The sequence below is a fragment of the Lemur catta genome, chromosome X (assembly GCF_020740605.2).
Source record: "Lemur catta isolate mLemCat1 chromosome X, mLemCat1.pri, whole genome shotgun sequence".
NCBI lineage: Eukaryota > Metazoa > Chordata > Mammalia > Primates > Lemuridae > Lemur > Lemur catta.
The window spans coordinates 7,929,810-7,990,757 of NC_059155.1; the positions used below are offsets into that span (position 1 = coordinate 7,929,810).

General features: G+C 37.1%; 1 protein-coding gene across 1 annotated transcript; it reads right to left on the reverse strand.

The window, feature by feature from the left end:
* Nucleotides 1-32,013: 32,013 nt before the first annotated feature.
* On the reverse strand, nucleotides 32,014-60,072 carry CLIC2 (chloride intracellular channel 2). Its single transcript, XM_045538093.1, has 6 exons — nucleotides 59,622-60,072; nucleotides 51,444-51,553; nucleotides 51,228-51,353; nucleotides 35,098-35,204; nucleotides 34,215-34,396; nucleotides 32,014-33,407 (listed from the first exon to the last, which is right to left on the reverse strand). The coding sequence occupies exons 1-6, from the start codon at nucleotides 59,676-59,678 to the stop codon at nucleotides 33,246-33,248; spliced, it is 744 nt and encodes a 247-aa protein (XP_045394049.1). The 5' UTR covers nucleotides 59,679-60,072; the 3' UTR covers nucleotides 32,014-33,245.
* Nucleotides 60,073-60,948: the final 876 nt, after the last annotated feature.

The following is a 60,948-nucleotide window of genomic DNA, read 5'->3' on the forward strand; positions in this document are numbered from 1 at the left end:
TTTATCATATCTCTCTCTCTCATCTGTCATCTATCTTATTGTGATCAAAACACTTCACGTGAGATTTATCTTCTTGATAAAATTTTAAGTGCACAATACAGTGTTGTTAACTACAGGCACAATGTCATAGAGAAGATTTCTAGAACTTCTTCATCTTGTATAAATGAAATTTAATTCATCCTTAAATGTTTGCTAGGACTCAGTGGTAAACCTTCCTGGGATTTTCTTTGTGGGGAGTTTTCTGATTACTAATTCAATCTCTTCTTTTATTATAGGTCAATTCAGATTGTCTGTTTTTTCTTGAGTCAATTTCAATAGCTTGTATCTTGGTAGGAATGGGTTCATTTCATCTAAGTTATCTAACTTACTGGCATACATAGTTTTCATTTATAATCCTTTTTAATTCTGTAAGTTCAGTTGTAATGTCCCCACTTTCATTCTTTATTCTAGTAATTTGAATCTTTTTCCCCCCTTGGTCAATCTAGCTAAAGACTTCTCAATTTTGTTGATCTTTTCAAAGAACTAACTTTTAGTTTCGTTGATGCTTTTGTTTATCTATGATCTATTTTATTTATCTCTGCTCTAATATTTATTATTTTCTTCGTTTTGCTTGATTTACTTTTGCTCATCTTTTCCAAGTTCCTTAAGGTATAAGATTAGGTTATTGATTGGAAATCTTCCTTTTTGTTTTTTTCTGAGACAGAGTCTCACTCTGTCACCCTGAGTAGAGTGCAGTGGTGTCAGCCTAGCTCACAGAAACCTCAAACTCCTGGGCTTAAGTGATCCTCCTGCCTCAGCCTCCCAGAATGCTAGGATTACAGGTGTGAGCCACCATGCCCAGCCTTCCTTTTTTCTTAATATATGAATTTTTGTTATAAATTCCCCTCTGAACACCACTTTTTTTGTACCTCCTAAATTTTGGTATCTTATGTCTTCATTTTCATTTATCTCAAAGTATTTTCTGATTTTCCTTTTGATCTCTTCTTTGACACATTTGTTGTTCGTGAGTCTTGTTTAATTTTCACATATTTGTGAGTTTCCCATATTTTTTTTTCCTGCTATTGATTTCTAATTTTATTCCACGTGGTCAAAGAGCATACTTTGTATTGTTTCCATCCTTTTAAATTTCTTGAGGTTTATCTTATGGCATAGTATATGATCTATTCTTGAGAATGCTCCATGTTCACTTGAGAAGAATACATATTCTTGGCAGGGCATGGTGGCTCACAACTGTAATCCTAGCACTCTGAGAGGATTGCTTGAACTCAGGAGTTTGAAACCAGCTTGAGCAAGAACAAGACCCCCTCTCTACTAAAAATAGAAAAAAAATAGCCAGGGGTCATGGCATGCACTTGTGGTGCCAGCTACTTGGGAGGCTGAGGCAGGAGGATCGCTTGAGCCCAGGAGTTTGAGGCTGCAGTGAGCTATGGTGATGCCACTGTACTCTACCCAGGGTGACAGAGTGAGATTCTGTCTCAAAAAAAAAAAAAGAAAGAAAGAAAGAAAGAAAGAGAAAGAAAGAAAGAAAGAAAGAAAGAAAGAAAGAAAGAAAGAAAGAAAGAAAGAAAGAAAGAAAGAAAGAAAGAAAGAAAGAAAGAAAGAAAAGAAAAGAATATATACTCTGTTGTTGAGTGTACTGTATATGTCTGTTTTGTCTAGTTGGTTTATGATGTCTAAATTTTCTATTTCCCTGTCAATTTTCTGTTTAGTTGTTCTATATATTATTGGAAATGGATTGTGAAGTCTCTATTATTGTAGAGTGATTTTTCACTTTAACTGTCAGTGTTTGCCTCATATATTTTGGAGCTCTATCATTAGATAATCATTGCAATTGTTGTATCTTCCTGATTGATTGACCCTTTTATCATTATGAAATGTCTCTCTTTATTTCTAGTAACTCTTTTTTTGTTTTGAAGTCTATTTTGTCTGATATTAGTATAACCACTCCAGCATTCTTGTTATTGCTGTTTGTAGGACATGTCTTTTTCCATCTTTTTACTTTCAATTGATTTGGATCTTTATTTTTTTATTTTAATTCAGGATATTATGGGGGTAAAAACATTTTGGTGACATGAAATGGATTTGCCTCGCTCAAGCCAGGGCTACAAACGTGTCCTTCCCCCATACAGCATGCCCCGTCTCCATTAGTTGTGGGTTTACTCACCCCACCTGCTCTAGCCCCCTACCCCCCACCCCCCTACCTGGCCAGCACCCAGTGAGTATTACTACCATGTGAGCACCTTAGTGTTGATCAATTAGTACCAGTTTGATAGCGAGTACATGAGGTGCTTGTTTTTCCATCCTTGTGATACCTCACCTCGAAGGATGGGTGCAATCTCTATCCAGGATAATATAAGAGGTGCTAGTTCACCATTGTTTTTTTTAGTTGAGTAGTATTCCATGGTATACATATACCACATTTTATTAATCCACTCATGTATTGATGGATGCTTGGGCTGTTTTCACATCTTTGCAATTGTAAATTGTGCTGCTATAAACATTTGACTGTAGTTGTCTTTATTGTAGAATGTCTTTTTTCCCTTTGGATACATGCCTAGTATTGGGATTGCTGGATCAAATGATATTTCTATTTTTAGCTCTTTGAGGTATCTCCAAATTACTTTCCAAAGGGGTTGTACTAATTTGCAGTCCCACCAGCAGTGTAAGAGTGTTCCAATCTCTCCACATCCATGCCAGCATTTGTTATTTTGGGACTTTTTAATAGAGGCCATTCTCGCCTGGAGTTAGGTGATATCTCATTGTAGTTTTGATTTGCATTTCCCTAATGATTAGAGATGTTGAGCACTTTTTTTATACCTTTACTGGCCATTTGTCTTCTTTTGAAAAGTTTCTGTTCGTGTCCTTTGCCCATTTATTGATGGGGCTGTTTGATTTTTTTCTTGTTGATTTCCTTAAGTTCTATACAGATTCTTGTTATTAGTCCTTTATCAGATGTGTAGCATGCAAATATTTTCTCCTATTCTGTAGGTTGTCTATTCACTCTAAGGACAGTTTCCTTGGCTGTGCAGAAGCTTTTTAATTTGGTCAGGTCCCATTTATTTATTTTTGTTGCTTCTGTGATTGCTTTGGGGGTTTTCTTTATAAATTCTTTACCTAGGCTGATGTCTAAAAGAGTCTTCCTAACGTTTTCTTCCAGAATTCTTAAGGTTTCACACCTTAGGTTTAAGACTGTTATCCAACGTGAGTTGAGTTGATTTTTGTGAGAGGTGAGAGGTGGGGCTCCAGTTTCAATCTTCTGCATGTGGATATCCAGTTTTCCCAGCACCACTTATTGAATAGAGATTCTTTTCTCGAATGTATACTTTTGTCCGCTTTGTGGAAGATTAGAGTGACAATATGATGATGGTTTTATATCTGGGATCTCTGTCCTATTCCAAAGTTCTATATCTCTGTGCTTGTGCCAGTACCATGCTGTTTTGGTTACTATAGTCTTGTAGTAAAGATTGAAGTATGGCAGACTGATGCCTCCCAATTTGTTCTTTTTGCTTAAGAGTGCTTTGGCTATACAAGATCTTCTCTGGTTCTAGATGAAGCGTAGAATTATTTTTTCTAAATCTTTCAAGAATGATGATGGAATTTTGATAGGGATTGCATTAATTCTGTAGATCACTGTAGATAGAATGGACATTTTAACAATATTGATTCTACCAATCCATGTGATTTGGATCTTTAAATCTAAAGTGTGTCTCCCATAGAAAGCATATAGTTGTATCATTTTCAAATCTAGTGACACAATCTTTGCTTTTTTTATTGAATTGTTTAATTTTTTCACCTTTATTGCTATTATTGGTATAGTTGGATTTATGTCTACCATTTTATTTTTTCTTTTCTATATGTTTTAATTTTTTGTTCCTCTATTCTTTCTTTATTGCTTTCTTTTTCATTAAGTGAATATTTTCTAATGTAGCATTTAAATTTCTTCAATGATTTTTTCACTATATGTTGAGTTATGTTTTAGTGGTTGCTTTAGAGTTTACGGTATACATCCTAACATCAAAATCACCTTCAGATTTATACTAGCTTTATTCCAGTGATACATAGAAACACTACTCCTATATAGCTCTATTTTCTTTTCTTCCTTTTAATGATGTTGTTATGCATATTATGTCTATTAATAACATGAGTACATTGTTATAATTATTGCTTTATTATCTATATTTTCTTCCCAATATAGCTTTGCTCCCTCCCACCTCCTTTGTGTTGCTTTTAGCAAATGTATTGCATTTCTATGTTATAGGCACAATAATACATTATATACATATTTTATACAATTACTTTTTTAATCAGTTAAGAGACAATATACATTTATACAGTCTTTTATAATTACATAATTGCTGGAGCTCTCTGTTTTTTTTCTTGTGTGTGTGTGTGTGTGTGTGTGTGTGTGTATGTGTGTACTTGAATTACCATATAGGGTCATTTGCTTTCAGTCTGAAGAACTTCCTTTAGTATTTCTTGTAAGTTGGATATGCTAGTAACAAATTCTTTAAATTTTGTTTGCTTATCTGGGAATATCTTTATTTCCTTTACTTTTTTGAAAGATAGCTTTGCTGGACGTACAATCCTTGACTGACAGGTTTTTTTTTTGATCATTTTAAATATATTATCCCACTGTCTTTTGGCCCCCACTGTTTCTGCTGACAAGTCATCTGTTAATTTTATTGTAGTTCTCTTGTAAGTGATGAATCATTTTTTTCTTGCTGCTTTTAAATTTTTCTCTTTGTTTTTTATTTTCAACATTTTTACTATGATGTGTCCCTTTGTGGATCTCTTTATGTTTATCCTGCCTGGAGTTCATTGAATTTCCTATATACATTATGGGTTTTTTTTTTTTTTTTCACTTTTCTGAGACAGAGTCTCACTGTGTTGCCCGGGCTAGAGTGAGTGCCGTGGCGTCAGCCTAGCTCACAGCAACCTCAAACTCCTGGGCTTAAGCGATCCTACTGCCTCAGCCTCCCCAGTAGCTGGGACTACAGGCATGCGCCACCATGCCCGGCTAGTTTTTTCTATATATATATTTTAGTTGGCCAGATAATTTCTTTCCATTTTTAGTAGAGATGGGGTCTCGCTCTTGCTGAGGCTGGTCTCGAACTCCTGACCTCGAGCAATCCACCCGCCTCGGCCTCCCAGAGTGCTAGGATTACAGGTGTGAGCCACTGCACCCGGCCTATACATTATGTTTTTAAATAAATTTGGGAAGTTTTCTGCTATTATATCCTCAAATGTTTTTTTTTTTTTTTTGCTCCTTTCTCTTCTTTCTCTTTGGGATCCCTATTACACATATGTTGGTGCATTTGATAGTGTCCCACATTTTTCTGAGGTGTTGTTCACTTTTCTTCATTCTTTTTCTCTCTGTTTTTCAGCTTGCATAATCTCTATTGATCTATCTTTCAGTTTTCTAATTCTTTCTCCTGCCAGTTGAATCTACTCTACTCTTGACCCTTTCTAGAACTCCTGACCTCGAGCGATCCACCCGCCTCGGCCTCCCAGAGTGCTAGGATTACAGGCATGAGCCACCGCGCCCGGCTTACTGTTGACCCTTTCTAATGAATATTTTATTTCAGTTATTTTGTTTTGCACCTCTAGAATTTTCCTTTGTTTTTTTCTTATAATTGATATGTTTTTATTTATATTCTCTATTTGATATAGCAATGTCATCCTATCTACTTTTACTTATGTAATCATGCTTTCCTTTAGTTCTGTGAACATACTTATAACATCTATTTGAAGTATTTTTCTGTTAAATCTAACATCTGCTCACACTCACAGGCAGTTTGTGTTGTCTGTTTTTTTCCCCCAGTGTATGGATAATATTTTCCTGTTTATTTGCATATCTCATTTTTTGTTGTTGTTGCAACTGGGCATTTTAGATACTATAGCAACTGTAGGTCCTGGTTCTGTCCCCAACCTAGGACTTGTTATGGGTTTTTAAGACCAGATGAATTGTATGCATGAAGTCTTTTCCCCAAACATTCAGTGTTAAGCCTCTCTCTTTTCATGACCACATCCATTCGTTAAACTCCACTGATTGCCAGCTGATTACTCTAGCATTTTCAACAAATCGCTGGTGGCATAAATTGTTCTACAAACTAATATGATCAAATTGTCGTTCCTTTGAAAAATAGTTTCTGGGGTTCATGCTTGATATTTGATCTGACCCCAAGAGGCCTCCTCCCAGCTGTCATTCCTAGTTTTCTCTTGCCAATTACCTGGCCTACAGTCTAGGCTCTATCTTCATTAAATCCATTAATTTCCTCTCCAGTGCCTTTGACCACAACTTCCATAGTTCTTGAGAGTGCCCTTAGGTTTGAATTTCTGTATGCTATGTTGTAAATGAAATCAGTTGTTTGGAAAGAGGTTAGGAGATATCTACTTTATGACCTGCTTCTCCTTGCAGGCAAAATATCTGAGCCAGGGCTCTGGAGCTAGGCAAAGGGATAATTACAAGCTTCTCTCTCAGTGACACTCTTAAGAGCTTTAGCACTTGGAATGGGGCACCAGTGTGAGGTGGAACAATCACCTCATGATCCAGGGAAAGGGTGATCATGGCTGCAGTCTTCTCAGCACACTGTGCCCATGTCGGGGTTGAGTGGAAAAATGGAACACTCATTTCTCAACTGCAGTCACCTGAGTGAGACTCAGGCTCAGCAACATGTAGCTGGATGCAGGATGAGTAATGTCGATATACTTCTCCTTCCAGTGAGAAAGTACTCTGACAGGGAGCTACAGCAGTCTGGAATGGCATCGCTCTACCTTGCTGAGTGAGAAGGGGAAAATGTGAGTGTAGTCTTGCTTCAAATACCACAGACTTTTGCCTTGTGAATCAAATTTTTGTAGATTTTCTTGAATAGGTGTTTTCCTTATTTGCTGTTTGTTCTTAGTACCATTTCCAGAGGCTTTGAAGGATTGTTTTTAAAACTAATTTTCCCTGGTTTCAATGGGGATTGGGTCAGCAAAGCTGTTCTGCTATCATGCCAGAACTCTGTCCTGCCTTACTCATTGATAGTACCTCATTGTATAGAGGAATATTAGCCAATTGTCTGTCACATGGGTTGCAAATGTTTTCTTCAAGTCTAATTATTTTTAATTTTAAATAATAATCTTTGTTTAAATATTAAGAAATACTTCAAAATTTTGTTTAGTTAAATGTGAACTTCCTTTATGCTTCTGCTTCTTTTTTGTCTTGCTGAGGAAGGACTTCCTAGCCCCATTTTATTTTAATAAATTTTGAAATGATTTTGTGCTTTCTTCCCCACCCCTTTCACTTAACTCCTTATAGGTAACTAATTTTTTTTCTTTTTTCTTATTCTTTTTTTTTTTGTGGTTTGAAACACAATTATTCTTTTTTTATTTTAGAATATTATGGGGGTACAAATATTTAGGTTACGCATATTGCCTTTGTCCCACCTGAGTCAGAGCTACAAGCATGCCCATCTCCAGAGAGTGCACACCCCACTCACTGGGTGTGAATATACCCGTCCCCTCCTCCCGGCTCCTACCTTCCCAATACCCAATGAATGTTAGTACCATATGTGCATGTGGGTGCTGATCAGTTAGTACCGATTTGATGGTTAGTACACGTGGTGCTTGTTTTTCCATTCTTGTGATACTTCACTTAGTAGAATGGGCTCCAGCTCTATCCAGGATAATACAAGAGTTGCTAGATCACCATTGTTTTTTGTGACTGAGTAGTACTCCATAGTATACCACATTTTATTAATCCACTCATATATTGATGGGCACTTGAGTTGTTTCCACGTCTTTGCAGTTGTGAATTGTGCTGCTATAAACATTCAGGTGCAGATGTCTTTTTTTATAGAATGTTTTCTGTTCTTTTGGATAGATGCCCAGGAATACGATTGCTGGATCAAATGGTAGGTCTACTTGTATCTGTTTAAGGTATCTCCATATTACTTTCCACAGAGGTTGCACTAGTTTGCAGTCCCACCAGCAGTGTATGAGTGTTCCTATCTCTCCACATCCACGCCAACATTTATTGTTTTGGGACTTTTTGATAAAGGCCATTCTCACTGGAGATAAGTGATATCTCATTGTGGTTTTGATTTGCATTTCCCTGATGATTAGAGATATTGACTATTTTTTCATGTTTTTTGGCCATTAGTCTGTCTTCTTTTGAAAAGTTTCTGTTCATGTCTTTTGCCCACTTTTTAATGGGGTCATTTAATTTTTCTTGTTGATTTTCCTGAGTTCTAAATAGATTCTAGTTATCAGTCCTTTACCGGATGTGTAGCATGCGAATATTCTCTCCCATTCTATAGGTTTTCTATTTGCTCTCCTGATAGTTTCCTTGGCTGTGCAGAAGCTTTTTAATTTGATCAGGTCCCATTTATTTATTTTTGGTGTTCTTATGATTGCTTTTGGGGTCTTCTTCATAAATTCTTTGCCTTGGCTGATGTCTATAAGAGTTTTTCCATCATGACTCAGACCATGGAATCAGAGATGACCATGTTACTATAATTGAGACCCAACCATGTCAGAAGCCCAAAATTAAGAGTCACATTTTGCTTATTTACCAATGGCAAGTGTTTATGCATTGACAGCAAAGGTCATTTGCTGCTGCTCCCAGCGTTTTGGATTTGAGTTCCTTAAATTCCCCTTGTTCAGATTAAGGATTATGTCTTCAAACTGGAAGTGGAGATCTGAGCATGCATTTGATAATCAGTGTCTTTTGCTATGGAAAAAGAATACCTACTTAGGCAGAATTAAGAAGAATGTTTGCAAAAATATAGGTTGAGTTTATGAAAACTTATTTGCTATTTTGCAACTATTTCTAACTTCCCAACTATGGTTCACTATATTGCCCCCTGGAAAGCATCATCTTCTCTTGTAAGGAACCAGGATTAACTGTACCTCAAATATGCCCTGTATTTTCCCACCTTAATGCTTCTAAGAAAGTAGATTTCTATCTCTAGAATATTCTCCCTATCTTCAGAAATTCAAATTCTAATTCTCTTTTGGGATTCAGCTCTTATCCTCCCATCTAGAAATTTTTTTTCTTTTACCAGTTCCCACAGTCCTTTTCTATCAGCTTTCTCCCACTTTCATACACAATGCATACCTTTTTTTTTTAATTTCAGCACATCATGGGGGTACATAAGTTCAGGTTATATACAATGTCCATGTCCTGCCCATCCCCCTGAGTCAGAGCCTCAAGCGTGTCCATTCACCAGACAGTGCGCCTGGCACTCACCATGTAGTCATACCTCCATCCCCTCCCCCCACCCCCACCTCCTCGAGTCAGCACCTTCAAGCATGGCCATTCCCCAGACGGTGCGCAACGCACTCATCATGTAGTCATACACCCATCCCCTCCCCCCAGCCCCCATCTCAGTCTGATATCTAATTGGTACCCTTCCCCAATGTGCATTTAGGTGATGATCAGGGAAACCAATTTTCTGGTGAGTACATGTGATGCTTGTTTTTCCATTCTTTGGATACATCACTTAATATAATGGGTTCCAACTCTCTCCAGGAGAACCAAAGAGATGTCGTATCACCGTTATTTCTTATAGCTGAGTAATACTCCATGGTACACATATACCACAGTTTACTAATCCATTCGTGGATTGATGGGCACTTGGGTTGTTTCCACATCTTTGCAATTGTGAATTGTGCTGCTATAAACATTTGGGTACAGGTGTCTTTGTTGTAGAATGACTTTTGTTCTTCTGGGTAGATGCCCAATAATGGGATTGCTGGATCGAATGGTAGGTCTACTTGAATCTGTTTAAGGTATCTCCATATTGCTTTCCACAGGGGTTGCACTAGTTTGCAGTCCCACCAGCAGTGTATGAGTGTTCCTGTCTCTCCGCATCCATGCCAACATGTGTTGTTTTCGGACTTTTTGATAAAGGCCATTCTCACTGGAGTTAAGTGATATCTCATTGTGATTTTGATTTGCATTTCCCTGATGATTAGGGATGTTGAGCATTTTTTCATGTGTTTGTTGGCCATTCTTATATCTTCTTTCGAAAAATTTCTATTCATGTCCTTTGCCCATTTTTTGATAGGGCTGTTTGATTTTTTCTTGCTGATTTTTCTGAGTTCTAAATAGATTTTTGTTATCAGACCTTTATTGGATGTGTAGTATGTGAAAATTTTTTCCCATTCTGTAGGCTGTCTGTTTATTTTCGTGACTGTTTCTTTGGCTGTGCAGAAGCTTTTTGATTTAATCAGGTCCCATTCGTGTATTTTTGTTGTTGCTGTGATTGTCTTAGGGGTCTTCTTCATAAATTCTTTGCCTAGACCAATGTCTGTAAGAGTCTTTCCTACATTTTCTTCTAGAATTCTAATAGTTTCCCCCCTAAGATTTAGGTCTGTTAGCCACCGTGATTGATTTTTGTGAAAGGTGAAATCTGTGGGTCCTGTTTTAGTCTTCTACATGTGGCTATCCAGTTTTCCCAGCAACATTTATGAAATAAGGTATCTTTTCCCCAGAGTATGTTTTTGTCTGCTTTGTCAAAGATTAGATGGCTATATGAGGATGGTTTTATATTTGGATTTTCTGTTCTGTTCCATTGGTCTGTGTCCCTGCACTTGTGCCAATACCAAGCAGTTTTAATAATCACAGCTTTGTAGTATAGTTTGAAGTCTGGTAAATTAATACCTCCCATTTTATTTTTGTTGCTTAAAATTACTTTTGCTAAACGGGGTCTTCTCTGGTTCCACACAAAGCATAGAATTATTCTTTCTATATCTGTGAAAAATGATTTTGGTAATTTAATAGGGATTGCATTTAATTTGTAGATAACTTTGGGCAGAATAGTCATTTTAAGAATGTTGATTCTTCCGATCCACGAGCATGGTATGGTTTTCCACCTATTTACATGTTCTGCAATTTCCTTCCTTAGTGTTTCGTAGTTCTCCCTATAGAGGTCCTTTACCTCCTTAGGTAAATATATTCCTAGGTATTTTATTTTCTTTGTTGCGATTTTGAAGGGTATTGAGTCCTTAATTTGGTTCTCCATTTGACTGTTATTGGCATATATGAATGCCTCTGATTTGTGTGTATTGATTTTGTATCCTGAGACTTTACTGAATTCATTGATCAATTCCAGGAGTCTCTTGGTTGAATCCTTGGGGTTTTCTAGATATAACATCATATCATCTGCAAAGAGTGAGAGTTTGATCTCTTCTTTCCCTATTTGGACTCCCTTGATTCTGCTCTCTTGCCTGATAGCTCTCGCAAGTACTTCCAACACTATGTTGAAAAGTAAGGGGGACAGTGGGCAGCCTTGTCTGGTTCCAGTTCGAAGTGGGAATGCTTTCAATTTTTCCCCATTCAATATGATGGTGGCTGTGGGTTTGTCATATATGGCTTGTCTCATTTTTAGATAGGCCCCATCTATGCCTGTTTTGTTAAATGTTCTTATCATAAAAGGGTGTTGAATTTTGTCAAATGCTTTTTCTGCATCTATTGAGAGGATCATATGATCTTTATTTTTGCTTCTATTTATGTGGTGAATTACATTTATAGATTTGCGTATGTTAAACCATTCCTGCATATCTGGGATGAAGCCCACTTGGTCGTGATGGATTATTTTTTTGATAAGCACTTGGATTCGATTTGCTAGGATTTTATTGAGAATTTTTGCATCTATATTCATAAGGGATATCGGTCTGTAGTTTTCTTTTTTTGTTGCATCCTTTCCTGGTTTTGGTATTAAAATTATGTTGGCTTGGTAAAATGTGTTGGGGAGAATTCCATCCTTCTCGATATTGGAGAATAGTTTATGTAGGATGGGCACCAGTTCTTCTTTGTAGGTATGGTAAAATTCAGGTATGAACCCATCTGGTCCAGGGCTTTTCTTTTGGGGAAGGTTTTTTATTGCTGTTTCGATTTTAGATCTAGATATTGGTCTATTCAAGAATTCTATTTCTTCCTGGTTGAGCCTGGGAAGGCTGTGTGTTTCTAAAAATTGGTCCATGTCCTCCTCATTTTCCAATTTGCGTGCATAAAGATTTTTGTAAAATTCATAGATGATGTCATGTATCTCTGTGGCATCGGTCATGATTTCTCCTTTCATGTTCCTGATGGAGGTAATTAGAGTTTTTCCTTTTCTGCTCTTGGTTAGCCTAGCCAGAGTTGTGTGAATCTTGTTTATGTTTTCAAAGAACCAACTTTTTGATTTATTAATCTCCCTTATGGTTTGTTTGTTGTCCTTTTCATTCAGTTCTGATTTGATCTTAACAATTTCTCTCCTTCTGCTGGGTTTGGGGTCGGTCTGTTCTTCCTTCTCCAGATCTTTGAGTCTATTCATTGGATTGTCTATTTGTAAGTTTTCTGTCATTTTGATATAGGCATTTATGTAAATAAATTTTACTCTCAGGACTGCTTTAGCTGTGTCCCACAGATTCTGATAAGTTGTGTCTCCATTGTCATTTAATTCAAATAATCTTTTGATTTCCATCTTGATTTCTTCATTTATAAAATAATCATTCAGGAGAAGGTTGTTTAGCTTCCATGATATTGAGTAGGAATGAGAGTTTCTGTTAGGGTTCATTATTACTTTTATTCTGCTGTGATCTGAGAAAATGCATGGTATAATTTCTATTTTTAAAAAATTTTTTAAGACATGCTTTATGTCCTAGGATATGGTCAATCTTGGAGAGTGTCCCATGGGCTGATGAGAAGAAAGTATATTCAGGGGATTTTGGGTAGAATGTCCTGTAGATGTCGGTCAGGCCCCTTTGTTCTAGCATTCTATTTAAAGCCTTTGTTTCTTTGTTTATTTTTTGTTTGGAGGATCTGTCCTGTACTGTCAGCGATGTGTTAAAATCTCCAATTATCAGAGTGCTCTTATCTATCAATTTGTCCAAATCAAGTAGGGTTTGCTTTATGAATCTGGGTGCACCTAAGTTGGGTGCATATATATTAAGTATAGTTATGTCTTCTTGTTGAATTGTACCCTTCACCAGTATATAGTAACCATCTTTGTCTTTCATTACTTTTATTGATTTAAAAACTAAGTTATCGGAGGTTAAAACTGCCACGCCCACTTTCTTTTGACTTCCATTTGCTTGAAATAGCGATTTCCACCCTTTTATTTTCAGTCTAAATGCATCTTTGCAGGTTAGATGAGTTTCCTGAAGACAGCAGATACTTGGCTTGAATTTTTTTAACCATTGAGCCAGTCTATGTCTCTTGAGTGGGGAATTCAATCCATTCACATTTAATGAGAGAATTGATAAGTGAGACTGATTTCTGTTCCTCATGTTGGCTTGAATTTCATTATTCTGTTTTCTCACTTGAGCCATTGTGATAACTGGGTTTCTTTCTTCTCATGAGTGGCTTTATATTCATGGGTCTTTCTTGTGCTTGTCCGTGTTTAGCCCTGTTTTGAGTACTTCTTGGAGAGCTGGTCTTGTCTTGGTGAATTCTCTGAGTTTTTGTTTATCTGAGAATGTCTTAATTTCACTTTCATATATAAAGCTGAGCTTAGCTGGGTATAAGAGCCTAGGCTGGGCATTATTTTGTTTCAAAAGAGTGAGAATGGGGCCCCAGTCTCTTCTTGCTTGTAAGGTTTCAACTGAGAAATCTGGCATAATTCAGATGGATTTTCCTTTGTATGTAACTTGTTTCTTCTTCCTTACAGCTCGTAGAATGTCCTCTTTAGTGGAAATTTTTGTCAATCTAATAACTGCATGACGTGGTGTCTTCCTATTTGGTCAAATCTGCCAGGGGTTCTTTGAGCTTCTTGAACCTGTATATCTAGAGTTTTGGCAAGACCTGGGAAATTTTCCTCAATTATGTCTTCAAATAGCTTATCTAGCCCTTGATTATTGTCTTCTTCACCCTCAGCAATGCCGATAACTCTCACACTAGGCTTCTTCACATAATCCCACATTTCTTGTAGGCTCTGGTCATTTCTCTTATTTCTTTGCTCCATCTCTGTGACTGACTTATTTAATTGGAAAGTGTTGTCTTCAATCTCTGAGATCCTTTCTTCTGTTTGATCTACCCTGCTCTTGAGAGTTTCCACTGTGTTTTGTAGCTCCCTGAATAAATTCTTCATTTCTAGGAGTTCAGTTTGATTTTTCTTCAATATTTCGATTTCTTTAGTGAATTTTTCTTCCAAGTCCTGGATCTTTTTTGTGGTATCTTTGTGTTGGTTATCCATTTTTTCTTGCATAAAATTCAGCTTATTTATGATCCATGATTGAAATTCTTCCTGGGACATATTGCTATTTCATGTTTGATTTGTGACAATTGGTGGAGAATTAGTAATCCTCTTCAAAGGCGAGGTTTCAGCTTGATTCTTTGAACTCCCAGAGTTCTTTTGCTGAGGCCTTCCCATCTGGATCAATCCTTAGGTCCCTTCTTTCAGCTAGCTTTAGGCTGGACAGAGGCTCTCTGTGCAAGCGGCTCTTGGGCTGTGCAGCAGCCCAGGTAAGCTGCCACCTCTGTCACTAGGGGGAGCCCTTCATGTGTTGTTCAGGATTTTGCTGTCTCAGCTGGGGGGCTGCTCCTGTTGGGTCCAGCCGCAGAGAATTAATTTGGCCCAAAATCGGTTTGAGAGTCCCGTCCCTGGGCTGATTTAATTGCAGACAGTAAGGGACTTTTTCCTTGCCTCTTCCTCTCCCGAGGTGGTTTCTGCCTCTCTCTGCGCAAAAGACAGTGGCTAATGGGAGGGGGTGGTGCCCGCGTTCGCCCAGCGCCTCGGCTGCTGCAGCTCCCGGGGTGATGTTCTGCCCGCCCCAATGTCCGCAAGGTGCACGCTCCGCTCCCTTGCATCTGGGGAAGCGCTCAGTGTTCACGCAAAGGCGGAGCTCCTAGTGGGGGACCGCGGACCAGGGGATGGAGCTGCCGGGTTCCCAATCGCTCCGCAGCGGCTAGGCTGTGGACCCCCACAATGGCGGCTGGCTGCCCACCAGTCGCTGGCGCTGGGGGCAAATGTTCAGGGTCCGGCAGGGTCCGGGGGAGCCAGGGATTGAGGGAGCCCAGCCGCCCGCACAAAGGAGACAGTTTGGCATCCCCCAGGTGTCTGTCGCTGCAGCCCAGCGCGAACCCTCTCCCGCCGGTTGCAGTCCGCCCACAGAGCTCCGGGGTCCAAAATGCCTCCCACTATTGTCTCCTCTCCACAGAGCCCCGTGTCTCCCGCGGTGATTCTGCACCGGCTTCAGGCAGATCCCTAACTGAGTGGGAGTGGAGGTCAGTGGGGAAACAGGCCACTTTCCTGTGGGGCTGAACCCCCCCTCATTCGCCGGTGAGGCGAGTACAGCCGTCCCACGCTCCCCTCCCTATTGTCCATCCCGCACTCTCCAGATTGTCACGATCTGATTTCCCGTTCACCTCAGTCTTTTCTTGTTCTCTGTGTCCCACGCTGATTCTCCATGGATTCACACCGCTGTTCTGGTGGGGGAGTGACCCTCTAGCGTTGTGGCAGACTGAGACCCACGCCTTCCTCTCCGGGAGCACGAATCCAGGAAGTCACCACCACTCCGCCATCTTTCAGCCCCCATTTTTTATTTTTTTATTTTTCATTTTTTTTATTCTTATTTCAGCATATTGTGGGGGTAAAAAAGTTTAGGTTACGTATGTTGCCCTTGCCCCCCCACCCCCCTGAGTCAGAGCTTCAAACGTGTCCATCCCCTAGACAGTGTGCATCGCACTCATTATGTATGTATACAGCCATCCCCTCCCCCACTCACATCTGCCCAACACCCGATTAATGTTATTCCTGAATGTGCTCTTAGGTGATGATCAGTGAAACCAATTAGATGGTGAGTACATGTGGGATACTTCACTTAGTAGAATGGGTTCCAACTATATCTAGGAGAACATAAGAGATTCTATATCCCCATTATTTCTTGTAGCTGAGTAATACTCCATGGTATACATATACCAAATTCTGTGTTTCTTTCTGTAGAAATAAGTAGATATTCATGTGCTCTTGTTTCCCTTCATCTCATACACATAAGTTAGCATAGTACGACCTCTTCTGCATTATGATTTTTTTTCACTTAAAAATAAGTGTATCCTGGAAATAGAGAAATGTGTAATTTTGTATTAGATTTTTGATCCTTTGTTCCTCAATTTTAAGGGTTATGTAGATAGAGATATTAACCCTTAATCTGCAATATAGGTTGCAAGTATTTTCTCAGTTTATTAGGTGTCTTTTGATTTTTTTATGATTTTTAACCATGTAAACAGTTTTTTAATTGTAAAATTTATGAAGTCAAATTTTATCAATTTTTTTATTTTTCTTAAAAATGCCTTGTTTTGAGTCATATTAGGAAATCTTTCCCTTCACTGAGGCTAAAGAGAAATTCTCCCATGGTTTCTTCTAATACTTGATTAAGTTCTTTTTTTTATATTTAGATTCCTATATATTTGGAATTTATTGTTGCGTATAATGTGAGATATGGATCTACTGTATCTTTTTCTAAATAGCTTTCCAGTTGTTAAAGCACCATTTATTAAAAGGTCCATCTTTATTCCAAAGATTCAAGATGCCGTCTTTATCTTATACTAAATTTTCATACCAATTTGGACCTATTTTTGTAGTTTCTATTTATTTCATTGGTCTATTTGTCCATTTGTGCACCAGTATCACACTGTTTTACTTAAAGGCATTTTATTGTATATTTTAATTTCTAGTAGGGCTACTTCCCTCTCATAGGTGTGTTTGTTTGTTTCTTTGTTTTAGTGTTTTTCTGGCTATTTTTTCATATTTGTTTTTTCATATGAATTTAGAATCAGGGCTGGGTGTGGTGGCTCATGCCTGTAATCCCAGCACTTTGGAGGGCAAGGTGGGAGGATCACTTGAGCCCAAGAGTTTGAGGTTGCAATGAGCTATGATCACTCCACTGCACTCTAGCCTGGGTGACAGAAGGAGTCCCTGTATTGTAAGTAAATGAATAAATAACTTAGTATCAGCACGTGTAGGTCCATAAAGAAGCTTATTGATGTTTTTATTGGGATTATGATGTATTTATAATTTAGGGAGAACTAACATCTTTATGAAGTTGAGTCATCCTATCCAAAAACAAAGGAGGCCATTCCATATACTCAGGTCTTCATTTGTGCCTTTCAGGAGTGTTTAAGCTTTTTGTTGTATAGGTTTTATACATTTCCAATTATTTATTCCCAAATATTTTATCTTTTTTGCTGCTAATGTAAATGGTATTTTCTCTACTATCATGTCCTCTGGCTATTGTTTATATAGAGGAAAGCTACCAATTTCTGTATATTAATTTTATATCCTGATACTTTGATGAATTATATTATTTTTGAGGTAGTTTTATCATTAATTCTTCAGGGATTGGCAATTCTGCAGGAGTTGGCAATCTTCTACAGATAACTAGAGAATAAATATTTTAGACTTGATGGGTCAAGGGGCAAAATTGAGATTATATAGATATCTATATCAGAGAATAAAAAATTCTCACAAAATTTTTCTTAATGAAATTCAAAATGTAAAATAGAGTAAAATTTTTTTGTTTGTAATAGTTATTTCCTTGTTATGTATTTTGTAGCTTTTTGCTTTCTCTGTTTTATTCTGATTAATATGGCTAGTGGTCTGTCTATATTGTTCATCTTCAAAAAACAAGAATTTTGATTCATTAATTAGGTCTATTCTATTCTATTCTCTGTTCCATTAATTCCTACTTCTATCTTTATTAGTTCATTACTTATGTTCTCTTTTACTTACTTCGTCATACTTTTTATAGTTTTGGGGGGATCCTTTTTTAAAAAGAGTTCTGTTAAAAACAAATAGCAGGCCGGGCGCAGTGGCTCACGCCTGTAATCTTAGCACTCTGGGAGGCCGAGGTGGGTGGATTGAGCTCAGGAGTTCGAGACCAGCCTGAGCAAGAGTGAGACCCCATGTCTACTAAAAATAGAAAGAAATTATATGGACAGCTAAAAATATATATAGAAAAAATTAGCCGGGCATGGTGGCGCATGCCTGTAGTCCCAGCTACTCGGGAGGCTGAGGCAGAAGGATTGCTTGAGCCCAGGAGTTTGAGGTTGCTGTGAGCTAGCCTGATGCCACGGTGCTCTAATCTGGGCAACAGAGTGAGACTCTGTCTCAAAAAAAAAAAAAAAAAACAACAAATAGCAGAAAACTCATCATAATCATTTTTTTAACTGTACAATTGAGGAGTGTTATGTATATTCACATTATTGTGCAATTTTTTTTTAGTTTTTTGAGTTCAGTATTTAATTAATTTATTTTCAAACTTTTAATTTTACTGATAGAAATGTTTAGTATTACAAAATTTCCTCTGATCACTGCTTTAGATTCATCCAATAGCTTCTGATAGGAAGTGTTTACATCAGCATCATTTGTTTTAGAAATGCTGTACTTTTGGTTTATACTTTTTCCTTAAACCAACAGTTGTTTAATGGAAGGTTTTCTTAAATTTATAATTGACACATAGTAATTGTACATATTTATAGGGTACAACGTAATATTTCAATGCATGTATACACAGTATAATGATCAAATCGGGGTAATTGCCACATCCATCAATATAAACATTTATCATTTCTTTGTGGTTGTAACATTGAAAATATTCTCTTCTAGCTGTCTTGAAATATCTACTACATTGTTTTTCTTTCATTTTTTTTTTTTTTTTTTGTTTTAGAGACCAGATGTCACTCTACTGCCCAGTCTAGAGTGAAGTGGTAAAATCATAGCTCACTGTAACCTCAGACTTGGGCTCAAGCAATCCTCCCACCTCAGCCTCCGAAAGTGCAGGGATTATAGGCATGAGCTGCCACACTCAGCCTTCCTCCTATCTAACTGTAACTTCGTGCCCATTGACCAACCTCTTCCAGTGTCCCCTCCATTATCCCACCCCCAGCCTCTGGTAACCACTATTCTACCTTGTACTTCCATGAAGTCAACTTAAGATTCCACATAGGAGTGGGATGATGCGTTGCTTGTCTTTCTGTGTCTGGTTTATTTCACTTAACATTATGTCCTTCAGGTTCATCCATGTTGTTGCAAATAACAGAATTGCATTCTGTTTTATGGCTGAGTAGTATTCCATTATGTATATATACCACATTTTCTTTATCCATTCATCCAGTGGTAGACACAGGTTGACTCCAAATCTTGGCTATTGTGACTAGTACTGTAGTAAACATGGGAGTGCAGATATCTTTTTGATATACTGATTTCCTTTCTTTGGGATATATAACTAGCAGTGGGATTTCTGGATCATATGTTAGTTCTATTTTTGATTTTTCGAGGAAACTCCATACTGTTTTTAATAATGGTTATACTAATGTACATTCCCACTGTCAGTGTGCAAGGATTCTCTTCCTTCCACATCCTAACACCTGATATCTTTTGTCTTTTGATAATAGCCATTTTAACTGGGGTGAGGTGATATCTCATTGTGGCTTCTGATGATTAGTGATGTTGAGTATTTTTTCATATATCCGTTGCCCATTTGCACATCTTTTGAGAAATGTCTATTCATGTCACCTGCCTGCTTTTTAATGGGATTTTTTTTTGTTGTTGGGTTGTTTGAGTTCCTTGTAAATTCTGGATATTAACCCCTTGTCAGATGTATAGGTTGCAAATACTTTCTCTCATTCTGTAGGTTGTCTCTTCAGTTTATTGTTTCCTTTGCTGTGCAGGAGCTTTTTAGTTTGTTGTGATCTCATTTGTCTATTAATGCTTTTGTTGCCTGTGCTTTTGAGGTTTTATTTTAAAAAAATCATTGCCTAGTCCAATTTCATGAAGTGTGTCCTCTATGTTTTCTTCTAGTAGTTTCAGTTCTTACATTTAAGTCTTTAATCTATTTAGAGTTGGTTTTTGTATATGGTGAGATATGGGGTCTAGTGTCATTCTTTTGCATGTGGATATCCAGTTTTCCTAGCACTATTTATTGAAGAGACTATCCCTTCCCCAATGGGTGTTCATGGCATCATAGTCAAAAATTAGTTGTCTGTAAATGCATGGATTTATTTCTTGGTTCTCTATTCTGTTCCATTGATCTATGTGTCAGTTTCTATGCCAGTACCATGCTAGTTTGGTTACTGTAGGTTTCTAGTGTATTTTGAAGTCAGATAAAAACAATACAAAAGATCAACAAAATAAAGATAAACAAAATTGACAGACTTTTAGCTGGACTAAGAAAGAAAAAAAGAAAGAAAACTTCAATAAATAAAATCAGAGCTAAAAAAGGAGACATTATAGCTGATAGCATAGAAATGCAAAGGATTGTAAGAGAATGCCGTAAACAATTATGTGCCAACACATTGGAAAACCTAGAAGAAATGGATAAGTTCCTGGTCACATACAACTTACCAAAACTGAATCATGAAGAAATAGAAAACCCAAACAGACCAACAATAAGTAATGATATGGAATTATTAATAAAAAGTCTCCCGTCAAAGAAAAGCCCAGGATCTGATAGTCTCACTGCTAAATTCTACCAAACACACACACATTTTAAGAAGAGCTAATACCAATTCTACTCAAACTTTGCCAAAAACTGAAAGAGAATTAAATTCTCCTTAACTCATTCTAGGAAGCCAGTATCACTCTGATACCAAAACCAGACAAGAACACAAGAAAAGAAAACCACAGACCAATATCCCTAATGAACACAGATGCAAAAATCCTTAACAAAATACTAGCAAACTGAATCCAACAGCATATTAAAAAGATTATTCACCATCATCAAGTGAAATACATCCCAGTGATGCAACAATGGTTCAACAAATATAAATCAATATATGTGATACATCACGCTAACAGAATCAAGGACAAAAACCATATGATCATTTCAATAGATACTGAAAAGCATTCTATAAAATTCAACATCCCTTCAGGATAAAAATTCTCAACAAACTGGGTATAGATGGAACACACCTCAAAACAATAAATACCATATATGCCAAACCCACAGCTAACATCATGCTGAATGGGGAAAAATTGAAAGCTTTTCCTCTAAGATCTGGATCAAGACAAAGAAGCCCACTTTCACCACTTCTATTTACATAGTACTGAAATTCTTAGCGAGAGCAATTAGGCCAGAGAAATAAAGGGTATCTAAATTGGAAAGGAGGAAGCCAAATTGTCCTTGTTTGCAGATGACATGATCATATATATATATATAAACCCGAAAGACTACACCAAAACTCTGTTAAAAGTAATAAGTGAATTTAGTAAAGTTGTAGAATATAAAATCAACAAAAAAAATCAGTAGCATTTCTACACACCAACAGTGAACCTTGTGAAAAAGATATCATGACAGCAATTCCAATTATCATAGCTGTAAAACTTAATAAAAAACCCTAAGAATAAACTTACCTGAGGAGGTGAAAGATCTCTGCAATGAAAACTATCAAATATTGATGAAAGAAATTGAAAAGGACACAAATAAATGGAAAGGCATCCCATGTTCATAGACTAGAAGGATTAATATTGTTAAAATGGCTATACTACCCAAAGTTATCTAAAGACTTAATGTAATCATTATCAAAATACCAGTGACTTTCTTCACAGAAATAGAAAAACAATCTTAAAATTCATATGGAAATGCAAAAGACCCCCAGATAGCCAAAGCAATCTCATGCAAAAAGAACAAATTTTAAGGTTGTTTTTTTAAAAAGTTTCCAGGTGGGAGCCCTCCTCATTTTTTGTTAATACTTTCTAGTTTTATTGCATTATGATCAGTGTTGTTTATAATATTTGTACTTTATGAAAGTTACCGATCTTTGAGACCTAACATGTGACGATTTTTTGTGACTTTCATGGACACCTGAGAAGAAGATATATTCTTTAATATTATTGTGTAATCAATAAGCTCAACATTATTAATTATGTTGTGTAGGCTCTCTGTATTATTACAGTATTCCCCCCTTATGCACAGGGATATGTTCCAAGACCCACAGTGGATGCCTGAAACTGTGGATAGTACCAAACCCTATACACACTATATGTGACAGTTGATCTGATAACTGAGGCTGCTACTAAGTGACTAAATGGGCAGGTAGTATATACAGTGTGGATATGCTGAACAAAGGTATGATTTACATCATGGAAGGGATGGAGCAGTATGGCACAAGATTTCATCATGGTACTCAGAACAGCATACAATCTAAAACGTACAAATTATTTATTTCTAGAATTTTCCATTTAATAGTTTTAGATCATAGTTGAACACATGTAACTGAAACCATGGAAAGTGAAACCATGGATAAGGGGGACTACTCCCCTTATTCTTGCCTACTTGATCTGTCTTATACTGAGAGGGGTATATTAATGTCGCCTATCATTAGTGTGTTTTTTCTATGGCTCTTTGCATATCTTGTATCGTCTGCTTCATAAAGCTGGTTGTTGTGTTATTTGATTCATTTTGAATTGAGCTTTTAGCATCAAAAAGCATCCGTCTTTGTCACATTCAGTGTTTTTTTGGCTTGAATTTTACTTTGACATATAATTACTACCCCAATTTCTTATTGTTTCCAATTGCCTGGTATATCTTTATTTCTTCTTTTATTTTTGGTCTTTTTCAATTAGTTTGTTTTCTGTGGTCTCTTGTATGCAGCATATAATTGGGTCTTGCTTTGTGAGTCAAATTGAAAGTCTTCTTTTAATAGGTAAATTAAGGCCATTCACATTTATTGTTCTATTGTTTTTCTCAATTTAGTCATAATATCTTATAAGTATATACATTATGTTATATTTTATGTTTCTCTATAAGATGAGCATTCTATGCTTATTTATTTATTTAAGTATTTAGGAAGGTTTATATTTTTATAGTGGTTATCTTTGTACTTAAACTTTTAAAAACTTTTTATTTTGAAGTAATCATAGAATCACAAGTTTAAAAAGTAGTACAGAGACAATTCTTGTACCCCTAAGAATAACATTTTACATAACTGTTGTAGTTACACATTTATAAAAAATTCTTATGAGCACATTAGTACAGAATTCCTTAAGCTCTGACAGGTTTAAAACTTTTTCTTTTTCCATAGCCTTGATATTTAAAGACTAGCTTCATTGGATATAAAATCCTTGGTTCATACTTCCATTCCTTGAATTTCTTGAAAATGCTGTTTCATTGTTGCTTTGCTTTGTATGTTGTTTTTGTAAAGTCTGACACCAGATTAATTTATTTGCCTTTATAAGTTATTCGATTATTTTGCCCAAAGGCCTTGAGTTTATATTTTCTTTATCTTTCAAGTCTAATAGTTTTACTAGGATATGTCTTGGAGTCGATCATTCTAATAATGGTTAATATTCCCAGGAACCCAGTGGGACTATCAATGTGTGGACTGAGGTCTTTAATTTAGGAAAGTTTTCGTATATTATAGTTTTAAATGTTAGTTATGTTCCTTTATTTTGTTTTTTTTTTCTGCAATGATTACAATTATACAAATACTACTCCTTCTTTGCTGCTTTTTCAACTCATCAATTTCTTTCTAACCCTTTTTACTTTTTCTTTTATTTTACTTTCATTCTCTAAGTCATTCTCCTGCCTTTTTAAATACACCTCATTAAATTTTCTTGAGCCTATTTTCCCTTGAACACCTTTTAATTTACCTAGGGAAAACTCTTCTGGACATTGGTCTATCTAGGCAAAGAATTTATGACTAACACCTTGGAAGCAGAGGCAACAAAACCAAAAATAGACAAATGGGACTATACGGACTATATTAAACTAAAAACCTTCTGCATAGCAAAAACCAAACCAAACCAAAACAAAACAAAACTAATCAACAGAGTGAAGAGAAAACCTGAAAAATGGAGGAAAATATTTGCAAACTATGTATCTGACAGGGGACTAATATCCAGAACATACAAGAAACTCAAACAATAACAACAAAAAAATCCCCAGATAATCCCATTAAAAATGTGCAAAGGACATGAGTAGATATTTTCAAAAGAAGACATACAAATGGTCAATAGATATATGAAAAATGCTCAACATCACTAATCATTGGAGAAATGCAGATTAAAACCACAGTGAGATATCATCTTACCCCAGTCAGAATGGCTATTATTGAAAAGACAAAAATAAACAGATGTTGGCAAGAGTGCAGAGAAAAGCAAACTCTTATACACTGTTGGTCGGAATGTTAATTACTACCAACTCTATGGAAAGCAGTATGGAGATTTCTCAAAGAACTAAAAATAAAGCTACCTTTTTATTCAGCAATCTCACTACCGGGTAACTACAAAAAGGAAAAGAAATCATTATATCAAAAAGATACCTGCACTAATATGTTTATCACAGCACTACTCACAATAGCAAAGATATGAAATCAACCTAAGCATCAATCAGTGCAAGAATGGAGAAAGAAAATGTGGTACATATACACGATGGAGTACTCCTCAGCTGTAAAAAGAATGAAATCATGTCTTTTGCAGCAACATGGATGGAACTATAGGCCATTATATTAAGTGAAATCAACCAGGCACAGAAAGGCAAATATTGGATGTTCTCACTCGCAAGTGAGTGCTAAAAAATATGTTTACATCAATGTAGAGAGTGGAATGATAGACAATGGAGACTTGGAATGGTGAGGGGTTGTGAGAGGGGAAGATGATAAGAAATTGGTTAATGAGCACAGTGTATGTTATTTGGGTGATGGATACCCTAAAAACCCTAACTTGACCACTATGCAATATATGCTTGCAACAAAATTGTACATGCATCCCATAAATTTGCACAAGTAAAAGGGAAAACCTGGTTTTTGTGAATTTCATGGAACTTAATAAAACATTAGATCTATTTGGGAGAGCTACATCATGGTGATATTCAGTCTCCTAAGGACATATGCCATCTTTCCAATTATTTCATCATACTTTGATATCTTTCAATCTATACTTTTTCTATTATAATCATTTTGTATCATCCATTAGATATATTTTATGACTTCAGGAAAATTAGTTTTAACAGACTGTTATTTTTTAAAAATTTATTTTCAACACCTTGTTCATGGTAATTCAAAATGCACTGCAATTTGTGTATTGAATTTGTATTCTGGAAACTTAACACAAATATTATGTATGCAGAAAATAAATAAAACAATTGAACAGTTAGGGAAGACACTGTAAAGGGAATAGCTACATAATGACAACCAGGTGAAGCCTTGGGAGAAGAATTCACACCACACACCCCACTTGAAATGAAGCCCAAGGGCTGAATCATCCCATTTCTCTCCAGATACAGGCAGTATTGTGAATTATAAGCTAATTTCCTTGCTTTTCTTCAGTTTTATAACCTGTGTATGCATCCCTAGTCAATATACTTTATTTTTACAAAAATAGTATGTAATATTGTTTATTTTTTACATAGTAATAAATCTCCCATGGAATGATTTTAAAAAGTATGTCTTTTTCTTTCATGTATTTTCTTAGTTTAATTAATTTTTTCATTATTTTTCTTGGTTTTTGAAAGCATGATTTAAGGTACTTTTTCATACCTGCAAATATTTGTTTGCATATATGTTGTCTTGCATATTTTTTGTGCTTTATGGTTGTCTTCTGAAATGGGATATTTTATTGATTGAGGTGTGTTCAATCTTATTTTCTGAATTTTTGGTAATGACTCTGTATAGATTTATTGAGTAGTCTTCTTTTTTGTAGATTTTGATGGTTTACAATATTTCTAGTTTAAAGTCACACCCTCTTCTATCAGTGTATCAAAGTCCAGCATCTTTATAATTTTTTGGTGGAGGGGAGGGGTTATGTTTGTCTGATTATTTTTTGATTCTTGTAGGACCCTAAATGCTCTCCCTTTGTTTCTTTTTCCCATCAACACCTGATTGCCTAGAGTTGTTTCTCACTCCATTTTTTTTTTTTGCATTTTTTCCCCCTGGAAGCCATGTCTTTTGAAAATTTCTATTAATACAATAAATTGTACATTCTTTTAAGTTACTTCCCTGTACTCTGGTCTACCAAGGCATTTAAAAAATATTTTAACACTTGGAGCAAACTTATCCTTTTTTTCCCAATGGTTTTAGGTTAACCTTAGGCTCATGACTAGTTCTGTTATTCCCTACAATTTTTCTCAGCCTGCCCTTGCTTACTGCAAAGGTTTGTGATGAAGTGTGAATGTGGGAGAGTACTTGCTGGGATTTGATGTGTTTTCTTATTTTCCTCCTCTTTCTCCTTTTTCTTTTTCCTTCACTTAGAGTTATATTGAAGTTTGAGGATGTTCTTGTCCTCAAGTTATGCTAATCATGTGGTTTTAGTGTCTTTTTAAATTTGTTTTTGTTATTCTGTGTTTTTGGAGGAAATATTGAGAGACACAGACCAGGGCAGCCACCATTGTCTTTAACTACCTAGGGGCCTTTTTAAATGGTCTTTTTGAAGTTTCTCTGTCTCTGTTTCTCTCTCTCTGTCTCTCTTTGCCATGTGAGGACCCCACAAGAAGGTGGCCATCTGTAAGCAAGGAAAAGGGCCCTCACCAGAACCTGATAATGCTCACACCTTGATTCTGGACTTCTGTACTGTGAGAAAATGTTTCCATTGTTTAAGCTACCCAATTTATTTTGTTTCACTTTTGAAGTTTATTTTGCTGCATATAGAATGCTAGGTTGACAGTTTTTCCTTTAAGCACTTTAACAATGTTGTTTCACTCCCTTTTAGTCTCTGTAGTTTAGTCTGTGGTCATTCACATCATTTTTCCATATACGTAATGTGTAATCTTTTTCTGGCTGCTTTCAAGACTTTCTCTTTCTCTTTGATTTCTAGCAGTTTAATTATGAAGGGCCTAGCTGTGAATTCTCTATATATTTTTTTCTCTTTGTGGTCTATTGAGCTTCCCAAATCAGCAAATTTATGTCTTTCACCAAATACGGGAAGTATTCAGCCATTATTTAAGGGTTTCTGGAGTCTTCCTGCCTGAAGTGGGCTTTCAACTTAAATGTTAATGTTAATTCAGTCATTCTTAGTTAAGCTGTTTGGAGTCTGCACTACATATCTGTGGTTCAAGGGCCAGCAATAGACTTAGGCTCAGATTATGTATAGAATTTGGTGTTCCTGGTCTGTGACTCATTTCTTTCTGGGATACCCTCCCATACTGCAGTGGCTATGATTGTCCAGGCCAGAAAGACAGTGAGCTTTCTATTAAGTTTCAGTGGCCCCATGGCCACTGTGATTGCAGCATGTCTGTATGCTAAAGATAAAAAGACAGAAAACTTGTCTGTGCTACTACTTTCCTATCTGTTTTCATTCCTCTCCAAAATCTGCCTACTCTTTTTTTTTGTGGATTCTTTTTTTGTTTCAGGATATTATGGGGGTACAAAAGTTTAGGTTACATATATTTGCCTTGGCTCCCCTCACCCCTGAATCAGAGCTTCAAGCATGTCCATCCCCTAGACGGTGTGCATTGCACTCATTATGTATGTATACACCCATCCTCTCCCCCCCACACACACATCTACCCAACACCCAATTACTGTTATTCCTAAATGTGCTCTTAGGTGATGATCAGTTAAACCAATCTGAGGGTGAGTACATGTGGTGCTTATTTTTCCATTCTTGGGATACTTCACTTAGTAGAATGGGTTCCTGCTTTATCCAGGAAAATAGAAGAGGTGCTAGATCATCATTGTTTCTTATAGCTGAGTAGTACTCCATGGTGTACATATACCACATTTTATTAATCCACTCATGTATTGATGGGCACTTGGGTTGTTTTCTCATCTTTGCAATTGTGAATTGTGCTGCTATAAACATTCAAGTGTTTATAAAGTGTTTTTTGTTCTTTTGGGTAGATGCCCAATAATGGGATTGTTGGATCAAATGGTAGGTCTAATTGTATCTCTTTGATATATCTCCATATTGCTTTCCCCAGAGGTTGCACTAGTTTGCAGTCCCTGATGATTAGAGATGAGCATTTTTTCATGTTTGTTGGCCATACTTCTGTCTTCTTTTGAAAAATTTCTATTCATGTCCTTTGCCCACTTTTTGATAAGGTTGTTTGATTTTTTTTTGCTGATTTTCCTGAGTTCTAAATAGATTCTAGTTATCAGCCCTTTATCGGATGTGTAGCATGTGAAAATTTTTTCCCATTCTGTAGGTTGTCTGTTTGCTCTTGTGACAGTTTCTTTGGCTGTGTGGAAGCTTTTTAATTTAATTTAATCAGGTCCCATTTATTTATTTTTGTTGTTGCTGTGATTGCCTTTGAGGTCTTCTTCATAAATTCTTTGCCTAGGCCAATGTCTATAAGAGTTTTTACCCACATTTTCTTCTAGAATTCTAATAGTTTTCACTCCTTAGGTTTAAGTCTGTTATCCACTGTGATTTGATTTTTGTGAGAGGTGAAAAATGTGTGTCTTATTTCAGTCTTCTACATGTGGCTATCCAGTTTTCCCAGCACCATTTATTGAATGCCTACGATTTTTTATTATCCAAATTTCTAGGGTAGTTTTTAAAATTTTTATCTAATTTATAGTTGTTATCTGTGTGATGGTTGGTTTGTTAGGGGCTTTCCTTTTCATGCCAGCAATTGAACCCATTGGCTATTATTGTTTTTAAGATTTTTTTCTGCACCTCCCTCCTTCAGGAACTCTAATTACATATATATGTTAGATCACTTGATATTATCCCTTAAGTTGTTGAAGCTTTATTCATTTTTTCAGACTTTTTTACTCCCTGAACTTCAGTTTGGATAGTTTCTATTGTGTCTCCAAATTCACTGATCTCTTTTTCTGCAGTGTTTAATCTGCCGTTAGTTATATCTAGTAATTTTTTCCTTTCATATATTACATTTTTATAAGTTCCATTTTGTTCTTTTATATCTTCCATTTCTTATTGTCTTTATATTTTCATTGAAATCCTTGAGCATCTTTATAATAGCTATTTTAAAGTAATTTTCTATTATTGCATCACCTATGTAACTTCTGGTTGTTTCTATTGACTAATTTTCTCTTGGTTATTTATCATATTTTACTAATTCTTCATGGGCCTAATAAGTTTTGTTTGTATATTGGGAGTTGCAAATACTGTATTGTAGAGTATCTAAATGTTATTGTCTTAAAGAGCGTTGAGATGTATTTTGGCTTTCAGTTAGTTTATTTGTGGATCAGCTTAATCCTCTCACAACTTGCTGTTAAACTGTGTTAGGATGGTACTGGAGTAGTGGTTCTCAGCGGGGGACAATTTTAATCCACAAGGGATGTTTGGCAATGTCTAGAGTTTGGCTTTCACAACTGGTAGGGGATGCTACTGGCATCTAGTAGGTAGAACAAGGGATGCTGTTAAAAATCCTACAATGCCCAGGATAGATCTGCACAACAAAGAATTCTCTGTATCCAAATGTCAATAGTGTCAACATTGACAAATCCTGGTTTTTAGGTGTGACCTTTCTGGGGTCACTACTCAATATCTTAGGTATGAAACAAAGTCATAACTCCATTTCTGTTGGTCAAAACTCAAATGTCTCCTAACCATGTTCAAACTCTGGTTGTTCACTGTATAGATTCCTTTTAGATATTATTTTCCCAGCAGTTACTCTTTGCCCAGCTCCATGGAATGTATCTTTTGTGTATGCAATTTAGTATTCAGATGAAGACCTAAGATGACTCCTATGCAGATTTCTATAGCTCTTTCTCTGCATAGCTCCCTTCTAGAACTCTGTCCTTCAAATTACATTTATTCTCAGTCTTTCCAAACTCTACTGTTTTTGTTTTTCCTCATGCCAGTGAGCCTGCTGTTCTCTGCTTGGATGCTCTTTCCTTGTGTCAGGGTCTGGTAAGTGCCTCTAGGCAGAATGCTGTGGTGATAGTAGGGCTCATCTTGTTTCTCTTCTCATGGATAATAATCCTGTGCTGCCTATTATTCATTGTCTGAAAACACTTGTTTCACCTATTTTGTCCAGTTTTTTTGTTGCTTATGTTGAAGGTGGATAGCGTTGTACCATAATGGTTAGAAGTGGAAGCTTAATCAGAAGGTGTAAATTTTATGTCATCAAATTTATTAATCTTTCCCTCCATGCTTTCTAATTTTTGTGATATGCTTAGAAAGGTCATTTTTTGAATATTTCCATCTTGATAACTTTATGGATTCATTTGTTATATTTATTTATTTGGAATTTGTTTTGATGGAAAGAGTGAGGAACAAGCTCTATTTTTTCCAAAGGCTAGTAGTTGTTGCAATACATTTATTGGAGAAAAAAAATCCATCTTTTCACCAACTGATTGGAAATGCCACTTTATGAGATACTAAGTTTTCACATATATCTTATATTTGGAATTTCTATTCCACTACTATATCTATTTTTGTGCCATGTAATGCTTTCATAATAAGAAAATTTTTCCTTTTTATTTTTTTTTAAAAAATGTGACCCTAATTGGTAAAAATTTTCTTTCCATTACTGGGTAATTTACATCAGTACGGAAAGAGGTTGCTGATGGTAATTTTATCCAGAACCCCACCTTGAAGTCTTGTGTCTGCCAAAGTTGCACAAAATGTATCTAAGACCTATTCTTACCTGGTCATGAAAACGCATCTCTCAGAATTTTCATAGAGGTTGTGCAGGCTGGGGGATCACATAAGGATGTACTTCTGTTATATAACTTTTTGATAATAATGTAGTTGCATGTCTAATTGGCAATCTTTATTATTAAACTGTGGGTTTTTTTGTGAGAATAGAGACCATTCCTTTGATATGAAATGACATATTGTATTGCTAAAAGTATGGATTCAGATCACAACTCTACTACTACTCATTAGGTGGATGTGAATAGGCTGAATATGTAACCTGTTTGAGCTTTAGTTTCCTCAGGAGTAAAAATAAAATAATAATGACTGAACCACTTTGGATCTATATTTTGTTATCTACAAACTGGGGATAATTATAATAACTTCATGTGAAATAAAAAACAATTATTTTCTACCTAAGAAAATACACAGTAATTTTTGCTTTACATTTTGGTGTCACAGTAGAGCATTTTCAAATAAGCCTGATTGATCTCATTTAACTCTCCTTGGGGAATGTAACTTTGGCAACATAGTATATTTGACTAAAAATCAAAAGCTGATAAAGGTACAGATAATTTAGAGCTGTGTAAGGTTAGAACTGTAAATATGCAGAAATTGATATGTTCTTGTGATTTATAACCCTGTAGAGAACTTAACCTCAAAGTATCTTATTGCCCTGCAGAAAGTTAACCAGTTAACTTAGTACTCATTTGTCAGTATTCCTTTCCTGATTGACTACATAAATCTCTGTTACTCTAATACTCTTCAAAGGGCTATTTTCTCTTTCTGCTGGTTATTGCATAAATAAATATCATTTGAAAATTATCTTTTTACATACTTCACAGAGTTGTTTTGAGGATTAATAACTAAATAATAATTAATCACAGTAAGTACTCAGTAAGTAGTTACTGGATTGGATTGGATTGATATTGTCTAAGAAGATAATAGGGAGTCCATTTCCCCTGGCCCTGGGAGCCCCATCTGGCTTTTTAAAAAATATAATAATTCTTTTGTCTAAGAGGATAATTCTGAGCTGCGTAAGTACCTATGGAGTTGGATAACCAGTTACTTGACAAAACTTCCCACCTTGCTATATGCTGGAGCTTAGCAGTGACATAAACATACTTTAAGTATAATATAAATCTGTAAAAAGAACTTCTGTTAATGAATTTCAGGGAATGGTACTGATAAGCTTTTTTCTTTAAAATCATAGGTCTTAAAAAACCTTACTTTTTGAAACCATATTAGTGAAAGTGGAAGAATCTGAGCCATTCAGAGGTGCCACAACCCTATCATCCAGTCCATGTCCAATTTCTCAGATCAGGGATCTTGCAGCAAAGAGGGGTGGTACTACACAATAAATTCTTTTGTGTGTCACTTTTTACTATTATATAGTAAACATAAACAATGAAAATGATATATAGTATAAACACCTAAAATATTCTTTATTTCCCTTTGTCTCACTGATTTTAAATGGCTTATTTACTCAGTAAACATTAAAGCAGAAAAATCTAAAGCCTATACTAATGACATTTAAAAGGTGGCACATTTTTTCAAGGGTATTCTATCAGTTATAACTTGCTAGTTTATTACATTTAGTCTGTCATATGCTGATGAGAGGATGTTTCCCAAAGATTATCAACATAATTACAATTCTTGTTTTCCTAACTGTACACTATACATTTACCTTGACTTTCTGGTTTTCAAGGACAGTACTTTGGGCCATTCCTATGGCTAGACTGATGTTAACTCTTTAATCATTGCCTTACTTTTCTCTGAACCTATTAAAACATTACTTCATTTAAATTTTATCTAAAATCCACCCTTCCCCCAAAGCCTGTAATAACTGTGTAATTTCCTTTTTTTGAAGCTGCACTTCTGCTTATGTTTCTCCTTGTAGGGAATAAATGTTAAGTTAAGCTTTTGTTTTCAGATTTGAATGATTTGAGAGTACTTTAACAAGTGAATCTGAATACATATAGCAATGTAACAATTAAAATTTTGTAGAAAGTTTTCTGATTATCCTCTAAGGACTGTGCACCTTATCCTTTTATGGACAGCAACAAGACCTTTTGATCAGCCAAATTTCTTATAATAGTTTCCTTCTTATTTCTATGAATAGAAGATCCAATTGACTTTGCTTCTGATCTTGTTTTTTAAAAAAATATGTTTTAGCTAATGAATGCTTCCTCATTTAACAATAATATAATCTGGTCACAAAGGGCATATATTCCTCTCTGACTATGAGGTGGTCATATTTCTAGGTGTTGAATGCTGTCCTAAGAACAATTGATCCTGATCTCTTCCTAGAACTGATTTTTAAAACCATTCTTTCAGAATTTGCCTTTCTGATATGCTCACTTTCTGATTTTATTATTTATATCAAAAAGAAACTCATGTATGTATTAAACTAACAAATATAAGAAATCATTGTAATGATTTAGATGGAAATGTTTTTTGGAGCAGTTTGATATTGTGTCTTTACTTACACCATCTGTAATGTTTAGCTTATACATTATGCGTTCTAGAAATTCAAGCAAAAGGCAAAAGATCTTGATGCTTTCCATGTCATTCAAGATTGCAGTGGGTTGCCACAGGAATAAAAAAAATTAAGTGAAAATATGAAGACCTATAATATACACAGAGGACAGGTTGTTTATAGCTAACAGAAAATAGAGTTCCTTTTCCTAAGAGAGTTGAATACAGGAAACTATTTTCTATATTATTTTCAAAAACCTTTCTAATATGGCAACAATTGAAATCTAATAACAAATAGCCTTTTCTCACGTAAGAGCTGTCCTAACTCTTCTGTTTAGCCACACTTGCATAAGTATTTTCAATTTCTTTGTCTTCAGGACACGTGTGGGTAAATTCATCACGGGCATAAGCATTGTGGAGATAGCGCCAGACTCCTGAGAATTCTGCTGGAATATCAAACTCACGGTATTTCTTGGCAGCAACCTAGGATTTTGGGAAAAAATGAGGAAAAAGAAGTTGGTAGTAAAAGGCATCAGTAATATGTCTACTACGTAGAAAAAGACCTCAAAAGTCAAGGTTGTTGAAGATATCAATACAAATAGTACTACAAAATAAACTACAAAATAAAGAATATTGGATTTAATTTTATAATGTTTTGTCTACAAATGTTGACAAAGCTATATGTTACAATCAATGTTTATACTGATGCTGTATTTAATTATGAATATATTTGGAGGAAGGAAGCACAGAAAAAGAGCACATATCTCCTACCATTAGACTAAGAGTTTATTTAGGATTCTATGTCTTATTTCTTTATGTATTCTCTGTATCTGACATAAGACATAGAGAGTAAGTTATATGTAAGTTTTTACAATAAATATTTGTTAAATTGGTGATTAAATCATCATCATAATATTAACAACCCATATTGTTTATCACTTGCTATGATCCAGGCACTGTTCTAAGCATTTTACATGCTTTAATTTATTTCTCTTAATGAATCTGTGAAAGGGGTAGTATTATTATCCTTATTTTACCGACAAGACAGTGAAAAACACTTTCTGATTTAGGAAGAAAGAAACAAGAAGTTTTAATGCTTCCAAGATTCTTATAGATCTTTCCTCTAAGGAGAAAAAGGAGATATATACTATGCATGATGAGATATATACTATGCATGATGATGATGACAAAGCTATAATGTAACAGCCTCACCCTGGAAAGTCACTGTGCTCTGTGCTGGCAACTTACAACCCGCCCTCATACCATTCAGCCTGCCCTATAAAGACTTACTTTAATAATGTTAAGTTTTGGTAACAAGCTACAGTCAGCCAACGTCAGCTGATCCCCATCCAAGAACAATCTTCTGGAAACTGTGAGTTCCTCAGCATTGTCTGGATCAATTTCATCCAGAAGTGGGGTGTTTAAGTAGTCATCCAGACGCTTAAATTCTCTGAGCAGAGATTTTTCAAAATCTGAGGCAATGAAGTCATAGTGTTATCTATAAATGTATTGTCTTTATGACTAAATACATACTCAATATGCTTTTTACACATTTAGTAAATCTATTCAAGAATGTTTGTGGGAGATGGTGGGTGAAAATGTACAGTCTTGCAGTTAGTTCATCCCTGGCATGTCAATAGTCTGATTGAACTAAGTTGGTAATTTCTATGTTGAATATTAAGTTATAAATCTGATAAAAGGCTGGGTGTGGTGACTCATGCCTGTAATCCTAGCACTTTGGGAGGCTGAAGTGGGAAGATTGCTTGAGGCCAGGAGTTTGAGACCAGCCTGAGCAAGGGTGAGATCCTGTCTCTACTAAAAACAGAAAAATTAGCCGGGCATGGTGGCAGGCACCTATAGTCCCAGCTGCTCAGGAGGCTGAGATGGGAGGATCGCTTGAGCCCAGGAGTTTGAAATTGCAGTGAGCTCTGATCATGTCATTGCACTCTACCCTGAGCAATAGAGTGAGACCCTGTCTCAAAAAACAAACAAACAAAAATAAATATAATAAAACTTCATGCAAGGGAATTTCAGAGGAGAGAACAGAAAATGAGAGAAAAACTACAGTTACCCAACATATACTAGCTATGTATTCGGAAAAATCCTATTTTTACTAAGTGAGAATGTGAGAGTGAGCGAGTGAGAAAAATAGATTAAAAGAAAGATGTCTTACTCTTATTTGATTCCTTTTTTGTATTTTTAATGTATGCAGAAAACTTGGCAAAGAGGTTACAGCCCACATCAAAGGACTCCTTGTACTTTGGACTCAGGTGAGGATACCTTAAAAAGGAACACCAGCAAACTGTCATTCACACACAACAAGACAGAGACCAGGTGCCTTAACTTGCACTATACTGAGAATAGAAATTTTGGAAAATTATGCTGGAAACTATTTCTCAGAAATCTCTCAGCAAAAATATGTATTGTTCCCAATCTCAGAGTACTTTAATTTCTAAAATTCATAGGGAAATTAGTTGTCTGGAATTCAAAGCTCATTTACCTGTAGAAACAATGTTTCAAATGATGGTTAGGTTTTCATACTTGCTCCTAAAAGCCTGTTTGGCAGAAGATATGGTTGTAATATAACATATTTATATTACATCATTATTTATTTATATATATTATTTACATATTATATATTACATTATTTATAGAGATAAGTAGTAGAAAAATATGGTTTCAAAATATTTCAACTTATAAAACAAATGAAATAGTTAATTTAGCATAATTAAATAAATAATGTAATTATGTAATTCATAGCATTAACAAATTAAATAAGAAAACCTATATGGTCATAAATAGATGCAGAAAATGTATTCAATAAAAAATAGCATCTTGTAGAGATATCTGTGCTCCCATGTTAATTGCAGCATTACTTACAAAGGCCAAGATATGGAAACAACCTAACTGTCCATGATCAGATGAATAAATATAGAACTTGTGATTATACATATATATATATAAAATAGAATATTACTCACCTAAAAAAAAGGGTATATTGCCATTTGAAACAACATGGATGAACTTTGAGGACATTATGGTAAGTGAAATAAGCTAGACAGAAAGAAAATACCACATGATCTCACTTACATGTGGAATCTAAAAAAATGTCAAATACATAGAAAGAAAGATTAGAACAGTGATTATGGTGGGGAGGTCAGGGGAGGGAATACAGAGAGGTAGGTCAAAGGGTACAAAGTTGCAGTTAGGCAGGATAAATAAGTCTAGAGATATAATGTACAGCATGAAGACTATAGTTAATAATGTATACTAAAAATTTGCTAAAAGATATTTTAAGTGCTCTTATCACACAAAAGGTAATATGAAGTGACAGATATGCTAATTTGCTTGTTATGGTAATCATTTCATTATGTATGTTTATAATCAAAACAGCATGTACACCTTGAATATATGCAATAAAAACAAAGGCTAAAATACTGAATTCCTATTCATAAAAAACTTGCTAGAAAATGGTCAGATAAAAAATGTACACATCTTCCTTATTTCTTTTTTCCCTCCAACCCTATATTTGTGCCACAGCAACTCTAGTTAGCTTGCCTTTCAGAATGTATCCAGAACCTATCTACTTCTCACCACCTCCACTCTCTATGCCTTTTCCAAATCCTGTATTACTGTAACAGCCTCCTGACTATTCTCCCTACTCCCATACTTGTCCCTCATACCCCTGGAATATTCTCTACCTGCAGCCAGAGCACCCATGTTAAAATGCAAATCATATCATGTCTCTCCCCTACTCGTTACCCAGCAATGTCCTCATCTCACTCAAAATCAGACAAGTCAGTCCTCACAGAGATCTACTAAGACCCCTATGATCTGAGCCACCCACCTACTCAGTGTATTTACCACCCAAAAGCCAAGGTGATGTCTTCCCCATACTCAGTACTCTGCAATGGCCTCACTTACTTTGCCTAGTCAGAGCTCAATTCCTTATGGTGGTCTGCTAGGACTGATGTGCTACCTCTCTGCTCTCATCTCCTTCCCTCTCTCACTTGTGACACTGACTTTCCTGCTATTCTTCAAATAGCTCTGGCAAGCTTCTGCCCGAGGGCCTTTTTACTTGGTGTGCTCTTGGATAAAGTGCTTTCTCCCATATATACACATACTTTGCTTTCATCCTTCTTTTGGGTCTTTTTATCTGATATCTCTTTGTAAGTGAAGTCTTTCTCTGGACACAATTTAACATTGCAACCTCTCTCATCCCTAATACCCACTACTTTTCTCCCTTGCTTTACTTTTCTCTTTAGCAGCACAGTTTTACATTATCTGCATCACCCCTCCCACAACTCCAGGCAGCACAGTATGGAGAGAGACATCCCCTGATTGGAGGAAGGAAGGGAAGTGAACACTGGACTTTGCCTCAGACCTCAACACTATACCCACTCCAGGACCAGGCTCCAGACCCATTCTAGGCTTCAAGCCCACTCCACTTCCAGGCCATCCCCAGTATTCCCAGGCTCCAGACTGCCTTGAGCATCAGGCCAGCCACCATGGACCCAACCCCCAGGCCTGCAACAGCTCCAAGCCATCCCCTTCATCCTCAGGCTTCAGATTAGTCCCTGTACCTCTAGACTCAGCTTCTGGGCCCTCCCCAGAACCAGGTTAGCACCTGGATCCCAGCTCCAGGCTAGTACCCACAGAACCAGCATCCACACCTACCCAGCTCCAGGCTGGACCCTATGGCCTCAGGTATCAGGCCACCACCCAAAGACCCAGCTTCCAATGCAGCCCTCATGGTTATAGACTCCAGGCCTGCCCAGTGCCATGCCAGCCCCTGTGGCCCCAAGCTGCAGGCTGGCCCCTACAGACTCAGGCTTCCTGCCCAGCTCAGGCTCCACACTAGCCCAGAGTAAGGCTGGCTCACACAGCCCCAAGTTTCATTCAGTGTGACCCAGTATTGAGCTGGCCCCTGTAGCCCCAGACTTTGGGCAGTACCCAAGGACCCAGCCTCCAGTATCAGATTAGCACCAATGTCCTCAAGCACCAGGCTAGCACCCATGAACCCAGGCTCCAGGATGGCCCCCACAGACATAGGCTCCAGACTTGCCCTCTGCCAGGCCAGCCCCTATGGCCCCACACTCCAGTAGACCCAGGATCCTGGCCTACTCCAGAAAATCCAGGGTTCAGGCCCATCCCAGTAAACCCCAATGCACCAGGCCTACCTACCTGCTGACATAGGTACCAGAACAGCCTGCCTGAGGACTTCAGCAACAGGCCTGCCCAATGGGACATACAAGACAGCCTACCCAGAATCTCTGGACAGGCTGACTGGTGAAGAGCTTTCCCAGGCAAAGCCAGCCTGAAAAGACTGGAATAAATCTTTACTTCTTCAAATATGCAGATACCAGCACATGGCCATGAGAATCACAAACAATCAGGAAAACATGATACCACCAAAGGAACAAAATAAAGCACCAGAAACAAACTGTAAACAAATGAGGATCTACAACTGCCTGAAGAATTCAAAATAAATTTGTTAAAGAAGCTCAGTGAACAATAAGAAAACAAAGATATAATACTAAATGAAATCATGAAAACAATATATGACAGACTAAGAAGTTTGACAAAGAGATAAACCACAAAAAAAAAAAAAAAAGAAAGAACCAAAGAGAAATACTGGAGCTAAAGAGCATAATGGCCGAACTGAAGAACTCCATAAAGAGCTTCCACAGCAAATTAGATCAAGCAGAAGAATCAGTGAGCTTGAACAAGAAAGCCTACAAGAAATATGGGACACCAACAAGTGAACCAATATTTCCATTATAGGTTTCTCAAAAGGTGCAGAGAAAGAGAAATGGTCAGTAAGGTTATTTAAAGATAAAATGGCTGAAAACTTCCAAAATCTGGGGAAAGATTTAAATATCCAGGGAAACAAGCTCGAAGTTCTCCAATCAGTTTAATCCAAATGAGACTATACCAAGACATATATTCAAACTGTCAAAAATCAAAAATAAAGAGAGGATTCTGAAAGCAGCAAGAGAAAAGAAACATATCACATACAAGGGAACATCAATACAGTTATCAGCAGGTTTTTCAGCAGAAACCTTATAGGCCAGGAGAGAATGCAATGATATAGTCAAAGTGCTGAAGAAAAAAACTGTCAACCAAGAAAACTTTACCTGGCAAAGTTGTCCTTCATAAATGAAGGAAAGATAAAGCCATTTGTTTGCCAGATAAACAAAAGCTGAAGGAGTTCATCACCACCATACTTGTTTTACAAGAAATGCTAAAGGGAGTTCTTCAAGCTAAAAGAAAACAATGCTGATAGTAACACAAAAACACATGAAAGTAGAAAACTCACTGGTAATAGCAAGTACATAGTCAAATTCATAATACTCTAATACTGTAAAGGTGGTGTGTATATCATTTATAAATTTAGTATGATAGTTAAAAGACAAAACTATTACAAATTATAGGTACAATAATTTGTTAAGGGATATACAATATAAAAGATGAAAATTGTGACATCAAAGACATAAAAGGCAAGGAGGAGGGAGTAAAACTGTAGAGTTTTTATATGAGATCAAAGTTAAGGTGTTGGCCTGGCATGGTGGCTCATGCCTATAATCCTAGCACTCTGGGAGGCTGAGGAGGGAGGATTGCTTGAGCTCAGGAGTTCAGAACCAACCTGAGCAAGAGCAAGACCCTGTCTTCACTAAAAATAGAAAAATTTGCTGACTGTTGTGGCATGTGCCTATATTCCCAGCTACTCATGAGGCTGAGGCAGGAGGATCACTTGAGCCCAGGAGTTTGAGGTTGCAGTGAGCTACGATGATGCCACTGCACTCTACCCAGGGCAACAGAGTGAGACTCTGTCTCAAAACAAAACAAAAAACAAAGTTAAGTTGTTAATAGTTTAAAATAGCCTGATATAACTATAAGATGTTTTATGTAAGCCTTATGGTAACCACAAAGCAAAAACCTACAGTAGATATGCAAAAGATAAAAAGTAAGCAATCAAAGCATACCACTAGAGAGAATAATCTAATCACTAAGAAAGCAAGAGAAGAACAAAGGATCTACAAAACAACCAGAAAACAATTAACAAAGTGGAAGTAGTAAATATTTACCTATCACTAATTGCCTTGAATGTAAATGGATGAAATTCTCTAATCAAGAGATAAAGAGTGGCTGAATGGATAAAAAATAAGACCCAACTATTAATATATGTTTCCTACAAGAGATGACTTCACCTTCAAGGACACACACTTATTCAAAGTCAAGGGATGGAAAAATATATCCTATGCAAAATGGAAACAAAAGAGATCAGGACTAGCTATACTATATCAGATATAATAGATTTTAAGTCAAAAGCTGTTAAAAAAGACAAAGAAGTTCATTATTAATAATAAAAGGGTCAATTAATCACAAGCATTTAACAATTGTAAATATATATACAACCAACATTGGAGCATCTAAACATATAAGGCAAATATTAATAGATTTGGAGGGAGAGATAGACTGCAATACCATAATAGTAGGGTACTTCAATACCCCACTAGACCTACACATAGAAAATCAATGAAGAAACATTAGAGAATTTCAGGAGAGAGGGCAAAATGGCTGGCTAGAGACATCAATCACCAGATTGTCCCAAACAGAGGAAGAAGTTTCAGGTGAGAAAGCCTCTCCCAGGTTAAATACTGAGGGAAAGGAGCCAGAACCTACCCTTCCAAAGATCCCACAGGAAGAAGTGGCAGGGTAGAACAAGAAAGAGCAAAATTTTGGTGGAGATAGACCCTTGAAGGATTTGGAGCCCAGTGGAAAAGGTAGGTGGGAGTGTTTACTTTTCCTCCCCTCACACCTGTGGTGGTCTGCCAGATCCCAATCTGTCAGAGAACCCTTTTTCCTTGAAGAACACAGGCACTGCTGCCATTCGTGAACTGATAGCTTTTTGGGAACAGAGCACCAGGCTGCAGGTTGCTTCCCCTCACCATGGGACCTGAGCTGAGATGGTAGGTACCATATTACCTGTATACATGCCAGGTGCCTCTGTCCAGCCAGGAAAGTCACAGACCTTAAGTCTTCCTGTCACTGGATTTCACACAAATATTCCTCAGCACCTGCTTGGACTGTGGCAACCACAAAAGAACAGGGGGAGACACAGGAGAGTAGCAGTATTCCTAGTGTTCTGACCCATGGGGCAAGATGCCCTAAGGGGACTGGGAAATGCCATGAATGCTTATGAGGACAGAGGAAGGTGGAATACACACTCTCCTGCACCAGAGAGCCCCTGGCTTGTGATTCAAAATTGTCTTCACCCCTCCCAGTGGAGACACTCCCCACTATTTAGGGCCTTCACCTCCTACCCCCTCTATATCACCCACTGACACAAGGGCAGCCACAGCTGAAAGGCTATTTCTACTCAAGACTGGTGAGTGTTCAACAGGGGACCATTAAGTCAGGGCACTTGGGAACAGCTGACCCACATCTGACAGAGCACCTATCACACCCAAGCTTCCATGGAGCTTGGGCCTCACTCCTTCCTACTAAGAAGAAGCAGCAAGTGCTTTTGTGTGTCTCAATGACAAAAGCTACTGTCTCCTCTGAGGATGGGCAGGGCTAGCATTGCTCTCCCAGAGCTGCAAGCTGCCTGTCTCTTCTGTGAGGAGCCTACCCTCTCTGGAGACAAGTCCCTGACACAACCACACCTCCCCACACTGGAATATTTCAGCCACAGACAGCACATAGTCTGGTAACCCTACACACTGTGCTTTGAGCTGACTCCACCAACTCTGCTGCAGCTTTTTCAAGGTGGGAGCTGGAAATATGAGAACTTTTGTGCCCATAAAGGAAAGAGATCACTGTCATTGCTGAGAAAGGGAGGTGTGAGCAGCTTGTGGGTCCCCTAGATGCCCACCTTTGCTAATCTTGTCAGGAGGAGCCACAACTCCTGTCATAGTGCATCCACCCTTCTCCTGATTGAGCATTCTTCTGGAGCAGGGGAGCATCCCACCCTTCACTATTACAGCAAGCACCTGAACCCAGAGAGGCTTGAGAGCAAATTTGCCAGCTCAATCTTTTTTTTTTTTTTTGAGACAGAGTCTCGCTTTGTTGCCCAGGCTAGAGTGAGTGCCGTGGCGTCAGCCTAGCTCACAGCAACCTCAAACTCCTGGGCTTAAGCGATCCTACTGCCTCAGCCTCCCGAGTAGCTGGGACTACAGGCATGCGCCACCATGCCCGGCTAATTTTTTGTATATATATTTTTAGTTGTCCAGATAATTTTTATTTCTATTTTTAGTAGAGACAGGGTTTCGCTCAGGCTGGTCTCGAACTCCTGACCTTGAGCGATCCACCTGCCTTGGCCTCCCAGAGTGCTAGGATTACAGGCGTGAGCCACCACGCCTGGCCTGCCAGCTCAATCTTGGTCTGGTCCCCTAGGATTCAGCTATGCCATCCAGGGACCTAAGAACTAGGGAATACCTAAGCTAGTTCACCACCACTGGCACTTGAGCACTCTCCCAGGAGTCTGAGGTCCAACTGACCCAAATTGCCAACAGTGCCACAGTGGGTACCTATCTGCATGAGTCAGAAGGCAGCATACCTCTCCCTCTCTACACTGAGCATTAGAGTTCCTGGACAAGGAGAACAGGTGAACTGCAAAGCTCTCTGTTTTGAGCTGAGGGAAGAGGTTCCAGTGAGAAGGAACCATTATAAGAACTCTGACAATATGAAATACCAGGCTGTTTCAACACCCGTGAAGGATCACACTAGCTCTCCAGCAATGGATTCCAGCCAAAAAGAAATTTTTGAAATCTTGGATGTGGAATTCAAAATATGGATTGAAAGGGGATTAATGAGAAATTTGGAAACCAACATGAAGAAACACAAAAAAATTTAAGACATGAATGAAAAATTCAATAAAGAGAGGGATAGCTTAAAAAAATAACAGAACTTCTGAATTGAAAGAATCATTTAGGGAAGTACAAAATGTAATGGAAAGTTTTAAAAACATACTAGACCAAGCAGAATAAAGAATTTCACAGCTTGAATACTGGCTTTTGAATCAACCCAGTCATTCAAAAATGAAGAAAAAAATAATCAAGAAGAATGAATAAGTCTTTAAGAATTACAGGGCTATTTAAGATGACTGAACATAAGAATTATAGGTATCCCTGAGGGAGAAGAAGAAAAACCAAAAAAGCATGGAAAACCTACCTGAGGGAATAATGGAGGAAAACTTCCCTGGTCCTGCTAAAGATTTAGACACCCAGATAAAGGAAGATCATTGAACTCCTGGAAGCTTCATTGCAAACAGGACATCTCCAAGGCACATAGTCATCAGACTGGGCAAAGTCAAAGTGAAGGAGAAAATCCTGCAAACTATGAGATGAAAGCATCAAGTAACTTACAAAGGAAAACCCATCAGACTAACAGCAGACTTCTCAGAGGAAACCTTACAAGCCAAAAGGGATTGGGTCCCATCTTTAGTATTCTTAAACAGAATACTGTCAGCCAAGAATTTTGTATTCTGCAAAACTCAGTTTCATAAATGAAGAAGAAATAAAGTCTTTCCCAGACAAGCAAACATTGAGGGAATTTGTCACCACTAGACTTGCCCTACAAGAAATCCTTAAAAGTGCTCTATACATTGAATGGAACAATCAAAACCCACTAGTGTAAAACCAACCAAAAGTAAAAATTCAGCTTGTATAAAGCAGTAACACAAGTGAGAAAACAAACCAACTAGGTAGCAATGAACATGAAGAGTGGTATCTCCCATATCAATATTAACATTTAATTTTAATAGTCTAAATGCTCCACTTGAAAAATATAGATTGGCAATAAGGATTTTAAAAAAACTCACAACCCAAATATATGCTGTCTCCAAGAAACCCGTTTAGCTCTTAAAGATTCTCATAGATTCAAAGTAAAGGGGTGGAAAAATTATTCCACATGGATGGAAACCAAAAGTGAGTAGGAGTAGTTATACATATATCAGTAAAATAGATGTTAAATCAACAGTAAAAAAAAAAAGACAAAGATAGTCATTATATAATGATAAAGGGATTGATTCAACAAGAAGATATAACAATCCTAAATATGTATGCATCTAACACCAGAGCTCCCAGATTTAGAAAAAAAATACTACTAGACTAAAGGAAAGGAATAAATAGCAATATCATAATAACCAGGGACTTCAGCACTCGACTGACACAACTAGACAGATCATTGGGGCAGAAAATCAAGAAAGAAACACTGAACTAAAATATGATTCTGGAACAAGTGGACCTGACAGACATTTACAGAACATTATACCCAAATACTGCAGAATATACATTCTTCTCATCATATGGAACATTTTTCAAGATAGATATTATGTTCAGAAACAAGTCACAGCAAATTAAAAAAATCAAAATTACACAATGTACTTTCTAAGAACAGAATGGAATAATACTAGAAATCAATTACTAGAGGAATTCTCAAAGCTACACAAATACACGGGAATTAAACAACCTGCTGCTGAATGATCCTTGGGTCAATGAAAATAAGACAGAAATTAAAATTTTTTCTAATTGAATGACAAAGGTGACACAAGCTACCAAAACTTCTGGGGTCTCACAAAAGCAGTGCTAAGAGGGAAGTTCATAGCACTAAATGACTACATCAAAAAGACAGAAAAGTCACAAATTAACAACCTATTTTTAGACCTCAGGGAACTAGAAAAAGAACAAACCAAACCCAAAGCTAGCAGAAGAAAAGAAATGACAAAACTAAGAGCAGAACTAAATGAAATTGAAACTAACAAAATACAAAGGATCAAAAAACCAAGAGTTGGTTCTTTGAAAAGATAAACAAAATCAATAGATCACTAGCTAGATTAATCAAGAATAGAGGAGAAAGGATTCAAATCTCAATCAGAAATGAAAAAGGAGATATTACAACTGGTACTACAGAAATACAAAATATCATCCAAGATTACTTTGAAAACTTCTGTGCACACAAACTAGAAAATGTAGAGGAAATGTATAAATGTTTGGAAACACATAAACTCCCAAGCCTGAAACAAGAAAAAATAGAAATCTTTAGCAGACCAATAACAAGTAGTGAGATTGAAACAATAATAAAAATCTCCCAGCACAAAAAATCCCAGGACCAGATGGATTCACAGCCAAATTCTACCAGTCCTACAAAGAACTGGCATTTATCCTACTGAAACTGTTCCATAACTTTGACAAGGAGGGAGTCCTCCCTAACTCATTCTAAAATTTCAGTATCACCCTGATACCCAAACCAGAAAAGGAAACAGCAAAAAAAGAAAACTATAAGCCAATATCCCTTATGAATATAGATGCAAAAATTCTCAATAAAATCCTAGCAAACTGAATTCGGCTGCTCATAAAAAAAAAATTATCCATCATGACTGAGTGGCCTTCACCCCAGAGAGGCAGGGATGGTTCAACATATGCAAATCAATAAATCTGATTCACCACACAAACAGAATTAAAAACAAAAACTATGTGACATATTTTATCAAAGTTGATAATTGTACTTTAAGTAATAGAATATGGTCATTTTCAAGTAAACATACTGGAGTATTTAGGGTTAATAATTCATGATGCATGGAAATTATTCTCAAATGGGCCAGGGAGAAAATATAAATAGAAGGAGAAAAGTGATAATGTAAATGAGGCAAATGTTAGCAGTAAGTGGATATGGGTAAAGTCTGTATGGGTTTTCTATGTACTATTTTTATTCCTGCAACTTTTCTTTACATTTGTTAATTCTTTTTAAAATAAAAACTTAAAGAAAATTTTAAAGAAGCAAACATTGGACTTAAACTACACTTAAAGCAAAGAGACTTAGGAGAAATATGCAGAACATTCTAGCCAACATCAGCAGAATACACATTCAAGTTCATAGAAAAAAAATTCTTCAGGATAGATTATATGTTAGGCCACAAAACAAATCTTAAAAAATTTAAGAAGATTAACATCATATCAATTATCATTTCCAATCACAATGGTATGAAACTAGAAATCAATAACAGGAGAAATTTTGGAAAATTACAAATGCATGAAAATTAAACAACATGCTCCTAAACAACTAATGGGTGATACAGGAAATTAAAAGGAATATTTATATATATCTTGACACAAGATAAAATGGACACAAAACATAAAATTTGTGGGATGCAATAAAAACAATTCTAAGAGGAAAGCTTATAGCAATAAAGCCCTACATCAAAAAAGGTGAAAGATCTCAAACAACCTACTGTTATGTCTCAAGGAACTAGAAAAAGAACAAGCTAAACCCAAAGTTAGTAGAAGGAAGGAAATAATAAATATCAAGTGGAAATAAATGAAATAAAGCCTAGTAAACAATAGAAAACATTAACTAAACTGAGTCAGTATTTAAAATAATAAATAAAATTTACAATAAATTTACCTAGAATAGATAAAAAAGGAAGACTCAAGACCAGAATTAAAGAAGAGACATTAAAGTTGATATCACAGAAATACAAAGGATTGTAAGGGAGTGCTACGAATAATTATATACCAATAATTATTCTTGGATTACTTAGAAGAAATGGATAAATTCCTAACACATACAACTTACCAAAACCAAATCATAAAGAAATAGAAAATCTGAAGAGACCAATAATGAGTAAGAAGATTGAATCACCAATAAAATGTGCCACCAAAGAAAAGCCTAGGACATAGTGATTTCACTGCTGAATTCTACTAAATATTTAAAGAAGGATTAATACCAATTATTTTAAAACTATTTCAAAAAACTGTATTTTGCAAGGCCAGCATTATCTTCACAAAAGCCACAGAAGGATGACACAGACAAAAAATTACAGGCCAATATCCCTGATGAACATTAATGCAAAAATCCTCAACAAAATACCGGCAAACCAAATTCAACAGCACATTATCCAGTCATTGTGATTAAGTGGAGTTTGACCCTGGGATCCAAGAATGTTTCAACATATGTAAATAAATAAATGTGATTTACCACATTAACAGAATGAAGGACAGAAACCATGTGATCATCTCAATAGATACAGAAAAGGCATCCAACAAAATTCAACATTTTATCATGATAAAAACTTTCAACAATTTAGGCATCACAGGAATATTTATCAACACAATAAAGGCTATATATGACAAATCCATGGCTAACAGCGTATTCAAAGGTGAAAAGCTGAAAGATTTTTCTCTAAGATTAGAAACAATACAAGGATGTCCACTCTCTCAATTTATATTTAACACATTACTGGAAGTCCTAGCCAGAGCAATTAGCAAGAGAAAGAAGTAAAAGGCTTTGAGGAGTGGCTCCAAGATGGTGGACCAGAGACACCACCAGCCAGAGTGTCTCAGTAAGAAGGAGAACCTTAGATGAAAGAGAAAAAATGAACAGACGGACAAACAGATCAGATGGGGGTCTGAAGGAAGGGTGCCAGAACCTTCAGGAGACTCCACAGGAATAAGTTGCAGACTGCACAGGAATAAGGAGAAAGGTTATCAGCAGAGATGAACCCCTGAGAGGCTTGGAGACCAGTGAAAAGGGTAAGTGGAGCAGTTTGTTTCTCCCTCCTCACATCCCTGACAGTTGGAGGGTTCCCGAGCTCCTGGAGAGACCTTCTATACACATGAGCCCAAAGACTGCTGCTGCCAGTGAGCTGGGATCTTCTTATGGACAGGGCACCAGGCTTTGAGCCCCCATGGGGCATTTCCTGCCCCACAGACCTGAGCCTGGACAGCAGGCACCATATTACTTCTCTACCCACCATGCCCCTTTGTCCTCCCCAGGGGACTTCAACTCTTCAGGTTTCACCTTGCTTGGTCCCACACAAATATTTCCCAACTCCAGCTCAGGCTGCAGGAGCCACAAGGGTCCAGTGGGTGCCAGGTGATCTGCATGACTCCAGAGCCCAGTCATTCTTGGTGGACTGCCTCCTGGAGAGAGGGATGGACATAACCCGAGTGCTAGCATTCCTGCGTACAGACTCTTTTTCTCCGCTTCACCTCCCCGCCCATGACTGCCAAGAGAGACAATTGAGCCACAACACGGAGGCTTTCACAGAGAGTAGGGCTCAGACCTTTACCTTTGGGGTCCTGCAGCAGAGTGTGGAGTGATCAGGCTGTGAACTCCCTGCCTGCTGGTCCTCCCTGGTGCTCCTTGCCTAGTGACCCCATCAGAATGGGTCATGCCCTGAGGCAGAGGGACATTGAACCTGCTTGGTACCCCGTGGGCAACTCAGGACCAGCACATTTCTCCATGGCATGGTCAGAGATTGATCTCTGGGGCCCCAAGGACAAGCCCATAGTCCAGATCCCATACCCCCAGGTCTTGATCTTGTTGCACAGGAGCACAGGGGCACAGAGAAGATATTTGTGAGTTACTCTCGGGAAGCATGGGTGCCCACATAGGCAGATCAGGAGGGAGAGTGCAGTGTGGGTCATCACTGCAGTGTGCTTCTGGGGCACCCCTCCTCCCACAGGAGGGCCACACTCCCAGCTCAGCCTGGGATCCTGGGCAGGGAACATCCCAGTCTGCATCACAGTTGTAGGGGAGCTGGGCTGGCATGAGGTCCTGCCAGCCAGCAGAGGCACAGGACAAACTGCAGAATAGGGGAAGGTGGAAAGGAGTAATACCTACTCCAGACTGCCTCACTGAGGGTCTCAGACAGACACCCTTCCACAGGCACACTTACTGGTTGAGTGGGGCTGATCCAGCCCCTCCACTTATGTAAAAATTCTTTTTAGCTAACTCCACTATCTGGATCACTTGCTGGTTTATTTCTATTATCTTTTTTCACTCTTATTTTTCCATTATATAGTCTTGTATTTTGTTATTTCTAGTTATTTTTACTGAAAGACAAGCATGCTTAAAAATTATAGAGGCTCAAAATTATCTTCTTCTAGAGGGGGTGCATCTACTGATTTGCTTGGAAATTAGAGATCACCTTAAATAAATCAGAGGGTGAGTCAAGGCTGTGTTAGAGTCTGGAAAGGCTTAGTCCACATCTGGTCCATCTCTGGTCCTCTGGAATTTTTACATGAGTGCCTGGAATATTCTTCATGGAACCGTCACCCTGGACAGTACTAAACTCAAAGTTTTGTTACAGGAGACTGTAGAAAGCCTATTATTCTTTTTCAGAGGTTTTCTGTGTAGTGTTTCTTCTATCTCACTCTGAGCAGCCTCAGAATTTTGCAAATGTTCTGATGAGAAAACTTAAGAACCTCAAAGTCTTCACCAAAAGGTCTGTGGTTTCTCTGTCCCCCATCAGCAATTTGCTATTGCTATATGTTAGGTGCAAGGGACATGCTTTAAACAAGTGTTTCAGATAGACTGAAAATAAAGGTCTAGAATGTTATATACTAGGCAAGTTATAACTAAAAGAATATTATAGCAGTGTGATTTTAATCAATAAGAGATTCTCTAAACATCATGAAAGAGAATTAGAAATCAATCCCAAAGACAGACATCCCCAATGCTTTTGGAATTAAACAAAAAAAGAAAATGAAAAACTTCATGAATATAGAGTAAATAAAATAATCCATGGGCCAAAAAGAAAGAATGGAAATTACAAAATATTAAGAATGAAGAATGTATCCCTGAGACCCTGTCTCACGTGAAGGACTCTGCTTTTGTTCCTGGCCATAGGCAGGTGTGGTAGACAGAATTCTAAAATGACTTCTAAGATTCTTACCCTCTAGTGTACATGTCCTATTTAATACCCTACCCTAATGTGGATGAGCCCTATGAAATGATGGGATATCATGTCTATGATTAGTTGCTAATTAGTTGACTTGGAGTTAATCAAATGAGAGATTATTTTGGGTGGGTGTAACCTAATCAAGTGAGCCCTTAAAAGAGGGTGAAGCATCAAAGAGAAATTATCTGCTGATTTCAGGAGAAGAGAGCAAATAGTCATTTTATATACTGCCTATGGAAAGGGGTGGCTTCTCAGAACTGAAAGCTGACAACAACAGCTAGCCAGTAACTTGAGACCTCAGTCATATACTTTCAAGGAACTTAATTTTGCCAAAAACTTGGATGAACACAGAAGACTACTGTAGGCCCCAGATGGGAACTGCATCGCTGACTGACACCTTGATTGCAGCTTTGTGAAACCCTGAGCAGAGGAGTACCCTAGCAGGTGAGGGAAAAATACAAGTTTCCCACCACACAGGAAGGAACACTGTGTTAACTGAGAGTACTCAAAAAATTGTTATAAAATAGAGTAGGAAAATACCAGGGTTAACTACAAGACACAAGAGATGTGCCTTAGCACTTCCTTGATGTGACTGGCTTAAACCAGCCCTAAGTGCTTTAACTGTTCTATAGTAACATTTAACTAATTGTAATACTAAAATCCTCGTCTAATAGAGAATTATATTATCATTTACATAACATGTGTTATATGAAGGCACATGATGATTGTACTGCACATGCTTAATCTGTTTTATATGTGAACATGGGATGATGCAATGAAAGAACTCGGCATCACTCACTAAAAAGGGATTTAAGGCAACAGAACAGGTAGACTCTGTGGATTTTGTTATCTGGAGAGATCCTGTGCAGTCCGAGAGTGAGTGCTCTGTGTAAGTAACCTCTAACAAACTCATTTAACTTTCCAAGCTGGACTTGTCTGAGTCATTCTTTGGTCTCTCAGCACCATCTCAGTTTGGAGGGTGGTTTTTATACCAGCCTGGATTTTCCTGAAACAGTAGGCCATGCCCATACTCCTGATCAATGGAAACTGAGATAATGAGTGTTTTTAAGACAATAAGATTGTGGTAATGTGTTACAGAGAAATAGAAAATTAATATAGCATTCCTCTTGTTTCCAGACACTATCCTGGGTGGGCAAAGATATGCAGTTGTCATTCAAGTATAGACAATGTAGTTCTGGCCTCTGGCTAGCTGCTTGAGATCTATTTCCTAGCCTCTGGCCCTCGTGTTGGGTATGTTATGCCCTCATTCCATCAGTGGTGTTAAGGCCCAGTACTGACCAGTCCTCATGAGTTATGCAGTGCTAGTACCCAATTCCCTCACTCTCATCCCACTGTGTATCCTTCTTTATTTCTAGACCCCAAAGAATTTACTTTCTTGTTTTAAAATATGCTATGCATTTTAAAAAATCATTTGAAATATTATATCTATCATCTTTGTGTATTTGAAGTTGGAGGGGGAGGTTTATTCATGTGTGTCATTTGACATGTAGATCCAGAAATCCCAAAGCACTAAAATTAAGAATCCTCAATTTGTAATAAATAGGCCAATAAAATAGATTATATTAAGTCAAATAGTATCTTGTAAAATGCTGTACCTTGGAGGAGTCAGGGTCTGCTCTAGAAACTCCTCAATTTTAATGAAGTCTGTTTTCAACTCCTTGTTGTATACCAGGAAGGGAGGATTGGTACCTGGGGCTAAGTCCTTCAGCTCTTCAGGCTTTCTATGATTATTAAAAATAAGCAGAATTAGGCCTCTAGGTAAAGTCCACACTATAAAACACCAACATTTAACATGTTCTGATTTCTCTTACCTGGTCATGTCAACAGTAGTCACATTGAATTTAACTCCTTTAAGCCAGAGGATCATGAAAAGGCGTTGGCAAAAGGGACAGTTTCCAATACTCTCCCCATCACTTCCAGCCTATTAAGATAAAGAAAGGCCTCAATCCATTTGTTTGTTCAACAAGTATGTATTGAGTATCTACTGGGAAATGAGCTAGTTGCTGGAGACAATGTTGAAGCCCTTAATCTCATGAATTCTACCATCTATGGGCAGAGAGATATAATGAATCAAATAATCTCATTATATACAAAATTACAAGTGTGGTGAGTACATAATAATATTAATAATAAATTTTATGTATTACCAGTATTTATATAATCATTTTCTATTGATGGGCATTTAGAGCATTGAAAAATTTTTGCTACTCTAAATACTTCAGCAACAAACATTTATGGGCATGTAACTTGTTCTACTTCTGAGATTATATCTTTAGGGTTAATCTTTAAAATGAGAATGCTGAGTAAAAAGTATACACATTTTCCACTTTGATGGAGCCTGCTAAATTTCCTTCCTGAAAGGTATCTTTCCATATGTCCATTGACCATTTCCTTATTTTGTGAATTGCTTGTTCATGACAGTTTTCCATTTTCCTATTAAGGTAATGACTTCGTGCTCATTGTTTGGAAAAATTATTTGTATACTAAACACATTTACTCTTTGTGATACATGTTATATGCAATTTTAGAAACATGTCTTCAGTAAAATTTAAATTTACATAAAATCTATCATTCTTTTCCTCCATGTAGTCTGGTTTTTCTGATCTGTTTACATACATCAAGATAGCAAAAAACTTATTTTATTTTTGTATTTTGCTTTGCCGTAACGATTTTGTGTTGTGTACCATCATGGCTTCATTTTTGCCTTTGCTTCATCTATTTGGAATTTATTTTAATGTAAGAGGTGTATTAGGACTTCTGCCTTAGTATTTTTACTTTTTACAAATAGTTCATAGTTGACTTACGCCATTCATTTAAAAAATTTGTCTTTCTTCTACTGATCGAAACCAACCCATTTTTATGCTCTGAAATTTTATATGTACTTGAGTTTATCTGTGAACCCTCTATTCTTCATTAATTCACTCATTACCCAACGAATATTCACTGAGAAAATAAGTGTGTGTTTAATACATACCATACATTATATATTAAGTAAAACTAGATAGTAAAATAAAAATACTCCCCCAAATTAACTTAGTTTTAAACAGAGATAAATTCTTTGACAGAAGAAAGTGGATGCTATGAGTGTGTAACAGAGAAACCCAAGGAAATCTATGTGTGGTCTGTCAGGGAATCCCTTTCCTGAGCAAGTGGCATTAAACTGAATTCAAGGGATGAGTAAGAGTTAACTGGGTGAACAGGCATGAAGAGGGCATTCTAAACAGAGGCAATAGCTCATGAAAAGGCTTTGCAGTAGGCTTTAGCATGGCATGTAGAAGGAACTGAAAGAAGGTCAATGTGATTCAGGGAGAGAAGAGAAAAATTCAATAAGCTGGGATACATAAAGCTAAAGTCTTCTGCTTTTCAAAAGCATTATTAATTCTGTGCTTCATATGGAACCAGAGAAGAACCTGTATAGCAAAAGCAATCTTAAGCAAAAAGAACAAATTGGGAGGCATCAATTTGCCAGACTTCAATCTATACTACAAGGCTATAGAAACTAAAACAGCATGGTACTGGCATAAGAACAGAGACATAGACCAATGGAACAGAACTGAGAACCTGTATATAAAACCATCCTCATATGACCATCTAATCTTTGACAAAGCAGACAAAACCATACACTGGCTAAAAGAATCCTTATTCAATAATGGTGCTGGGAAAATTGGATAGCCACATGTAGAAGACAGAAACAGGATCTGCACCTCTCACAAAAATCAACTCATGGAAGATAAAAGACTTAAACTGAAGACATGGAACCATGAGAATTCTAGAAGAAAATGTTGGGAAAACTCTTACAGACACTGGCCTAGGCAAAGATTTATGAAGAAGACCCAAAAGGCAATCACAGCAACAGCAAAATGAATAAATGGTACCTGATCAAATTAAAAAGCTTTTGCACAACAAGGAAACTATCACTAGAGCAAACAGACAATCTACACAATGGGAGAAAATATTCACATGTTACACATTGAATAAAGGGCTGATAACTAGAATCTATATAGAACTCAGGAAAATCAGCAAGAAAAAATCAAACAACCCTATCAAAAAGTAGACAAAGGACATGAACTGAAACTTTTCAAAAGAAGATAGACTAATGGCTAACAAACATATGAAAAAATGCTCAACATCTCTAATAATCAGGGAAATGCAAATCAAACCCATAATGAGATATCACTTCCATGAATATATACAATTATTATGTATCAATACAATTTTTTTAAAGTCCCAAAACAATAAAATCTGGTGTGGATGCGGAGAGATAGGAACACTCATACACTGCTGGTGGGAATTCAAACTAGTGCAACCTATGTGGAAAGCAATATGGAGATACCTCAAAGAGATACAAGTAGATCTACCATTTGATCCAGCAATCGCATTACCGGGCATCTACCTAAAAGAGCAAAAGACATTCTATAAAAAAGATATCTGCACTTGAATGTTTATAGCAGTACAGTTCACAATTGCAAAGATGTGGAAACAACCCACGTGCCCGTCAATTCATGAGTGGATTATTAAAATTTGGTATATGAATACAATGGAATATTACTCAATTATAAAAAACGACAATGATTTAGCACCTCTTATATTTTCCTGGATAGAGCTTGAGCCCATTCTACCAAGTGAAGTATCCCAAGAATGGAAAAGCAAGCACCACATGTACTCACCATCAAATTGGTATTAACTGATCAACACTTATGTGCACATATAGTAATAACATACATCGGGTGTCAGGCAGGTGGGAGAGGGAGGAGGGGATGGGTATATACAGACCTAATGGGTGTAGTGTGCACTGTCTGGGGGATGGAAATGCTTAAAGCTCTGACTCAGGTGGGGCAAAGGCAATATATGTAACCTAAACATTTGGACCCCTGTAGCACATTCAGGAACAACATTGATCGGGTGTTGGGCATATGTGGGTGGGGGAGGGGATGGGTGTATATATACATACATAATAAGTGCGATGCACACTGTCTAGGGGATGGACACGTTTGAAGCTCTGACTCGGGGGGGTGTGGGGGCAAGGGCAATATATGTAACCTAAACTTTTGTACCCCCACAATATGCTGAAATAATAATAATTAAAAAAAAGAAATTAAAAAAAATAAAAAAGTAAATGAAAAATGCCTTGTATCCAAAATATATAATAATATGAATAAGGAACTTTTACAACTCAACAAACTACCCAACTTTAAAAATGGGCAAGAGATTTGAACATTTTACAAAGGAAGATATACAGATGATATGTAAAAGACACAAAAAGATGCTCAACATCATTAGTCATTAGGAAAAAAAAATTAAAACCACAAAGAGATACCATTGTAAACACATTAGAATAACTGAAATGAAGAAGACTGACCACACCAAGTGTTGGCAGGGATATGGGGCAACTGAAATCACCAAGAATTATGATAGGAGTAGTACTGGAAAGAGTGACAATAATCCTCAAGAAATAAGGGGGAATGACTTGGGGTTTGGAAATGATGTTGAGGTGGGTTAGTGAGTGGTTTCATCTGATGTTATGAGACTCAACCCAGGTATTTCTCTGGACTAGGGAGGTAGAGTAGGCTGGAAAGAATAACGAAGGACAAGGATACCTAAAGGACACCCACTCCAACTCCAGGCTCAGTGGTAAGAGGAATGAGGAAGAAAAGGCAATCACTTCTTGAGAGAACTATACCTAATGTAGTGTACTCATGGGAGATCCAGGTTTTTAGATACCTCAATTTCAATGTGTTCCAAACTTAATTCCAACCCTTCCTCTTTACTCCACACAAATTGACAAATTACCTACCTCTTAACCTACTCTTTCTTTATGGCTCCTAATCTTGTGAATGGCATTGCCATCTGCTATGGGCTGAATTGTGTGCCCCCGCCCCCAAATTCATACGTTAAAGCCCTAGCCCCCAATGTGTTGGTATTTGGAGATGGGGCCTTTGGGAGGTGATTAGGTTTAGATGAGGTCATAAGGATGGGACCCCATGATGGCATTAGTGTCCTTATAAGAAGAGACACTAGAGAGCTTGTTCTCTCTTTAGCATGTAAGGACACAGCAAGAAATTGGCTGTCTACAAGCCAAAAAGAGAGCCCTCACCAGACTCAGTCATGTTGGCATCTTGATCTTGAACTTCTAGCCTCCAGAACTGTGAGTAAATAAATTTGTTGTTTAAGCCACTCAATCTTTGGTATTTAGTTATGGCATCCTGAAGTGATATCCACTCAATTGCCCAGGCTAGAAAATTGGGAATCATCTTTTTGCTTCACCCCCAACATTGAATCCAACACTATTTCCTGTTGGATTTACCTGCTAAATATCTCTGAAATAAGTTCATTTCTCTCCTTTTCCATGGTCCTTCCTTCCTTCCTTCCTTCCTTCCTTCCTTCCTCCTTCCTTCCTTCCTTCCTTCCTTCCTTCCTTCCTTCCTTCCTTCCTTCCTTCCTTCCTTCCTTCCTTCCTTCCTTCCTTCTTTATTGATGCTTAATATCTTTCAGGCTCTGTTAGGTGATAGCTATCCATGTCCGAGCCATCAGCATCTCTCATATCTTGGACCTAATTTTTTTTTCTCCTTTGTTTGGGTCACTTAGCCCCTAGTCTGTAGCCTGCAGAAGGAAATAAAAGGTTCTTTATCTTACAGCTTCTCTGATCTGTTATTTGTAGCAATATTAATGTCCCAGAAACCCTGGGCATAATTTCAATTTTGGGGCAAATTTTTCTTTCCTGGAAGTGGGTGTGATAGAAGAAATGATATTTATTGTTGCTCTTTTGTGATGGCAGAGAGAGAGTGAAGTATGGGAACAGGCAACCAATCTGGCAGCTGCATTTATTTTATAATAGAAATCAGACTAAAGATCCAACCAGAACAGGTTATAGTGAGTGGAAACATTATTAGGGGTGGGAGGCAGGAAAAAGAATGGAGTCTGATAATAGATATGGCAGGAAGGGTGGATCGCTTTTGGCAAAAGGAGAGTCAAAACACTGAAGTGTAGGGGAAATGCAGTAAAGTTTTACAGGAAAACTGAAGATTTTTTTCTGTTTATGTCATGCTGATTTAAAGTGCCATCACATAAAATTTTAAGATATAATTTCCCTAGCCCAATTGACAAATTACCTACCTCTTAAGTATCTTTAGTTGGCAAAGACAGGATGTGGTCATTTTACAAATTTTTTTCTCTTTGTGTTTGTAATCTAAGTTTCTAAACATGAAAAATAATAATAGCAGTAATAGCTAACATTTATTGAGTGTTTACTATGTTACAAACTACTATGCTTTACATACTTGTTTTGTTTAATGTCACAATGAGGATGATCCTGTGAGGAAGGTTCTGTTATTACCCTTGTTTTATAGGTGAGGAAATTGAGGCTCAGTACACTTAGCTAGTCAAAAGTTGATAACATAACATCTCGCTTGGCAAATCCCAGACTGACTGTCTCCTCTGGAACCCACTCTCTTAAATACTGGTCTCTCACATGATAGTTTTATTTAACTTTTCTTTTAATAAGTCTTTATGCTAGTCTTTATAATAGCTGTAAGAGAGTTTGAAAATGGTCTGAACATTCAGAGAAGAGTATCATCTTTTCCTTCTTTCTTACACACATTAAAAAAGTTTTTGACAAAAGTGTTACATTGAGAATTTTGGTCAAAATGTTAGGTTCCATAATTTTATGTACAAATCGGCCAAAACTTAATTTTAGAGTGTTTGGTAAAGAATGCAAACATTCCATTTAGCAATGAAGAACAAACCAATAAGATGAGCCCTGCATTTAGAAAAAACAAAATCTGTGTTATAAAATTCTTTGATCTTAGTTACTGGATATAAACTTTGCCCAAATAAATCAGAGCTGAAAGGCAATGTTTTCACTGACTATGTGGAACACCTAGGTGGTATGATATGGACTCTTAATTGTGACAGGAGAGTGCTTAATCTCAAAGTGAAACAAAAATCTGGACCATATGATACTCAAGGTTTTTCCAGAAAATCTGTAATTGTATCAATGTCCTTAGATAAGCTTATATCTAAATCATTCTATCTGATAGAATTCTGGAAAATTTTACTAAAAAGTTTCACCCAACTAAAAACAATTAAATAATAATATACATAGCTATTTTAAGGGATTAGAATTATAACTTTGCCATACACGAGGTATGTGACCTTGGACAAATTTACTTAGCTGTTCTTTGCTTTAGTTTTTGCGTCCATAAAATAAGGTTAATAATAAACCAGTTAGCACAGTGCCTACCATATAGTAAGTACTCAAGAAATGGTTACTTTAAACTGAAAGTTATTATTTCATTTGAGATTTGCTCATCCAATGTGTGATTTGCTAAATTCTCCTGTCCAGAGTACAGCCCAAATATGGGATGCATATGAAGATAAACAGAAGGATCAACGCCAGCAATGGATTTGAGGAGTCTGATTAAACTGAATAAACAACAGTTCAGACAAAATGAACACTTTAGTTACCCTATGAAGAGACATTACCTCTGGTTTGTAATTGGTAGATGTAAAAAGCCAATTGGGAAATTAGAGGTTCCTTTATATCCTAACTGTCTGAACAGTCACATGTTTTGCTACAATCCAGAGATATGAGGAGTAGGTCTTATGACTCATAGTCCAGTAAACACTTAATTAGATTACCCTGCTATTCAGGAATTCAAGGGTCTCTCCCTTATAATTTTGAAAAGACATGTTGATAATGTCCTTGGTGTATATATATGAACAGTTGTTAAATAATCTAAAATGGCTATAAAAGTATTACTTTGGCCAAGAGGTATTTAACTCAACATTTGTCAAGTATATCTTATTTTATGTCTTTGTAAGCCATCAGGAGGCTGAATAGATTTTTTATTCTTTTTTCTTTTTTTATTATTATTTCAGCATATTGTGGGGGTACAATAGTTTTAAAGGCAAGTTACTTAAACTTTATTGCCATGGTTTACTTACCTAGAAACGATGAGAACAATATTACTACAATACTGTAATTACTAAAATTATAATAAAATTGTGATAACTACTACTATCACTACTACTAATATTAATAACAACTTATCTCCTAAATTGTCTTTAAGACTAACTAAGGTAATATATGTAAAGTGTTTATAAAACGGCCAGGCATGATATAAGAGTTTGTTACTATTGTTATCCTGAGTACTTCCAAAGTCAATGAAAACAGAGGGAAAAACTAAATGGTTAATGTAAGCAAGGATTTAGTAAACTATTTAATTTCTACTTGGAATAACCCCTATAAATTCTTTTTCTCTTGATGAGCTAATTTGGAAACACATGTGTCTTTCTCCTGCTTTAGGGGTTTTCCAAAGTGCTTTTCTGAAAAGTTATGACATGTTAAAAAAAAAAACAAAACTCCAAGGCAAATCAAAAAGAGGAAGCAGAGAATTCTAAAATGTCTCCTTATCACATAACAGGCACATAGACTCCTGCTTTTTTTCTCCCACAGATTCCATGTGACCCTGCCGTGATGTTTGTCCATTGTGGAAGAAGTTTACAAAGTTCTGCCTGGGCTATGTGTGGGAATGGGGTTCTCAAGACATTCTTAGCTCTCTCTTCCACCCATTCAGGCTTTCCAGAATCCCCTCTCATAAAACACAGATTGTGTGAGCCAGAAAGCCCTTAAGGATCATTCTGTCAGACTCCTTTATTATATAGCTGGAGAAACAAAATTCTGGAGGGAGGGAGGGATTTTTCCAAGGTTACATAGGAAGCCACTGAGAATACAATTTAGTTGCTCTGATACCAACTAGTCCAGTGTTCTTTCTATCATATCACTTTGCCTTTTTCAGATAAGAATCTGTTTTCTTGTCATCTAAGAGGAGCCACACATCCAGGCATTCTTCTAGGACTCAGAGTAGGAAAATAATTACAAAATCTTTCTCATCTCAAGTCTAAATATTGAGATTTTTTTTTAAGAAGCCAAAGTCCAATGTCAAGAAATAATATATTCTGTATGCAGTTATAATAGCTGGAAAACTTACCTTCACAAAAAGCTCAATTTCAGGGTCTTCTTGAGTGCTGGGCCTCAGGCCTGCCATCTTTCTGTCTTTACTGCCAGTTGCCAGTCCCCTGCCTCCTGCAAAGTCCACAATATTTGTAGACCCTTCTTCCAATTTTATCCAAAAGCTCAAATAATGTTGGTATTTTAAGAGGAGAGAGAGTCTATCTTGTAGTAGACTGAGTCAGACATAGGGCCAGTCTCTTCTCTCAAAGGGTGGGATGTAGAAAATTCTAGACGCTTAAGAGCAGCTCTTGAATTTGTTTTACTTCTTCCTCTTGAACCAACATTTGAATCAAGGAGGAGCCAAAGGGGTGTGTGTAAACTGGCTGGCTAGAAGGGTGGGAGTGTTTCCAGAGAAGCTTCAATGCCATGAGTCAGCATAGGAGAAACACATACACACAAACACACACATACAGTGCTGGCTTCTATATATCAAGCATACCAGATGTTCTTTAGAGTCTCCCTTTGAGTCCTGGGCTCCATGCCCAGAAAAAGGCCTCTTATTTCTGTTCCTGTAACCTGACAGCTCTTCCAGGAAAAGAGCCAGAAATGATTTGGATTTTTATCATTGAAAAGGATGTTTATCCACTGTCTAAAAGAGGGCTAAAAAAATTGTACTTCATCAAATGTCTCCACCCCCAATTCTACTGCTCACACAGCCAGATTTCTGTTCTGGGTTGCAAATTTCACTTCTCTCTATAACCAAGGAACATTCACTGGGGTGGCTGAGTCTGGGGGCTTGTTCAGTGTGCCCCATCTAGTCCTTTATTTCTTGGAAGTGTGGACTGGGACAGATCACTTCCTTGTTTTGGCATTTGTTATCAGGAACCACAAGTAGTTCTGTATCTGCTTGTCAACTCTGGGAACAGCAGTAAAGTATCCAAACTGATCACACAGTGTCTATGATGTTTCTAACAGCTGTGTTTTCTGCCCACCCAGGCTAGAGCTGCGGACCCCTGGATTAATAAAACTCTTTGGTGGGAACAGTCTCTTCCTGCTTGGAGCAAAACTAAACATAGATCCACCAGATGGGCACCACCGTGACCCTCTCTCTACAGCACCAAATGTCCCCCACGCTCACCACATGGGCTGTACATGCACCTGCCATTGCCCTGTGTAAAGATTTACAGGGTTAAGAGGCTCTTGGAAAAAACTCAGCCTGTTCCATACCTACAGGTTCTAGGCAAGGGGTGGCTGATACGAAGGTGGGTGTTGTTTGGGTGAGGGAGAGACCTGATGATTTCCCAGATGGTCTGAAAAGTGAGAGTGAAATTGTGCTGGGCATCTGCTGAGCCAACCTTGAGGGT

Coding starts and splice junctions, on each gene's coding strand:
- CLIC2 (XM_045538093.1), bottom strand. CDS start 59,678: ATGGCAGGCCTGAGGCCCAGCACTCAAGAAGACCCTGAAATTGAGCTT. Junction 51,354..51,443: donor ACTACTGTTGACATGACCAG/GTAAGAGAAATC, acceptor TAATAATCATAG/AAAGCCTGAAGAGCTGAAGG. Junction 33,408..34,214: donor CAAAACTTAACATTATTAAA/GTAAGTCTTTAT, acceptor CCAAAATCCTAG/GTTGCTGCCAAGAAATACCG.